Source organism: Vigna unguiculata, chromosome 4 (genome assembly GCF_037176805.1).
Source record: "Vigna unguiculata cultivar grain cowpea cultivar isolate G323 ecotype 2 chromosome 4, ASM3717680v1, whole genome shotgun sequence".
In the NCBI taxonomy this organism is placed as follows: Eukaryota; Viridiplantae; Streptophyta; class Magnoliopsida; order Fabales; family Fabaceae; genus Vigna; species Vigna unguiculata.
Window position 1 is genome coordinate 22,674,205 of NC_140795.1, and position 72,089 is coordinate 22,746,293.

General features: G+C 38.1%; 3 protein-coding genes and 1 pseudogene across 3 annotated transcripts; 3 read left to right on the forward strand and 1 right to left on the reverse strand.

The window, feature by feature from the left end:
- Positions 1-27,687: 27,687 nt before the first annotated feature.
- Positions 27,688-28,329, forward strand: LOC146886951 (uncharacterized). Its single transcript, XM_085671949.1, has one exon. It carries the CDS (start codon positions 27,688-27,690, stop codon positions 28,327-28,329), a length of 642 nt encoding a protein of 213 aa, XP_085528075.1.
- A 2,695-nt stretch (positions 28,330-31,024) lies between these two features.
- LOC146886952 (secreted RxLR effector protein 161 pseudogene) lies at positions 31,025-31,684 on the forward strand (annotated as a pseudogene).
- Positions 31,685-32,311: 627 nt separating this feature from the next.
- Positions 32,312-42,987, forward strand: LOC114182183 (uncharacterized). Its single transcript, XM_028068984.2, has 7 exons — positions 32,312-33,003; positions 39,387-39,530; positions 39,824-40,173; positions 40,789-41,533; positions 41,642-41,738; positions 41,822-41,876; positions 42,643-42,987. Exons 1-7 carry the CDS (start codon positions 32,514-32,516, stop codon positions 42,703-42,705), a joined length of 1,944 nt encoding a protein of 647 aa, XP_027924785.1. The 5' UTR covers positions 32,312-32,513; the 3' UTR covers positions 42,706-42,987.
- A 9,638-nt stretch (positions 42,988-52,625) lies between these two features.
- CYB-1 (cytochrome B561-1) lies at positions 52,626-55,799 on the reverse strand. Its single transcript, XM_085672222.1, has 4 exons — positions 55,524-55,799; positions 55,222-55,270; positions 53,257-53,456; positions 52,626-53,019 (listed from the first exon to the last, which is right to left on the reverse strand). Exons 1-4 carry the CDS (start codon positions 55,668-55,670, stop codon positions 52,717-52,719), a joined length of 699 nt encoding a protein of 232 aa, XP_085528348.1. The 5' UTR covers positions 55,671-55,799; the 3' UTR covers positions 52,626-52,716.
- Between the last annotated feature and the right edge of the window lie 16,290 nt (positions 55,800-72,089).

The following is a 72,089-nucleotide window of genomic DNA, read 5'->3' on the forward strand; positions in this document are numbered from 1 at the left end:
AGTCATTCTAATCAAATTTTGTTAAGTTTATTTGACATTTCAAGCGTGTTTCATAATAGTAATTAACTTAACATTAGAGCAAAAATATGTCAAACAGTATAAACAACTCAAATACAATCTTGAAATGTATACGAAACATCAAATAAACCTAATAAAATTTGATTAAAAGGATTAAATCCACATATTTCAAAAGATGAAGGACTAAATTGGTCCAAAGTTTCGAAATGAACTAATTTCAAAATTCACTGAAAGTTAAGGGACCAAAACCATATTTAACCCTTATTAAAATAATTTATAGTGATAAAATTAGGGAGATATGTTTATCGATTATTCTTAAATATGCAAAAATTTATATTTTATACGGTAGCATATTCTTGTTACATGTGGGATTGAGTTGATGTATGGGATGTTGGAAAAAGTAAAATACAAGTCAAATGTTGAAGCAAGATTTTGATGATGATAAAAGAAGCCTAAATGTCATCTGGAAGTCAGTATGAAGAACATGTGTTTTTATGTTTAAAGCTATCTTGTAAATTGTACTTAGAATAGTTAGAATCAACAAGCAAGATCAAAATTCTGGTATTTCTCAAAAAACCAATGTGATAATCGATTATCACTTAGGATAATCGGTTATCCTTAATTGAGTCAAATTTTTCAGAAAAGCACTGAATAATCGATTATCACCTCTGATAATCGATTATCTGCTCAAAATATTGTTTTCAGAAAATACACTAGAATAATCAATTATTCTTGTTAGTTTGAACATGATTGTTCAGTTTTTGACCTAATTTTTGGAACCTTTATTTAAGGAACATCAGAGTTACTTCGAACTTACCTTTTTTAGAAGCTAGGGTGTTGGTGTTGTGACTGCAAAGAGAGTTCTCTAAGTGTTCTCAAAAGAAGCTTTGAAAAACCTAGTGTGGGTAGAGCGATAACTTTTCCAAAGAGTTTTTCTAGGAGATTGAGTGTTGCTGCTGTTGCTAGGAAAGCTAAGGTCAAGGTTCTCTGTGTGATTCAAAGAAAGGTGTTCATCTCTTGTGTGTTCAAGAGAGGTGTTTTCTTTCCTTAATCTTTTATTATCTTATTGTAATCTGATATTTGTTAGTGATTGAGTTAATCTCTTTATTTGAAGAGATTAACAATTGGACGTAGGATCTTTTGATCTGAACTAGTATAAATACCTGTGTTCAAATCTTCTTCTCTATCGCTATATTGAATCTACTGTTGCATATAAAGGAACTAATATCAAATTAATCAGTAAAATTTGAAAAAATTTTAAAGTATTAATTTTATTACTCAAAACCAATTCACCCCCCTCTTGGTTTTTGTTCAAACGCCAAACATTCCGCTGCGCGATACCATCAATTGGTATAAGAGCTTGCTTTGATAGTTATTCAAATTTTTCAAAAATTGTTGGACAAAATCAAACTTTTGCTGAGGATGCGTCTATCAACATACCCCCTCTTTTTACTGGTGAAAATTATCCTTTCTGGAAAGTTAGGATGCAAATTTTTCTGGAATCTATTGATAGAGGTATTTGGGATGCAGTGTTAAATGGACCATTTGTTCCTGTTAATGTTGTAAATGATGTGCAGGAACCAAAGCCATTCTCGCAATGGACAGCAGACGAAAATAGACGAGCTCAGTATGATGTAAAAGCTAGAAATATAATTTCATCTGCTTTAACCCTTGATGAGTTTTACAGAATCTCAGTATGCACTAGTGCACGAGATATGTGGGAAATATTGCGTGTGACTCATGAAGGAACAAACGACGTGAAAAGGGCACGCAAGAACTCCTTAATCCAAGAATACAAAATGTTTTGGATGCAACAAGGAGAAACCATCTACGATGTGCATAAACGATTCACACAAATCTTCAATCATCTCACAGGTCTAGGTAAAAATTTTGACACTGATGAATTAAATATAAAAATTCTTAAATCCTTGAACAGGACTTGGCAGCCAAAGGTGACGGCCATCACTGAGTCACAAAATCTTGCAACGATGACGATGGCGGCCTTATTTGGAAAGCTAAGGGAGCATGAGCTTGAACTGGGCAGACTAAATGATGAAGAAGATGTTGGAAGAAAGAAGAACATTACTTTCAAAACTGAAGTGGTTAAAGGCAAAAAGCAAAAAGCAATAGGAAGAAGAAGATTCGGATGACGATGAGAATCTTAGTCTCATGATTAAGAAGTTTACAAAATTCATGAAGGGCAAAGGTAAAAATCAATTCAAGAACAATAAGAAGGAGAATCAAGGATCATCCTCAAATTTCAAGTGCTACGGATGTGGAGAGTCTGGACACGTCAAGGCTGATTGTCCAAATTCAAAGAAAAGTGAAGAAAAGAAGGGCAGAAAATTCTTTAAAAAGAAGGCATACATAGCATGGGAAGACAATACCTCAAGCTCATCAAATTCTAGCGATTCTGATAATGAAGAAGCAAATCTCTGTTTGATGACTAATCATGATGATTCTAACAGTGAGGTTAATTCTACTTGCAATGAAAATGACTATGATGATATGTATGATGCTTTTCAACAATTACTTGTTAAATCTAGTAAATTGGATACTGCTCACAGAAAGTTAAAATATGATTTTAAAGATTTGCAAAGGAAATTTGAAAAATCTCTTGAAGAAGAAAAAATATTAGAAAATAAAGAAAAAGAAATTGTTGAATGTGCTTCCTGTAAAAGTTACATGTTTGATATATGTATTTTGGAGAAACATCTTGAAGATGCTTTGGAAAATAAAAACTGTGAAAAATTTGATCTCAAGAAAAATCTAAATAAGATCAAGCATGCTCATACTCATAATAAGAAAAATAAAAAAAGAACTCGTAGGGTTTGGGTAGAAAAAGGAACTTCTTATACTATGAATACATATGCATATACTGCTACTTGTTTTTATTACATGAAAAAGGGACATACTTCAAATAAATGCAATATTAAACATTTTGGTGTTCCAAATGGGAAGTATCATTGGGTGCCTATTCATAAGTAAATATTTTTCTTCTAACCCCAAGGACCCAAACATGTTGGGGACCTAAATGAATTGTTTCCTTATTTTGCAAATGACTTCTAAATCCAGAAGATCAATGTGGTATCTTGACAGTGGTTGTTTAAGGTGTAACACCCCAACTAAAACCCGGTGCTACTAGATGTTCTTTACTTGTCTAATGTATCATTTACTTATGTAAGGAAAATTTATTTGTATTCATTTAACAAATACCAAACTAAAAAAAATTATAATACATCACTCAAATGTATCATCAGTTAGACTTACATGATATTTATGCGAAAAAAATGTTATTATACATATTAGTGTTTGTAATAGAAGTTTGTGTATACTTTTACAACCAACTAAAGATACTTCTTAGTTTGAAATACATCACAAACAAGTCACACCATATCATTTGTAGCTTTAACAGAATCCAAATTTGCATGAAAAGTTAAACTATACAATCTCATTGTTACATTCTAGGTCTGCAATTTCTTCCTCTGAAAAATAAAGTAAGGGTGAGTCTTTCCCTTAACTCTGAAGCTTCATCATAACATTTCAAAATATGGTGATTTGAATAAACTTTCAATTGAATGAAACATTTTCACAAAATTTTAAATCTTCATGATGTCATAACTAACCATGCCCAAAAATATCAAAATCAAATTAATCAATCAAATAATAATTTCCGTATGTTTTAAATTTAGGATATCAAAATCCTCATTTTCAATCTTTTAATAATCATATCCATATAAGTCTGAGTTTCAACTCATCAGTATATTCATCTCATATTCTTTCTCTATATACTTTGGATATCAAAATCAAAACAGTAATCATAATTAAAACATAATTTTGGTATAAAATTTTATAAGTAAAATAGCAAACTTGTTTTATTTATAACTTTTTGTGTAAAACTCCAAATAAGATGATTCTTGAACCTAACCCTAGGTTTTCATACCCAAGGAATCCATTTTTCAACTCAAAATTTCAAGATAATGTATAAAAATTTCTGAATCAAGAAGATAGATTGTATACTTAAAGAAAACTTGCTAAGATAAAGACTTAGAGATTTGAGATAGACCCCCCATACCTTGGAGATGCTAATTATACTCTAACATGAAAATGAAGACTTCAAGATTCTGGATTTCCCTCTCTTACTTCAATTTTCTCCCAAGAGATTTGAGATAGACCCCCCATACCTTGACTTTCTAGAAGACTTGTTTTCACTCCAAAGTGTAAAATTCATATCTCTTAACACACAACTCTATTTGTAAATCCCAACGGTGAAACTAAATACCTATGTCTCTATAATAGGTAGAAGAAATTGGAGATCAATCTAACGGTTAATAAAATGGGAATCAAATTTTTACTAAAATAACCCAAAACAGGACGTAACTGACGCTAGTTCAAACTGCAAGAATTCTTTCTCTAACCACAGACCTCTAAATACAAATCCAAACCATCAAACTTTAGTACTATGTCTTAATAACTCTCTATAAAAATTTCATCTTGCTCCAACGGTTAACAAAGCAGGAATAAAATATTTACTAAGGTAACTCAGAACTGGACAGTAGCTGGAGACCTTACTTTTACTCTAAAGTGTGGAAGTAATTGCTCCTTGCATACACCTCCAATTCAAAATCCATTGTTCATATTGAAGAACTATATTTTAAGAATGCTCTATAAAAATTTCAGCCTAATCCAATGGTTAATGAAGCCTTAATCACAATTTTGCTTAGACAACTCAAAATAAGTAGTTAGTACAAAAAAATATCATCTTTTACATTGTATAAAACCCTTTGTCAATTTACTTATGAAATCATAAAATTACTTCACTCTATATATTTAAACAAGAAAGTTAAATATAATTAATATAAAATAGAGGGTGTTACATAAGGCACATGACCGGAGACAAAAGGAAGTTTAAGAACTTTAAAAGAAAGGAACAAGGATATGTTACATATGGGGATAACAACAAAGGAAAAATACTTGGAACATGTGATGTAGGTGGAGGAAATACTTTGGAGATCAAGGATGTACTATTTGTGGAAGGACTAAAGCACAATCTTCTCAGCATAAGTCAATTATGTGATAAAGGACTCAAAGTAATATTTGAGAGTGACTACTGCACTATTCATCAAAAGGACTCCAAAGAAGTAGTCTTGAAAGGTATGAGACACAATAACATTTAATTGATTGATCTTGATAATGCATTATCTAGTGATATAACTTGCTTGGTTGTTAAAGAATAAAATCCATGGTTGTGGCATAAACGAGCTGCTCATATTCATATGCAACAATTAAACTAACTGATTTCTAAAGAATTAGTAATTGGATTGCAAAAAATAAAGTTTGAGAAAGATAAACTATGTGCTACATGTAAAAAAGGAAAACAAGTAAAATCATCATTTCATTCAAAAAATGTGATTTCTACATCAAAGCCATTAGAACTTTTGCACATTGATTTGTTTGGTCCTTCAAGGATAAAAAGCTTTGGCGGAAATTACTATGCTCTTGTCATTGTTGATGATTACTCAATATATACTTGGACTTTCTTTCTCGCCTTAAAAAGTGAGGCTTTTAAGGCTTTTAAGAAATTTGCAAAAGTAGTTCAAAATGAAAAAGACTTGAAAATTAAAGTTTTGAGAAGTGATCATGGTGGAGAATTTCAAAATGAATTGTTTGAAAAATTTTGTGAAGAAAATGGAATTATGCATATTTTTTCTGCACCTAGAACTTCTCAACAAAATGGTATTGTGGAAAGGAAAAATATATCCTTAGAGGAACTAGCTCGCACAATGTTGAACGAATATGAAGTGCCTAAATATTTTTGGGCTGATGCTGTGAGCACGGCTTGTTATGTACTAAATAGAATGCTTATTAGACTATTATTGAAAATTACCCCCTATGAATTGTTTAAAGGAAGAAAGCCTAATGTAGCACATTTAAAAATATTTAGATGCAAATGTTTTGTCCTAAACAATGGAAAAGAAAATTTGGGTAAATTTGACTCTAAAGCAGATGAAGTTATTTTCTTAGGATATTCATTAATTAGTAAAGCCTATAGAGTTTTTAATAGAAGAACCTTGAATGTAGAAGAATCTATGCATGTTGTTTTTGATGAAATTGTGGACCTTGAGGAGAATCCTCTTGAGTGAAATAAAACAAATGTAGGTGATGAAAAATATTTTAAAGAAGCTCTTGATGAGATATACCTAAATGAGAAACCCACTGGCTGAACCTGAAGATCTTGCCAAAAGCTGGAAATCACCTAGAGGATTGTCTTTGGAAAATGTAATTGGAGATATATCAAAGGGAGTAGTAACAAGAAATATGTCAAATTTATGTATGACTGTTGCTTTTGTTTCACAAATAGAACTAAAAAATGTAGAAGAAGCTCTTCAAGATGATCAATGGTGTATTGCAATGCAAGAAGAGCTGAATCAATTTGAAAGGAATGAAGTTTGGAACTCATTCCTAGGGATGATTCACACCAAGTTATAGGAACAAAGTGGGTATGAAGTTTGGAACTCAGAAACAAGTTGGATGAAGATGGAAACATCACTAAGAACAAAGCCAGACTTGTAGCAAAGGGATACAGACAAGAAGAAGGTATAGATTATGATGAGACATATGCTCCAATTGCTAGGTTAGAAGCTATACATTTACTTCTTGCTTATGCTTCTCTCATGAAATTTAAACTGTATCAGATAGATGTTAAAAGTGCTTTCTTAAATGGATTTATTAAAGAAAATGTGTATGTTGAACAACCACCTGGTTTTGAAGATTATAAGTTTCCTAATCACATTTATAAACATTGTATGGATTAAAACAAGCACCTAGATCTTGGTATGAACGATTAAGTACATATTTGTTAGAAAATAATTTTGAAAGAGGTAAAATTGATTTAATTCTGTTTATTAAAAGAGTAGATGAGCATATTTTATTAGTTCAAATTTATGTAGATGACATAATCTTTGGATCTACTGATAATTCTCTATGTAAGGGCTTTGCAAGTATAATGCAGGGAGAATTTGAAATGTCAATGATGGGAGAATTGACATTCTTTTTGGGTCTACAAATTAAGTAAATGGAAAATGGAACCTTCATTTCTCAATCTAAGTACTGTAAAAAAGTACTTAAGAAATTTGGAATGGATACTGCTAAGGAAACAAGTACTCCTATGGGAACCTTTTGCTATTTAGACAAAGATGAATCAGAAATATAGGTAAATTAGACTATGTTTAGAGGCATGATAGGTTCTTTGTTGTATCTTACTACAAGTAGCCCTGATATTATGCAATATGTATATGTGTTTGCTCGTTTTCAAGCCAATCCAAAAGAATCACATCTTACTTGTTGTGAAATAGCGGACTACATGGGTAAGGTGATGCTTGTGCCTAACTTATCTTGTTTGTTCTCTGCAGGAACAATTGGCGCTGATGAGTTCAAATTTTTGCCCTCATTTAATATTTAAATTTGGGGATTTAATTGAATTTTTTGTGCTTAAAGATTGATTTAATTAGGATTTGTGATTATTGGATTTATTGAGTAAGTTTAGTAAAAGTGGCGTAAAAATTGATTTTAGTTGCATAAAATATTATTAGATATTCTAACGTTTGTTAATGCAGCTGGAATTTATTTTTGGTCAATTAATAGTGTGATTTTAAAATATTCAAAGTTACAAAATAAGTCTAAAATCAAGAAATTCTGAAAAAGAATAAATCAGGAGCTAAATGCACCCCCAGATTTTATTTGCACACTCCTGCAAAGTGGACCACCAAAAACCCTGTTCTGCACCCCCAATTTTCACTAAGTTGCACCCCTCCTACCACTTAAACTCCACTCAACCAGATCATGCCATGTGGCAATCCCCACCTTTTAAAATTAGCCAACCATAAGCTGCCACGTATCATAATCCTCTACTCACCAAATTGACCACTCAGATCTTGCCACGTCATCATCTCCTCCATCTCACACATGAAACCCTAACCCTAGTTTCCCTTCCACCCTCCCCGGCAACGGCGCCAAATTTGATATCGCTGTCGTTAGGCGATCAAATTACCACTACTTTAGCAACTTCAGTATTGCCAGTTAGTAGTGAACAAAATAGTTAGGGTTAAGATAACCCTGAGTCGTCTCACAACGAATACGGAATTGATCTCAAATATTTGATTCTTAAAAATGCAATTAAAACTAGCAACTATAAAAATAGGGGGATTTTGATGTGCAAAGAAAATGACACGGAAGATTGTAAACACAATAATAGTAAATAGGTCAATTCCACTGCTTTTTCTAAACAAGATTATTCATTGGTTATCTAGAGATTATTGTTAAATTAATTATTGTTGTTGTTTTACAAATCAATCAATGTAAAGACTCAATTCATTTGTTGGCATCCTCACTTTTAATCAAAGTACAGTCTCAATTAAAAGTGAGAATTGTTAGTTTGTCCATAGTAAATTCAATCAAAGTACAGTCTCAATTAATTTTACTATGCCTAATCATGTCTATTCCTTTGTTTCTTCACCAAATAGAAAACTTAATTAATCAAAGTAAAGTCTTGACTAATTTTAGTTAAAGTAATTACCTCTAATCAAATTAAAGTCTCAATCATTGGCAAAAACCTATTTAATCAAATGAAAGTTTCTAAACAAAATCAAAGTAAAGTCTCAATTTAATTTAAAAACCTTTTAACTCATATGATTAGCATGCATGTAGATTTAAAATCATTATTTTCTATTCGATTAAGAAGCAAAGGACATAGATAAACAAAGACCACAACAATAATCAAAATAACAAAACATATAAATTCATCTAACCTCAGAATCCAGTTAAGAAATTACAGTGGAATCAACCCTAAAAGCTTAGCCCTCCATGGCTTTGATGGAATACATGATGATATGAAGGAAAGAAAATAAAAGAAAGAATGAGAGATGTGGTGGAGACGGTATCTGCCAAAACCAGAGAGTTCTAAGTGTCTAAGTTGTAAGTTGTAAGTCGTCCCGCTTCTGCTCCCTTAAGTCTCTTTATATAGGCTTCCATTGGACTTTGGGCTTTATCTGTCAGTTGCTAAAATCTTTTATTTTTATTTAATTAATTAGCAACTTAATTGCTGTCCAATTTCCAATTCTGCCCCTCTCATTTAACCATATTTGCAGTTTTGACCAGAGTTGACTGCTGACTTTGACCATTTGACCAGAGTTGACCAGTTGACCAGTTTGACTGTCCTATCAGATGCTGACACGTGGCGCAGAGAGTCTCTTTCCAGAATTAGGGTTTCACTCTCACACTCTTCTCCCTCCCTCGTGACGGCGCGGCTGCTCCGACGTGGTGGCTGCTCTGGCGACTTGGCTGCTGTTGCGTTTGCGTGGCAGCTTCGTGATTCCTGCAGGTGCTTCCATGGTGGTTCAGCAGCGTTTTCCATGTTGCTAAAGTAGTGGTAACGACACCGTGGGGCACGAGACGAACACCTTAGTACCCGTTTTTCTCTGAAGATGGTTTCCACCCGCAGCAGAGCTGGAGTGAACAAGCAGGCGGATGCCAGTCCCTAAGGACCCGTTGTCATCACCCCTGACCTAGCCGCCATCGTGGATGGCCAAGCGTAGATGCAACAAGAGCTAGCAGATCTGAAGAAGCGCAACACTGATGAGATGGAGGCACTGCGGCAAGAGAACTCTCGCCTAAGGCGAAAGATCGAGGTTGATCCCACCTTGAAGAGAAAAGCCAAGGAGGCGTCTAAGGCTGCAAGGTCCCCGGCCTTCCAGCCCACAAAAGAGGAAAGCAAATACAACCCCACCACTCACACCTTCACCACCACCCAACAAACACCCATTCCCTCCACCCATCCCACTCATTTCCCATCCACTCAACCAGTGCATACTGCAGCCCCAACCCGTACTGCTACCCTCCCCACCACCCATATCCCTTACAATGTACCCACCACCCTACACACCACACACGTACCACCCTACAACCCCCAATACCTGCCAACAACCCACATCCCCCCTCACAACCTTACCTCCACCTTCCTCGCTATGATCAACCATCCCATCCCACCTCATTTGTTCCCTCCCCACTAGCCTAGACGTCGTCACCCCTTCATAGACTTTATCGCCAACACCCCCCTTCTTGTCCAGTGGGAACTCTTCACGTTGGACCGCTACACCAGCGAAACTGATCCTGATGAACACCTCAAAGTATACATCACCCACGTCGCCCTGTACACGTCCCAAGACATAGTCTTCTGCAAAGCCTTCCCCACCACCCTTAAGGGCCCTACTCTAGAGTGGTTCACAACCCTTCCACCTTACTCCATCGACAGCTTCGACGTTCTATCCCATATGTTCTCCACCCATTTCGCTGGCAGCCGTCCACACCAAACTACCACAATCTCCCTTCTGGGCATTAGACAAGAACAAGGCGAACCACTCAGAGCGTTCATAGATCGCTTCAGTAAGGCAGCTCTTCGAACCCCACACCTCAACCAAGAGATGATCCTCCAGTGCATGGCACTTACCTTACAACCCGGCCCCTTCGCCAACAATGTCTACCTCCACCCACCTGCCTCTATGCACGAACTCAAATTGCGTGTGGCCGACTATGTCTGCATGGAGGAAATACAGACCCTCCATACCAAATTCTGCAATGACTATGCAGCCACCACCTCCCACCCTACCCCACAACCTCCCTGCCCTGATACTCGCCCACGCGAGCCCTGCCAACCCCGCTTCACCAGATATGCCCCTCTTACCGTAGCCCGATCCCGCATCCTTGATGAGACCCTACAAGCTGACCTCATCCCTCCACCACGCAAGACCACCACTCCTCCTAATGCCGATATGACCAAGTATTGCCGCTACCACCGCAATCATGGCCACACCACAGAAGACTGCAAAGCACTCCAGGATAAAATAGAAGAATTGGTCCGTGTTGGCCACCTTCGCCGTTTCATCCGCAGGGATGACCATCACTCTCGATCCCGCCACCCTCCTCGATTCGACCATAGATGCCCTGCACACGACCCTCGCCACGACAGACGCCCGACCCAACCCGCTAACCAGGAACCCCAACCGGCCTGTACCGATATCACCCCCACAAAACCTCCACTACGTGGCACTATCAACACCATCTCTGGTGGCTTCGCTAGTGGAGGATCCACTTCTTCTGCCAGAAAGAAACACCTCCGCCATATCCAATCCATCAATCATATCACGCATTCCCACCATAGACGTCGTATGCCTCCCATCTTCTTCACAGATGACGACTTTTATGGCCTCGACCATCACCAAGATGACTCCATGGTCATCAACGTTGAAAACGAGAACTACGCCGTTAAGAAAGTCCTTGTTGACCAGGGCAGCTCCATTGACTTTCTTTACTGGGCCACCTACCAAAATCTCCAACTCCCGGACACTGCTATGGTCCCGTATGACGAACCAATCTATGGCTTTTCTGGCGAACAGGTATCCACCTGCGGCTACATCGACCTTCACACCGTGTTTCACAAAGGAACCCAAACCAAAACCATTTCAATCCGCTTCCTTATCGTCGACACGCCAACATCCTACAATGTCCTCCTGGATCGTCCTTCCCTCAACACCCTTGGCGCTATTGTCTCCACCCCCTACTTGGCCATGAAGTTCCCTTCTCCTTCCGATGACATCCTCACCGTCCACTACGACCAGTGCCTAGCACGTGAATGTTACATTGCCAGCCTGCGCCCACAACTCCCAATTCAACAAACCAACCACATTGAGCGACCACCTGGCTCCGACATTGCCCTATCAGGTGAAGATCTCGACCCCAGAGTAGGCCGAGACGTTCGTCTCGAACCAGTTGAGGAGACCTCCCCTCTAGAGCTTCCCAACGGCCACTCCATTAACCTAGGCACCAGTTTGAACTCTGACGAGCGTGCCATCATCACACCCATCCTCATCAGCAACACAGACCTTTTTGCCTGGTCAGCCGCTGACCTACCTAGGGTGGACCCTCTAGTAGCATCCCACAAACTATCCATCTACAAAGAAGCCCGCTACATCTACCAGAAGAAGCGCAAACTTGGCGAAGAACGTTGACTAGCGACTAAGGTTGAGGCCGACAAGTTACTGAATGCAGGATTCATAGAAGAAGCTTAGTACACCACTTGGCTTTCTAAGGTAGTCTTGATGAAGAAAGCCAATGGCAAATGGCGGATGTGTGTAGACTACACGGATCTGAACAAGGCTTGCCCTCACGATGCCTACCCCTTACCAAATATCGACCGACTTGTTGACGGCGTGACAGGGAATAAAGTGCTTAGCTTTTTGGATGCATATTCTAGGTACAACCAAATCTCCATGGCTGCATCTGACATGAACAAGACCGCCTTCATCACGGATGATGCCAACTAGTTCTATAGAGTTATGCCTTTTGGTCTTAAGAATGCTGGAGCAACCTACCAACGGTTAATGGACAAGGTTTTCAGTCATCTAATGGGACAATGTGTCGAAGTATATGTTGACGACATGGTTGTCAAGTCCCTAAGCCACCACCAACATGCCGAGGACCTCTCGGCGGTCTTCTCTACGCTATGCCAATACAACCTTCGCCTCAACCCTGACAAGTGTGTATTCGGCGTCGACTGTGGTAAATTTCTTGGGTTTATGTTGACCCAACGCGACATAGAGGCCAATCCCGAAAAATGCAAGGCAATTATCGAGATGTGCAGTCCCGCTACCATCAAAGAGGTCCAACACCTCATAGGCCGCCTCACAGCCATTTCCCGCTTCCTACCCAAACTGGTTGAACAAACCCAACCCATAGTCCAACTCCTAAAGAAATCCACCCGGTTCACGTGGACTGACGATTGTGAACAAATCTTTCAAAAACTTAAAACTACCCTAACCTCACCATTTATCCTCCACAAGTCGGACACTCGCCAACCTCTCCTCGTATACATCACAGCCATCGACCACACCGTCAGTGCCGCGCTCGTTCAAGAAATAGAAGGCACGCAGCATCCTGTCTACTTCGTTAGCAGAACGCTGCAAGATCCTGAAACCAGATATCAAATGGTGGAGAAGTTGGCCCTATCCTTAGTCCACGCAGCTCGCCACCTACGCCCATACTTCCAAAACTACAACATCATCGTCAAAACCGACTACCCAATCTAAAAAATTATTGCAAAAAACAGATCTAGCCGGACGGATGTCATCCTGGGCCGTCCACTACAAAAAAATTGCTTCTTATCTACGAAATATTATCTATGAAAATTTTTTCGTAGATAATTTTATTTTATCTACGAAAGAAGTTCGTAGATCATATTAAAATTCATGGGTAACGAAAAAATAAATTACATACGAAAATTTCGTAGATAAACATAACAAACTTTGGTGAGAATTTTTCGTACAAAATATTACCTACAAAACTATGGTAGAAAATAAATATTATAAAAAAGATATATAAAAATTATTTATAAAAGAAGTTATCTACGAACATAACTCATATATAAGAATTATAATTTTATTATATTAAAAATTTCTTTCTTGCTTTTGTTCCCTCTCTGATTTCTCAACCCTTTCTCCTTTATTTTTTTTCTTAGGTTTCTCTTCACAAACCATTTACTCGCATAAGGGTTTTTGGTCATCGTGCTAACAGCTTTGATCCTCTCATTTAAAAAATACTCAATCCGAAACCCACTCCCTCCTGATTCACTCTCAGTCTCACTTTCGTCGAACGTGGACCCGCACGGTGCTTTGGTAGTTTTGCTTTGTGGTTTTTGGTAGTTTTGCTTTGTGATAACATGCTATTGTGTCTGAACATGCTGTGTGATTTTTTATTTTTACAGGGATTGTGGCAAACAAGTGTACTTAGGTGAGGTTTCCATTAGAGGATTTGTTTTAGAGCTTCACTTTTCTTCATCATCGACGAGGGGCTAAAGGCGACGGATGAGACTAGAGGAAGAGATGGAGGGGTTGGTGAGGCGCACGTGGGGAGCGGCGTCGTTGTTGGTGACAACATGGCGTCGCCGAAGAGGTTGATGCTGTTAAGGTCGAGATTGGGGGGCTGCGTGGAGAAAAAAGACGGCTGAACGAGGATGATTAAGGAATAGAGCATGAAGCGGGAGAATGCAACCATGCATCTACGTTTTTTCGGTGGGACAATGATTCTCTTTATGTCTCTCTCTATTCCTTCAATCTTTTATTCTTCAACGCATGTTTCTATTTTTGGTTTCAACAGCTCAAAACTACTGCTTCTTTTACTGCCCACGTCTCCACCGCTCAATCCGCCTTTTTATTCATACAGTTTTTTATTGTTATTTTTGTTTCAGGGTTTATGATCGAGCTGCGGATATCAATTTTAACGTTAGCGATTACGATGAGGATATAAACCAGGTTGAGTTTGAACAGTGAAATGGTTTTAGTGTGTTAGTTGTTTAAGAAACTTGAATGAAACTGTGATTATGAATTTGATTTACTTAGTATATTATCACTATCCACTTTTGTTTTGGGTTTCCTAATGCCTATTTAGTTCAATCTTAAGGTGGAGTGTTATCTCGACATTTTCATATTATGTTATATACAATATATTGCCATTGACAGAGCTAAATATAACTAGAGGAAAAAGATAAAGTATGATAGCTCCAAAATTTAAATGGTGGTTGAATGTGGACGTAGACTATTTGAAAGCATTCTTTCCTCGGCTGAAATATATAGAAATTAAACAAATCGCATGTGACAAAATCACAGTGTTTTGGGCACCTATAGAAGAACACACTCGTGGAGGTGTTAAAAGAAGTGCCATGATTGAAGAAAGAAGGCCAGAGATTTGTGAATACATGGGGGTACTTGGCTTCAACAGTAGATCCTTATGCTACTCTTCTTACATGTACGTTTCATCCAGACTCCCAACACTTTGATACAAATTGCCTAAGCTGCCAATCATTTGATTCTTGTTGAGAATCCTTATGACAGTACCGAAGGGCAAGCAGAGCAAGGTAAAGAAAGAGTCTACAACCGTTTTTGATGTTTCTACGAAAAGAAATATCTCACGCTTTGAGTCTATAAACAATTTCAAAGTCAATTTGGTGGAAGAAGATGCCATATTCTCTCTTATTATCTGTTAACCTATATTAGTACATTCTTTCCTTTCATATCAGTAGCTACCTGCTTTTTATACTTTAATAAGTTACAAACAGATTCTTTTATCTTTTCACTTTTCTGTTTGTACAGAATTCTATATATAATTCTGTTTCTATTCTTTTCTCTTTCAAGTTCAACAATAAGATTTACATGTTTGACAATTAACTCTTATGAACTCATTATATTAATTGCCTCAACATTTTTGTTTTGTACCTATAGCCTCTACTTGTATAATATAAGATAGTGTGTATGTCTTGAAATCTATTTAAAACATAGGGGACAATGGAGATATTGTTTTGTGTGTGAATGGTAAGTTTGCATGTATTTACTCCAATTATGTTATCTATCTAATTTAGTTATTTGTATTTGGTTTTGTACTCTACCTACTTGTTTTTATGTTATTTTATCTACCTACTTGTAGAAGCTAGGGATTTGAGCTTTCAAAAGCTTGGCCAAGTGATGGAACATCTTCTTCATGTAATGGATGTGCAGAGAGTTAGCTGTTAGATTTTTTTTTCAAATTATGGATATTTAATTAAATTGCTAATAAAAAATGATGAATTGAGTTCGAACTCAAGACCTATTTGATAGTATGCAAATGCTCTGCCACTTAGCCAATCACCATATGTTTTAATTACATCATTGATTTCTATATATGGTTCCAATAATTTCTATAGACAAATACCCTTCCACTAAGCTAAAGAGTATGAAATGTTAATAAATGCACTAGTTTCTATATATATTCTAGAATCTTTTTTTAATATATATTTAAGTTACCTACGAAAAATTCGTATGTAAGTTATCTATGAAAACTTTCGTAGGTAACTTATCTACGAAGATTTTCGTAGATAATTTATGTACAAAAATTTTCATAGGTAACTGAAGTTTTTTCTTACGACTAGCTTCGTAGATAATTTTTGTAGATAAAATTACCTACGAATACATATTTCGTAATAAAGTTACCTACCAGTTGAATATCTACGAAATCTATTTCGTAGATAATTCATAGATAACATCAAGTTACCTACGAAAATTGTCTATTATCTACGAATTCTAAGCGTAGATAATAAGCATATTTCTTGTAGTGATCGAGCTGTCGGAATTCAACTTTCGCTACAAACCCCATGGCCCCATTAAAGTCCAATGTCTCTTAGATTTTGTCAATGACCTCCAGCACACACCCACAAAGGACTAGTGGACGCTTCATATAGATGGTTCCTCAAATCCAAAAGGTGTCGGTGTTGGCATCGTGTTAGAAGGGCCTAACGACATCCTCATTGAAAAATCCCTTCACTTTGCCTTCAAAACATAAAACAACTAGGCCGAATACGAAGCTATCCTCGCCGGCCTTTCCCTTGCCCGCAAAGTAGGTGTCAAGACGCTAACATGCAAAACCGACTCTAAGCTTACTATAGGGCACCTAAATGATGAGTTCCAGATTAAAGACCCCATCCTTCTACAATATTACCATCTGGTCCGTGCAGTCATTCAATCCGCCTTTGAACGAGTCCGCATCGAACACATCCCAAGGACCGGCAATATCAAAGCCGACATCCTCTCCAAATTGGCCAGCACCAAATTAAAAAGCCGCCACCGATCCCTATTACAACAAACATTATCTACACCCTCCATCACACATACCTGTCAAAACCTAACCCACGCCCCAACTGACAACACCACCCCTCCCCAAAGCCATAACTAGACCACCCCCTATATCCAATACCTAAAAACCGACAACCCCCCACAAGATGCGGACAAAACTTGGCTGGCTAAGGCCGCCAGGTATACCATGATAGACGATGACCTTTAAAAACACGGATACGGCCAACCTCTCCTCAAATGTGTCACGGCAGAGCAAGCACAATATATTATTAAAGAGCTACACAAAGGCATTTGCGGCTACCATTTCGACGCACGTACCATGGCTACTAGAGTCTTTAGAGCCAGGTACTTCTGGCCGACTATAGAAGCAGACTGCCAGGACTATGTCAAAAAGTGCAAACTATGCCAAAAACATGGCAACCTCATCTACCAGAAGCAATAACAACTCCATCACATACTATCCCCATGGCCCTTTGCTAAATGGGGAATGGACATCCTTGGCCCCTTCTCACCCGGCAAGGGGCAAGTGAAATTCCTGATTGTAGCCGTCGACTACTTCACCAAATGGATAGAAGCCAAGCCAATAACCATTATCACGGCCCAGCAAGTTCAGCAGTTTGTTTGGAAAGATATTATATGCAGATATGGTGTCCCACATACCATCATCACCGACAATGACCGACAATTTATAGATAAGGAGCTAGCCAAGTTCTACACTGGTCTGGGCATCAAACACATCACAAGTTCTGTAGAACACCCACAAACCAATGGACAAGCAGAGGTGGCCAACAAGGTTATCCTAGTGGCCAAGAAGAGATTAGATAGCGCCAAAGGCCGATGGCCCGAAGAGTTAGTAGAAGTGCTATGGGCTTACAGGTGCACCCCCCAATCATCAATAAACGAATCCCCATTCAGCCTAGTTTACGGTGCAGACGTCATTATACCGGTTGAAATTGGCGAACCATCCCTGCGTCGAGAACTATACGACCCAACCCACAACCATCAAAACGTGGCCACTCATCTTAACCTCCTACCCGAACTAAAAAAAAAGCCCAGATACGCAACTTAGCTGCCAAACAAAGAGCTGCCATAAAGTATAACGCAAACCTATGTCCACGATCATTCGCAATCGGGGACTTGGTATGGAGAATGGCCAACAGTGCAAGAAATAAGGATGGCAAATTCTCCGCCAACTGGGACAGCCCATACTGCATACGTGAAGACACAAGAGGAGGAGCTTATCACCTGGAACACTTATCTGGAGAAGAGATCCCCAATACCTGGAATGTGTCCCACCTTAAATTCTACTTTAGTTAAATGCATACTATATTAAACCGAATACTTGTAACCCTGGGTGTACTCTTTTTCCTTACCCGGTCTTTTTTCCCTAAGGAGGGTTTTGGCAGGGAGGTTTTAACGAGGCACCCCAGATTCAATGAATAAAACGAAGGGTTCTCAACTATACATCTTTTCTCTGTTTCACTTTCATAATCATTTTAAGTTCCCCACCCTTACCACAACTAAGCGGCATGTGTCGAACACCCTTAACTCGTTGGTTAAATCGTTTAAGTTCCCCACCCTTACCATAAGTAAGCGTCCTAGGTTGAACACCCTCAACTCGTTTGTTAAATCATTTAAGTTCCTCACCCTTACCACAAGTAAGCGGCCTGGGTCGAACACCCTCAACTCCTCGGTTAAATCGTTTTATGTTCCCCACCCTTACCACAAGTAAGCGTCCTGAGTCGAACACCCTTAACTTGATGTTAATCGTTTTAACTTCCCCACCCTTACCACAAGTAAGCGACCTGGGTCGAACACCCTCAACTCCTTGGTTAAATTATTTAAGTTCCCCACCCTTACCACAAGTAAGCGGCCTGTGTCGAACACCCTAAACTAGTTGGTTAAATCATTTAAGTTTCCCACCCTTACCATAAGTAAGTGGCCTGGGTCGAACACCCTTAACTTGATGTTAATCGTTTTAAGTTCCCCACCCTTACCACAAGTAAGCGGCCTGGAACGAACACCCTCAACTCGTTGGTTAAATCATTTATGTTCCCCACCCTTACCATATAAATTACAACCCTTACGTATATGCCGGAAACAACCCAAGTACACGACTTAGGCCGGCATAAACTTAAACTCGTAACTGAACGAAGTCTAAACTAACAACAGAACGGCCAACCTAGGACAGTGCACGGGCAAGGACGACATTCGTCAAGTTGAGAAGTAGCCGGATCAGACCGCTCCTAAAGACTTAGCAAAATGAAATCCCTCCTGCCATCCAATGAGCCCACAATAGTCGAACTAAGCGCCTGGGCCAAGGCCCAGGTCCACTTACAGCCCAAACTGAGGCCCAAACCAGGGCCCAGCCCATGCCATAACCAGAAATAATTAATACTCTATAATACACGTGGACCCCATTAATTAAAGGTACGCATTCATTACTCCATTAATCACTGATTTGACCTTCTAAGAGCTTTGACTTACTTGAGCTTCGGAGTCCCTTTTGTAGGTAACCCCTCATGGGTCCAAGCCGACGTGTACCAACCGGGAAGAGGCCAACTGAGGAGATAGCGGACTACATGGGTAAGGTGACGTTTGTGCCTAACTTATCTTGTTTGTTCTCTGCAGGAACAGATGTAATAATCGATTATCATTAATTCTGAGCCAAAGTATCAAAACAACTCTGGAATAATCGATTATCACTTCCAGATAATCGATTATTACACATCGTTGGACCAAATTATTTCAAAAACTAGTTATTGTAATGGCTAGATTTGCATTAAAATACGTGCATTTGGTCGTTGGAGACCCTTCCATATAAAAATAAATCATTGTGTTCATTGTTACACTCTTTTTCACCCATCTAGAACTCAAAGAACCCTTCATTCTCTCAAGACCTACAAGCTTCTCTTCGCCTTTACTTGAACAATGGCTGAAGCATCTCGGACAAAGATTCCTACCTACAAAAGAACTGCATTTCGTGCCACTCAACCCTCAACTGCATCTAGGACTGCATCCATTGAAGGCTAGATTTTAGATGAAGAAAGGAGATCTGAATTCATCACTTTATGGAAAGACAAGCCTCTTACCACTCCAAAATTCATCAAATCTCAAAGGTTTATAAATCGTTGTTTTACAATCCCTACCTTTCTTGCTGAACAAGGGGTCAAATTCTTGACAAAGATGCAAGGTACCTATTATCTTGATCTGGTACGAGCCTTCTACTACAACTATAAATTCAGAGATGGAGTGGGGTTTACAAAAGTGAAAGGGGTAGACATCATTCTGGATGATGATATTTGGGAAAATGTTGCTCAATTTCTCATTCATGATGGCACCTCTCCAATCCTCACTACTGGCATTGAAGGATTTAACAGAATATTTGCCTATAGATCATTTCTGCGAAGACCGGATCAAGAAATAGGCCGACAATTGCTAGCAGGACCTCTTAAGGTTGATGAGTATCTACTTCACTATCTTATTGTCTGGATTTTATGTCCATGTGGTACAAATAATGCACAATGCAGTGAAGCTGATCTCATGATTATCAATGATATGCTCAATCACATTCCTATCCATTGACCAAGTATTATCCTTGACACAATGCTCAAAGCCAAGCGATTGCCTCAATATCCACTCTCGTATTCTCTGCTAATCTCTCGCATTTGTGAGTACAAGGACGTCAACGTCTCTGATGAACAATCTCATCAAACCACTAATGCAAACAAAATTGCAGAAAATTCCTTGAAACAAATGAAATTTATTCCTTTTGGGAATACTTACATTCACAAGGATGATCTGCCTCCCTCTGAAAATGAAGAAAAAGAAAATCCCCCCACTGCTCCTATCCATCATGTTGACACCAATATTGGCTCATCAAGTGGGGTTGGTGGCTCATCCTCTTCTCTAGAGATCACATTTTAAACTTAAACCAGAGACTTGAAGAATTCTTTCTCATCTCCACTACCCGACATGAAGAAGTCATTGGCTTAATTAGAGGACTAGATTCTAGGATTTCTAATCTAGAACATAAATTTGACAAATAAGATGATGATGACGTGAGTCCATAATTTTAGGTTTTTGCATCATTGTTATTATTATTTTTGTTATTGTAAAGTGTTTGATTTCTTAATAAAAGTGCATTTTATTTACCAATATCTAATTGAGGGGTAGCTTTTCTCTTAAACTTTTTTCATAGGATCAAAACAAGGGGAGAAAAAGTTTAAAAGTTTAAATAAATAGTGCTACTAATAAATCTATTTCTGAGATTTCTGATTGCAGATACTTTAAACATAAAGTTTTGATCATCATCAAAAAGAGGGAGATTGTTGGCAAAAGCAAAATACAAGTCAAATGTTGAAGCAAGATTTTGATGATGATAAAAGAAGCCTAAATGCCATCTGGAAGTCAATATGAAGAACATGTGTTTTTATGTTTAAAGTTATCTTGTAAATTGTACTTAGAATAGTTAGAATCAACAAGCAATATCAAAATTCTGGTATTTCTCGAAAAACCAATGTGATAATTGATTATTGCTTAGGATAATCGATTATCCTGAGTTGAGTCAAATTTTTCAGAAAAGCACTGGAATAATCGATTATCACCTTTGTCAGTTTGAACGTGACTGTTCAGTTTTTGACCTAATTTTTGGAACCTCTAATTAAGGAACATCAGAGTTACTTCGAACTTACCTTTTTTAGAAGCCATAGTGTTGGTATTGTGACTGCAAAGAGAGTTCTCTGAGTGTTCTCAAAAGAAGCTTTGAAAAACCTAGTGTGGGTAGAGCGATAACTTTTCCTGAGAGTTTTTCTACGAGATTGAGTGTTGATGTTGTTGCTAGGAAAGCTAAGGTCAAGGTTCTCTATGTGATTCAGAGAAAGGTGTTCATCCCTTGTGTGTTCAAGAGAGGTGTTTTATTTCCTTAATCTTTTATTATCTTATTGTAATATGATATTAGTTAGTGATTGAGTTAATCTCTTTATTTGAAGAGATTAACAACTGGACGTAGGATCTTTTGATTTGAACCAGTATAAATACATGTGTTCAAATCTTCTTCTCTATCTCTATATTGAATCTACTGTTGCATATAAAGGAACTAATATCAAATTAATCGGTAGAATTTCGAAAAAATTTTAAAGTATTAATTTTATTAATCAAAATCAATTCACCCCCCTCTTGGTTTTTGTCCAAACGCCAACCATTCCGCTGCGCGATACCATCATGGGATTCTAGTTAAACATGTGTTGATTGAGTGTAGATTGTGAAGTTGAAGTTATTTACTATGATGGGAATGACATGTAAATATGTGTGAAATAACAGGTTGATGTTGAGATATATTTTATTACTATGTTTGAATGATGAATGATTTATGTTTAATATAATGTTGATGATTGTATGTTGTCAACGTGTTGTGATACGTGATATTATGCAATTTTAGGGCATGTTGAAATGTATGAGTATGCATTTGGTAATATGGATGTGAGCCTGGGTGACTGATGTGTTAAGAACCTGTTTTGGAGTGCCTAAACTAGTAGTTTCACGCTACTGGTATAGTGCTTGGCGGCACGGGGGAAATCGCAAGGTGATAGGTGAACCAGGGAAGTCCTCGAAACGAGCGCCATCCGGCGGTAAGTCGAGAGCTTTAATCAGTTTGCAACGTAACTTCGCCTAGTGGCGCCTAGGCAACGTCAGGCGATAACGCGCATATAGTGTGATAGAGCTTGGTGGAGACATGAAGCTCCAAGTGCAGCGGAAATGATGGAGGAAGCATGGAAGAATGGAAGGCAAGTTTGTAGGCTCTTGCTTGTAATGGATAGGTGAAAGGGTGAATGATTTAGAGGTGGTTCTAGCCTAGGAAGGGGGCTAGAGGTAAAGAGAGTAAGCTCTCTAAAAGATGACTCTCAAGTGGCAATAGTGAGGAGTGTTCTCAACTCAAAGTGTCTATTGCACAAAAATTCAAGAGTGTTTACAAATGAGTGAAATTTTGGCTTTTATATGAAGCCATTTACACATGAGAAAGGAGAGCCATTGGATGGAGTGGACCTTGATCTTGGCCCTTAGATCAAGCTTGGAGAAGGAGGCTTGATCTTGGCCATTGGATGATGCCTTGGAAAAGTAGGAAGCATTCCTAACCCTTGGAAGCTTTAGATCCATGAGGTGTAGGAAGAAGTGTTGACTTCCACTTAGTCCACCCTTGCTCTTTTGATAGCTCATGGCCAAATCTCCTATTAGGCTTAGTCAAGCCCAATTTTATCAATTAAACTACTCATTGTTTGACTTATTATTCTAGAAAGCAAAGCCTAAACAATGGGCCAATATTATTGCTATTTTATTGCTCTTTGAGACACCTCTTTAAATCTTCACATCTTCTTTAGCCCATGTGAAGAGTATAAGAAGCCCATGTGGGTTTAGGCCATCTTAAATGAAGCCTAATTGGATCTTTTTGAGCATGCTCTTTGTTATTGGGCATCTTGATGGGCTTGGACTTGAAGGTGCATGTAGGCCATGTATTGGGCCTTAAGCATGATTTGGGCCTAGGCGTTGCCCAAGCTATAAGCCTTGTTGGGATCACATAATCCCCTCCCACTTGAAGAGGATCTGACCTTAGATCAAGAGGGTCATTTAAGGCTCACAACAACTAAAGCTGGGTTCCACCAGGATCAAAAACATATCTGCAACAATCATCAAACAGAATTGGATTAAAATCATGAAGACCCTGTAGTATAATTGATTGGGGAATGTGTGAAAGTGGGCTTATAAATTTGGAAAAAGTTGTTATTAGGCCCACTTCACAAAAAGAGTGTTTCACAATTTGACTTGGATGATTTTTGAAAAGAATTTTAAAGTCAAAGTGTATTTTGGCACTATATTTTGAAAAGGATGAAATAAGGGAATGAGATAAAGAACAAAAAGTTTGAGAAGGAAACAAAACAAGAGATTTAATGAAAAAGTGAGAAGAGTTTAAAGATAGGAAACTCCCTTTGGAACTTGGGTCTTCATGAAAGGAATTGGTGAAGGATTACACACCAAATCCCTAACAATGAGTTCCCTTGAGGTTGAATTACTCTTTAACTCGACCACTTTTGATTTTCTTTCAAACTCACTCTCTTTTTTTAATTTCTCTCTTGCTTCAAAGTCTTTTCTCTCGTTCTCTTTTTTGGCTTTTCTAATATTATCCTTTTTTGCCTTTTCTTCTTCATCTATTTTCTTTTTCTCTTTTATCTCTTTGTCCTCTTGTTCTTTTTTAGCACAAAGCTTCTCAAGCTCTTCTTTTTCTCTTTTCTTTTCATACTCTTAAGCTTTTTAAATTTTGCTTGCTCTTTCTTATGTTTTACTCTCTTTCTTTGTTCACTCAAGAGCAAGTCCAAATTGTGCTTAAAATCTTTTTCTAGTCTAGAAAACTTAGCAAGATTTTGGATGAAAGCATCCCCTATGTCAATGAAGTTTTCTATCCTAACTTGTTGCTCTTTAGTGATCCTAAATGAAGGGGGAATGAAATATTTCCACATGCATGCTTTTAATTCAAAAAAAGTGTTAATGCATGATTTTCTCCCCTTTTTCAATATACTGCCTCTCTTGCCACCACTCGGATGCACGTCCTATAAACCTAGAAGTAACATGCCTAAGAATGTCAAGTTGACTATATTTACTAAACAATGGTTGCACCAACTTCTCTGTATCCCACATCCAATCTCTAAATGATATTGGTCCTATATCCTCCCCAAAGAATGGAATGTCACTATGAAATGTATGATGCAACTCATGACTACCATGCTTATGCAACCTAGGACTATATGTAGAATATGTACTCATGGTGATTGAATGAACTTATGCAACTTGAACAAAGTGTGGTAGAGGAAATCAATCACAAGTGGACCTCCAGGTTACGCGAGGTGAGTCTTTAAGACTTCTTAAATACCAAGGTCAATCCTTGCCAAGATACACTTGTAAAAGGTGTCAAAGATCACACAATTGTCTAAGTGCTAAGTAAATAAAATCACTTGAGTCACTAAGCACAAAACATACAAATAAGACCCAAAGAAATTTAACACTAAAAACGAACCCATAATTGGCCAAAATATGAAGAGACTTTGGTCTCAAAATTTTAAGCCACTAAACAACGGGAAAACTTGAATATAACTATGCGGCCTAATGTAAGGTGAGAAAGCACTTAGAACTTTCAACACACTTACAACTAAAAATGATTCACTAATGGAGGATGAAGGTTCTACTTAGCAGATGAGATTGAACACCTTGTGGTTCCCCAAGACACCTAAGTAGTCCAAATTACAAAGCAAAGAATAAACTACAAAGTTTTAACAATTTGCATGCAATAATGTGCAGCCAAAGCACTCCGATTGTTGCTTCCAAGAGACCACCCGAGAGCACCAATTTTTTGTGAATTTGGAGGCCTTAGTTGATGGCCAAAGGTAAGCACCAATTGGGGACTTTGTGAGGCAGCAAACACCTCTTGAAATTGCTTTGAATTGGCACCAAATGACCACAATATAGCTGCAAAAAAAAAAATACAACAAAACAATACACAAAACTATGCCAAGGCAAATGTTAGTACTCAACACTCATGCCAAGAAAATTAAGGCTCAAACTCTCCAAATTTGGTGAAGGGAGGGGTAAAAAAAAGATGAGCACAACCTTTAGAGATTTACTCCTCAACCACCCCCTAAGATGCTACCTATGCTAGCAACCAAATCAAAATCAAACACTTAATTCATATCCATAAGCATTGGAACCAACATTACTTGCCAAATGAAAGAAGAAACACAAGAAAAGCGAATTAGAAAATGCTAAACCAAATGAAATTATAGTGATAAGACAGAATTGAAATTCCACGAATGGACAAGCAAAAAAATTAAAGACACACAAGGGGGGAAGCACAACAAAGAGAATCCTAGAAGGGAACTAGAATGGATCTACAAAAACAAAACAGAAAATGCAGTGCTTGTAAGAAGGCCTATAGTCCGTTATGCATTGATGCCAATGGGAGGGTGTACACCACTCCAAATTGAAGGCATTTGATAGCAATAAAGGAGACACACTTAGACCAAGACATTGATGGACAAAAAGCACTAAAATTATAGCTGAAAACAAACCAAAACGCACAAACAGAGAAAGCTGGAAAAAATACTGCACCAGTAAAAATGCTGACAGTTGCCTCAGCTTTGAGGATTTATCATATTTTTTGTATTTCACATTTTTTGTCATAATATTTTTTAAAATTTTTGTCCAGATGTTCTTTAAGTCAGCAAAAAGTAGCAAGTGAATTGGTGCAGTGGATCGTTCCAGTTAAATCAAACAAAAACAGTGTGCATCTGGAAAACAAAGTGAAAAAAAAAAGGCACAACAAGCCTGAAAACGCTGATTGTTGGCCAGACTTTGATGAATTATTGTGAATTCATATCTCAATGGTTTTGAGTGATTCTTGTTGCAAAAATTTTGTTTATGTCTTATCTTTTAGGCACAACAAACAACTAAAATTAACAGGCACTGTATCACTCAAGAGAATTAACAAACAGAAGGTGTGCGCTCTGAAAAACAAAGAAACTGGAGCAGATTGCTCTCTGAAATTTTTTTGGAGATGTTCAAAAGAAAATCCAGTGGATTGGAGCATGACTATGAACTAAAATCATACATGAATAAAAGATGAACATCTCAAGACCCTCAGGTACCACAACTAACGGTGAAAATGGTTTAATCTTGGCAAGAAAACTGTCCAACCATCCACACACATAGTGTAAGCATCATTTGCGTAGTTGTGAAATGGTGGCACTGTTTCAAGCTTAGTAAAACAACAAAATGAAAGAAATAAACGGTGGAAATGAAGCAAAAGTGAAGAAGAAGACCATAGACAAAACTTAAACGGTAGAAAAATGAAAAACAAGCAAGATTCACCGATTTTTAAATGCAAGAAACTCAATAGAAAGAAGTAAATAGTGCTGAACTTTAAAGGAAAACTAGTAAATTATGTGAACCATAGCAAGTATGGAAATCTACAAATAGAGTGTAGAACACTCTTGTAGTCTCATAGTTGCATGGACTCAATGGAGAAACACAATAGAAACACATAAACACAACAAATGAACCGTGAATGATGAAGAACAATAAAAGAAGAAGAAGAAGAGAAGAGATGAAACAACAAGGAAACAAGGAAAACTAAACAACCTATGGATAGAACCCTTACCAAACCAAGACAAGTGACTACTCCACGATTTGGATGGCTCTAGATACCACTATGATGGAGCCTGGTGGAGACATGAAGCTCCAAGTGCAGCGAAAATGATAGAGGAAGCATGATTTATGTTTTATGTAGAAAACAAACCCAATTAGACAAGTTTTATGTAATTAAAAATAAAAGAAATTAAAAGGAATTAAAAGGAATGGGCCTAGGCGTTGGTCCAATGCTATAAGCCTTATTGGGGTCACATCAGGAAAACACGAAAATCATGCCAAGAAAGAAATGGTCTGAGATGAAGGGTAACTTACGTTGAGCAAAATGAGCTTGAGCGAACTCGACGGAGGCTGGAGATCAAACCTAGCAGAGCACTGATTTGGTGAGGAGAGGAGAGTAAGGCGGCTGTTTCTGAAAGTGAGAAGAGAAGAGTGCGTTAGGGCAGACTTAGGGTATGGTTCCCCCTTCTTGGGCCAGCCCTATGTTAGAGTTTGTTATTCAGAATAAATTTGGTTCCTATTATTTAGGAGTAGATATTTATTATTTACAGTTGTTATTTCCTTGATTGTAGCCTTGATTAAATCATGGGTAGCTTTTCTGTTAAGACTAATTGGCTTTATATAGCCCAGTTATTCGTTCAATAAATCAAGCTTTTACAACTACTTGCAATCTTTATTCATTTAGTCTATAACAGTGGTATCAAGAGCTTCATTTCACACGGGGCCTGATACTTAAACATTTAGAGAACGAAAGCGTAAACCATTCTCAACCATGGCTGACAGTAACAGTTTTCTCTGTATTCCCAAATTTGATGGAGATTATGATCACTGGTCGATGCTTATGGAAAATCTACTGAGATCAAAGGAGTATTGGAGTGTGGTGGAACAAGGCTTTGAGGAGAACAAGCCCACGGAGACCCTTACAAGTGTAGAAAGAAGGTCCTTGGAGGAGCTCACATTAAAGGACCTGAGAGCAAAGAATTATCTTTTTCAATCTATTGATAAAAATATTTTGAAAACGATAACCAACAAAGCAACTTCCAAAGCCCTATGGGATTCCATGAAGCAAAAGTACCAAGGTAATGTCCGTGTGCAACGTGCTCAGCTTCAAAGGCTACGTAGAGAATTTGAAGTTCTGGAAATGCAAGCAAATGAGTGTGTCAATGATTATATCTCTCGTGTTATGCTAATTGCCAATAATATGAGAAGTGCCGATGATACTATGGAGGATGGACAAATTGTGGAGAAAATTCTACGTACTTTGTCCGATAAATACAACTTTATTGTATGCTCTATTGAAGAATCAAAGGATATCAACAAGATGACCGTGGATGAGTTACATAGTTCGCTATTAGTGCATGAACACAAGGTGAAGCGGAAGGAGATGACTGAACAAGCCCTGAAGGTTACATGAGAAAGTCTCACTCCTCGAATTGATGATCGTGGCAGCAACAACAAATGGCGTGGTGGATACAGAGGAAGAGGCAGAGGTCACGGTAGAGGAAGAGTATTTGATAAATCCACAATTGAATGTTATGGCTGTCATAAATTGGGACACTTTCGATATGAATGTCCCACCTATGCCAAGTATGCAGAACACACGGAACTAGACGAGGAAGAGGAGATGTTGCTCATGTCATATGTGGAAATGCAACACTCCAATCAAGACGAGAGGTGGTTCTTGGATTCGGGATGCAGTAATCACATGAGTGGCGACAAAAAATGGTTCAGCGAACTAGATCAATCCTTCAAACATGGTGTCAAGCTGGGAAATGATTCCAGAATGGAGGTAGTGGGCAAAGGAAATGTTCGCATGAAGGTGAATGGACAAATTTTGGTGATTACTGAAGTATTCTTTGTCCCTGATCTCAAAACTAACCTGCTTAGTATTGGTCAACTCCAAGAGAAAAACTTGACTATATTAATCAAGGCTGATTGTTGTAGTATCTATCATGAAAACAAATGATTACTTATGCAAACTATGATATCTGCAAATCGTATGTTTGTGCTTTTGGCTTCAGTTCCTCCTGTATCTATTAATTTTTCATCGACTCTTAATGTGACCTCTAACAATATCACAAGTTTATGGCACCAAAGGTTTGGTCATCTCAATATGAAAGGGCTAAGGACACTTGCCTATCGGAAGATGGTTTACGGATTGCCTATTTTAAAGAATCCATCCCAAATGTGCTCCATATGTATGGCAGGAAAACAACAACGTCATTCATTTCCAAAGAAAAGCACTTGGAGAGCATCTAAACCATTGCAACTCATCCACTCAGATTTATGTGGTGCAATTACACCTGAATCACATAGTAAGAAACGGTATGTAATTACCTTTATTGATGATTATAGCAGAAAAATGTGGTCTTATTTTCTGCAGGAAAAATCTGAAGCCTTTGATGCATTCAAAAGGTTCAAATCTTTAGTAGAAAAAGCATCTGGTGATAAGATTTTGTGTCTGTGCACTGACAGAGGTGGGGAGTTCACATCATCCGAGTTTAATGAATACTGTAGCACTCATGGTATCACAAGGCAACTAATTGCAGCCTATTCACCCCAGCAAAATGGAGTGGCAGAAAGGAGAAATCGAACATTGATGAACATGGTTAGATGCATGCTGATAGCACGTGATGTACCAAAACAATATTGGCCAGAAGCAGTTAATCTAGCTACACATATCTTGAATAGATGTCCCACTACAGCTCTAGCAAACATTACTCCAGAAAATGCTTGGCAGAATAGAACACCGTCAGTGCAGCATTTTAAAGTATTTGGATGCATTGGACATGTTCACCTTCCAAATGCTTCACGGAAAAAGTTGGATAACAAGAGCATCAAATGTGTCTTCATGGGAATCAGTGAGGAGTCTAAAGCCTTCAGAATGTATGATCCAGAAACTCAGAAGATCATTATCAGCCGAGATGTAATCTTTGAAGAAATGGAGAAATGGGACTGGAATCAATCAGGAGAAACCACATCTCAAGATTTCTTATGTGCAGAAATTGATGAAAAAGAGGAAAATGAAGATTCACCTAGAGAGGCTACTACTGTAGGAGATCAGAGAGCAAGAAATACAGAGAGAACAAGAAGGCAACCAGTTTGGATGCAAGACTATGAATCTGGAGAAGGACTATCAGAAAAAGAAGAAGTTGCACAAATTGTTCTGGAAAAGCAAGTTGAGCAACTAACACAAGAGATGCAACAATTGGCCATGTTCGTTGCAAATGATCCCACTACGTTTGAGGAAGCTGTCAAAAGTCAGGTATGGAGGAATGCAATGGAGTCTGAAATTGCAGCAATAAACAGAAATGGTACTTGGGAGCTAACGGACTTACCAATAGGCACAAAGAAAATTGGTGTCAAATGGATTTTCAAGACTAAGATTAATGAAAGAGGAGAGGTAGACAAATGCAAAGCTAGGTTGGTAGTAAAGGGGTATGCACAACAAGCTGGGATTGATTATAATGAGGTATTTGCACCTGTAGCACGATGGGATACCATTAGACTAACTTTGTCCATTGCAGCCAGTCGTGGATGGAAAGTCTATCAGCTTGATGTCAAAAGCGCCTTTTTACATGGTGAGATAACGGAAGAGGTCTATGTAGAGCAGCCAAAAGGATATGAAGTCAAAGGTAAGGAAAACAAAGTACATAGACTCAAGAAAGCTCTTTATGGACTGAAACAAGCCCCTCGGACATGGTTCAGTAAAATTGAGTCATACTTCGTAAAAGAAGGGTTTGAAAGAAGCACAAGTGAACACACACTCTTTACAAAGAAAGAAGGAGAAACGAGTGTTTTATTTGTCAATTTGTATGTGGATGATCTTATCTATACAGGAAATAGTAAGCAGATGCTAGAAGAATTCAAGAACTCAATGAAAATGGAGTTTGAAATGACTGATCTAGGGTGCATGAGATATTTTCTTGGTGTAGAAGTCACACAAACTCCAAATGGCATATTTATCTGTCAGAAAAAATATGCCAACGAAATTTTGGAGAAGTTTAGCTTAGCAAATTGTTCTTCAGTTAAAAATCCAATTGTTCCATGGGTGCAAGCTTACAACAGACATTGGCGGGATAAAGGTTGAAGCAACACGTTACAAGGAAATGGTAGGAACCCTTATGTATTTGACAGCAACGAGACCAGACTTAATGTATGTTGTAAGTCTAGTTGCTCGTTTCATGGAGGCTCCCACAGTAATGCATCAACAAGTTGTAAAAAGGATTCTACGCTATGTGAAAGGAACTATTGACATGGGGTTGTTCTATACACGTGAAGCAGGGGAGAATTTGATTGCTTATTGTGATAGTGATTATGCGGGAGACATTAAGGATCGAAAAAGCACCTCGGGATATGTCTTCAAAATGCCAAATGGGGTAGTTGCTTGGAGTTCGAAAAAACAACCAGTTGTATCGTTATCCACCACAGAAGCAGAATTTATTTCTGCAGCAGCTTGTGCGGCTCACAGCATTTGGATGAGACGTGTTCTTGAAAAGTTGGGAGTAAAGCAAGAGAAGTGTATCATTAGGTGTGATAACAGTTCAACCATTAAATTGTCAAAGAATCCTGTTATGCATGGTAAAAGTAAGCACATTCACGTTCGATTTCATTTTCTTCGAGAATTAGCAAATCAAGGAGAAGTAGAACTAATACACTGTGGGACCAAAGATCAAGTGGCTGACATCATGACTAACGCATTAACGTTGGAAGCATACACAAAGCTTAGGAAAAGGTTGGGAATATGCAATTTTGAAGAGATAAACTGAATGTATAAAACAGTTCAGTTTAAGGGGGGATTTGTTAGAGTTTGTTATTCAAAATAAATCTGGTTCCTATTATTTAGGAGTAGATATTTATTATTTACAGTTGTTATTTCCTTGATTGTAGCCTTGATTAAATCATGGGCAGCTTTTCTGTTAAGACTGATTGGCTTTATATAGTCCAGTTATTCGTTCAATAAATCAAGCTTTTACAGCTACTTGCAATCTTTATTCATTTAGTCTATAACTCCCTAGGCCCAACCAACTTTGGGGCAGCCCTTAAGGACTTAGACAGAAAAAAATAATAAAATTAATGGACCTTACAAAATCACTTTTATTAACCGATTTAACAAAATTAATAGCAAAATAAATAAAAAAAACTTAAACAAAAAAAACTTAGTTAAATTAAAATGTTTTCCGACATCTCTCCTATGATAATATAATTCAATACTCTTAGTAAATACAAATTATATTTTAGAAATAAAAAGTGAATAAATCTTAATATTATATATGTATATATAATATTTAAATTTGTATATCTATATATTTAAATTATTAACCGTAATTCAAAACCTTTAACTGGTTTATTAAGGTAAACTATGAGCCCCTCCATAATCATAAACTTATCAACCTTTCCATCGCGAACAACTCATTATTCATTTCGGCTGCAAAGCAAGCAACTGTGTTAGTGCTTTCACGGTTTCACTCTTTCCTTTACTTCACTCCATCAAATTCCAGCCCCTCAAAATTTTCCCGAGAAAACAAACCAAATTTTCCTTCCATCCAAACACAGTCACTGTCTCTCGTAAACCCTACTTTTCTTTCATCTTCTTCGATGGATCCCTCTCGCCGCGCCCCGCGCGCCGTGATCGACCCCGTCCCCAAGTTCCGCCAAGTCGGGTTCTTCGCCCCGCCCGAACGCTCCCAATCTGGTCCTCCAAACACGACCCACTCTTCGCCCCCAATCTCCAACTCCCTCTCGCCGGTCATGATCCCGCCGCCGCGCCACCTATCGGACAACCTTCTCCTCCACGCGCCCCCCGCCTCATCTCCCCTTCGCGCAGACTCCGGCAGCGGCGGAACCTCCTTCGACCACGCGGACTTGTTCACCGCGCCGCTGTCGCCCGTTCTGCCGTCGTCGTCGTACTCCAGCAGGATCGCCGGCGACTTCTACAAGGGAAACGGTGGGAAGCTCGCAGCGTCGTCTTTCCCCCGCGGAGGTTTCGACCTGACGGCAATGAAGGCGGCGGCGGCCGCGAGCGTCGTTGTGCCGGCAAGCGAGCTGACCACGGTTTCCGTGGTGAATGATTCGCTAGGGATTCCCGGTGAGCTTCTTGTCAATGCTTAGGTTTGAATTTGAAGTGGTTCGGGATATGAAATGGTAGAAATATGCGTTGAATGTGAATTTTTGTCGTGTTTAGTGTGGAAGTAGGAACTGTGGTTTAAGTGATTTAGAGCGCGATTGGGGTAGCATTTGCAGAATTATTGATTTGGACGAAATAAATTTTGCAAAATTGATTTTGAAGTGATGTGATTTATGTTTATTGTATAGGGACATTAATAATAAGTTTTGGTAAAAACGTTTGAATCCAATGCTAGAATTGCTTCAAACCAATTAATTTTGGATTCTCAATCAATTTCTCAATGAAAACTAAACATGTAAACATTCGCCTTAAATCATGTTAGAGCATTTGGATTATAGTTTGTGGTAATATAGTTTGCAACTGGGTTTGCAATAGCAACTCAAGTCTGGCTTTACAAAGTGTATAAACAAACTTTTCTAAACATGTGATGAAACTAAGCATATACTTTCTAAACATAGTATGGAGCTACCTAAACTGAAACCCGAAGCCTTAGTTTGTATTTCAGTGAGAATCCTACTGAATCCAAAAGTTACTTAGTTGGCATTTTACTCAAACATGCACTTAGATGAGCTTTTTGTGTAGCTCGTGAGAAACTGTTTATAAAGGCGTGGGCTAATAATCAAAATCAACCTTCGATAGGTTCTAGAGTGGATAGGGTCGGCTTCTTGAGAAGTAAGGTAATGTGTTTCATGAAGGGAAGCAATCTTTATTGAGTTCGTGAATTTGACTATTACATCGCATGCATGCTTATAAAGAAGGAACATCTTTGAATTCCTTGTGATGTTTACAAGAAATGTAACAGAAGTTGAAGTTATATTATTTATTTATTTGTATTATTTAATTGAATATATAATATATCTTTTGCTACATGTTCTTTTAATCTCTACTTAGATTTTGTGAGTTGAGTTTTACTATTTGCAAACTTGAATGCATGATTTGAAGTTTTGAATTGGTTCAACTTGTTTCTTATCAATGTGTATATTTAGATCTCAAGAGATCAGTTTAAATATGTTGTCTCTATCTATAGTCTGTTTTTACTTTTATTTACTTTTTTTTCTTGATTCTGATAGAATATTAAAGGTGTATGTGAGAAGAAATAAGAACTGAGTTAGTTAGTTAGTTAGTCTGTTAGTAGGTTGTTTGGGAATGAAAGTTTGTTTTAGGAAAAGTATAAATAAGAAGGGGGGTAGTGTTGTAAAAGGGGGTATTCGTTTTGTTTTTGTAAGTGTAAACAGGAGTCATAACAGATCCTGTGAGGGGGGAATTGTTGTCTTTCCCTGGACGCATTCTTTGAGAGAATAATAAAAGTCTATTTCTGTTTCTTTCTGTGTTGGTGTGAGTGAGTTCTGCCCGAGTAGCTTGGGTTTCTAGCTCTAAGAAACCTAACAATTGGTCCGACCTGCCGGATCCAAGGGCCTGTTATCATGGAGGGAAGAGTTGCTGCGTTGGAAAGGTGGACCAGCGAGAATGGGAAGATTATCTTGGAAATTCAAGAAAATCTTCACGAAATCAGAAATATGATTAAGAATAGCAAGAAATCAGAAGAAGGGTCTGAGAAGAGTTCTGAAAATGGGGAGAATTCTGTTAACAACAAGAAAGGAGTTGTAAAGATGATCAGAAAGGAGGAGTCTGATTCTGACAGTGAAGAAGAGGTCCAGAAGCAGTGGATGAAAAGGGTAGAGTTACCAACTTTTGAAGGCAGTGATCCTATGGGCTGGATTGCTAGAGCAGAAAAGTTCTTTGAGATTCAAAATATTTCTCCAAAAGAGAAATTACGATTAGCATTCATAAGTATGGAAGGAAACGCTAGTCATTGGTTTAGCTTCTGGAAAAAGAAATCCAAGAACCCATCTTGGGAGAGTTTTGTCGAAGCTTTGAATAAAAGATTGGGAGGCAAGGATAGGAGTACAGTCTTTGAGAAATTAGCATCCATAAGGCAGAATGAGGGAGTAGAAGAATACGTACAAGAATTTGAAAGATTGGTGGCTCAAATTCCAGATTTATCAGAAGAACAACTACTGGGGTATTTTTTTGCAGGATTACAAAGCCGGATCAGAAGCCAAGTAAAGCCACATGATCCAAGGGATTTAATGAGGGCAATGGAGATCTCTAGGGATGTGGAGGAGTCTCTTAATGAATCATGGGCAGGAAGAACAAACACCTATCGGACAACATCAGCAGCAGACACCAGATTTCAGAGAGGAATGGGTGTGGTATCAAGAACTGAGACTTTTAAAGGGGCTGGAAACTCTCAGTCTTCTCCCAGCAATATGAGTACAGCAAGGAAAGAAGGAGGGGGAACCTCATCTATGGGCTCTAGGACAAGTGGAAATCCAACAACAGGAGGGAGTAAAAACAGGGCAGTCAGAAACTTGCCTTACCCAGAGTACCTAAAGAGAAGGGAAGAAGGAAGATGTTTTCATTGTGGAGGAGCTTTTGGGCCAGGCCACCGCTGCCCAGAAAAAAGCTTGAGAGTGGTAATTCTAGCAGAAGATGAGGAGAATAGTGAGGGCAGAGAGGAGGATGGAGGAGAGGAGAGAATTGGAGTGTTGGAAAACAAAAGAATGGAGCTATCTCTGTTCTCAGCAGGAGGCTTAACGCAAAATAATACCATGAAATTGCAGGGAGATATCAATGGGCGAAAGGTATTAATTTTAATTGATAGTGGGGCGAGTCATAATTTTGTTTCAGCACAATTGGTGACAGAATTGGGATTAATGGTGGAAGATACCCCTCCTTACTGTGTCAGATTAGGGGATGGACACAAGAAGCAAACACAAGGGTGTTGCAAAGATGTAGAAGTTAATTTGGAGAATCATGTTGTTAAAGAGACATTTTTCCTGTTTGAATTAGGAGGAGTTGATGTGATTTTAGGAGTGGAATGGCTAGCATCTTTAGGAGAAGTTAAGGTAAATTGGAACACCTTAACCATGAGTTTTAATGTGGCTGGAAAAGTGGTGAACATTCAAGGGGATCCCACTCTGACAAAAAGAATTGTGACACCACAAGCCCTGTTGAAGGAAACTGAAATTGAAGCAATCTCCTTAGTGTGGGAGTTGGGATTAACCAGTCACGAAGAGGAAGAAGGGGGGAAAGGATTGTCAGCCAAGCAGCAGGAGGAATTGGAGGAGGTTTTGCAGGAACATAAGATCATTTTCCAAGAAAAACTGGAGCTGCCACCAAGGAGGGGGATTGATCATAAAATACCTATCAAAGTAGGTGAAAACCCTGTCAATGTGAGACCATATAGGTACCCTCATCTGCTGAAATCTGAGATAGAAAAACAGGTGGAGGAAATGCTGAAATCTGGAATCATCAGGCCCAGCAATAGCCCATATTCCAGTCCAGTCATCCTAGTAAAGAAAAAAGATGGGAGTTGGAGGTTTTGCATAGACTATAGGGCCTTGAATAAGGTCACTGTGGCTGATAAATTTCCAATACCCGTGATAGAAGAGTTATTGGATGAACTACATGGTGCTACCTATTTCTCCAAAGTTGATTTGAAGGCAGGTTATCACCAAATCAGGATGTATGAAGGGGATATACAGAAAACAGCTTTCCGCACACATCAGGGCCACTATGAGTTCTTGGTCATGCCCTTTGGGCTAACCAACGCGCCAGCAACCTTCCAATGTGCCATGAACACAGTTTTGCAGCCATACTTAAGGAAGTTCGTATTGGTGTTCTTTGACGACATCTTAATCTACAGCCAATCATGGGAGGATCACATGGGTCACTTAAAACAGGTGTTGCATACACTGCAGCAGCAACAGTTCTTTGCAAATAAAAAGAAGTGTGAGTTTGGGAGACAAGAGGTGAAATATTTGGGCCACGTAATATCTAAAAAAGGGGTAGAGATGGATCAAGACAAGCTGGCAGCAATTCATCAGTGGCCTTTGCCAAAAAATCTTAAAGCCTTGAGGGGTTTTCTTGGGTTGACTGGGTATTATAGAAGATTCATCCGAGACTATGGAAAAGTAGCAAAACCATTAACACGTCTATTAAAGAAGGGATGTTTCTGCTGGAATGAAGAAAGCACTAAGGCTATGGAGGCTCTAAAGAAAGCTATAACAACAGCCCCTGTTCTAAAACTACCAGACTTCAGCCAACCTTTTTCCATTGAGTGTGATGCATCAGGCAGTGGGCTGGGTGCTGTGCTAACACAGGACAAACGTCCTATTGCTTTCTTCAGCAAAGGCCTATCGGACACTTCCTTAACTAAGTCCATTTATGAAAAGGAGTTGATGGCTTTAGTTTTAGCCATACAGCATTGGAGACCTTATTTATTGGGGCAAAAATTTACAGTATATACAGATCAGAGGAGTCTAAGGTATTTGTTAGAGCAGCGTATCACCACACAAAACCAGCAGAATTGGTTGGCCAAATTGATGGGATATGAATTTAATATTGTTTATAAAATTGGAGCATCCAACAAAGTAGCTGATGCCCTTTCTCGAAGGGGCGAGAATGAGGAGGATGACAAAGAATTGACTATAATGTCCATACCATTCTGGCAGGACTTCCAGAAGATATTGGCAGAAGTGGAAGAAGATGCAGAATTACAGAAGATCATAAAAGGGCTGAAAGAGAATCCTGGGAAGCAGGGGCAGTATACTTTAGAACATGGAAGACTTCATCATAAAGGCAGGCTCGTGCTATCAGCCAACTCTGCTTGGATTCCAAGACTGCTGGCTGAATACCATACCACATCTACAGGAGGTCACTCAGGGGTGTTCAGAACTTACAGGAGGATAAGCCAATCACTATACTGGATTGGAATGAAGAAGATGGTAACAGATTTTGTGGCTGCTTGTTTGGTGTGTCAACAACACAAGTACCTAGCATCTTCACCACAAGGGTTGCTACAACCTTTACCCATACCCAATGCAGTATGGGAGGACATTAGTTTGGACTTCATTGTCAGGCTACCAAAATCCAATGGGTATGATTCAGTCTTGGTGGTGGTGGATAGACTAAGTAAATATGGGCATTTCATACCAATTAAACATCCTTATTCAGCCAAGAGCATAGCAGAGGTGTTTGCCAAAGAAATAGTGAGACTACATGGGATTCCTGCATCTATTGTTAGTGACAGAGACCCTACATTTTTAAGTCTCTTCTGGAAGGAGTTATTCAGAATGCAGGGAACACAGTTAAACATGAGCACTGCGTACCATCCTGAGTCAGATGGCCAAACTGAAGTCTTAAATAGAACCTTAGAAACATACTTGAGATGCTTTAGCTCAGAACAACCCAAATCTTGGTCTCACTTTCTCTCATGGGCAGAATACTGGTATAACACCAGTTTTCACGGGGCAGCCCAAAAATCCCCTTTTGAAATAGTTTATGGCAGACCACCTCCTTCCATCAGCAGATTTATTCCAGGAGAAACCATTGTGGAAGCAGTAGCACAAGACCTCATGACCAGAGATGAAGCTTTGAGCCAACTCAAGTTCCACCTCGCAAGAGCCCAAGAGCATATGACGAAATATGCGAATAAACACAGGAAACAATCCTCCATCCAAGTAGGGGACTGGGTTTTTCTGAAAATTCGCCCCCATAGACAGGTCTCAATGCCCACCAGACTGCACCCAAAGCTATCTGCTAGATATTATGGTCCTTTTCTAGTGCTGAAACAGGTAGGTCCAGTAGCCTTTGGATTACAACTTCCAGAAACTGCCAGGATCCACCCAGTATTTCATGTTTCACAATTAAAAAAAGCAGTAGGCACTCATCAAGTTGAGAAAGACCTGCCAGAAGGTTTGCAAGGCAGGACCTCTAATTGGTTCCCAGAGAAGATATTGGATAACAGATGGGGACCTATACCAGGGAAGGAAGATGCAAGACCGCAAGTCTTAATTCAGTGGAAGGATAAAGGGGTAGAAACAGCTACTTGGGAAGACGTCACAACTATCCAACAGCAGTTCCCTGACTTCAACCTTGAGGACAAGGTTGCTCAGCCAGAGGGGAGTAATGATAGAATATTAAAGGTGTATGTGAGAAGAAATAAGAACTGAGTTAGTTAGTTAGTTAGTCTGTTAGTAGGTTGTTTGGGAATGAAAGTTTGTTTTAGGAAAAGTATAAATAAGAAGGGGGGTAGTGTTGTAAAAGGGGGTATTCGTTTTGTTTTTGTAAGTGTAAACAGGAGTCATAACAGATCCTGTGAGGGGGGAATTGTTGTCTTTCCCTGGACGCATTCTTTGAGAGAATAATAAAAGTCTATTTCTGTTTCTTTCTGTGTTGGTGTGAGTGAGTTCTGCCCGAGTAGCTTGGGTTTCTAGCTCTAAGAAACCTAACAGATTCTGTTACCCATTTTTTTCATCTTCTTCCCTAATCCCCATTAGAAAAAGAAAAAGCAAGCCGAGGAGGAGGGTCAGCAGCGGAAGTGAAAGAGCAACCTGCTAGTTCAAAACAGAAACCAAAAACCTCAAAGGCTGAAAGACGGGCCCTTCAAGAAGCTCAAAGAGCCGCAAAGGCTGCAGCAAAAGGTGCGTAGTTTATAATGTGTCCTGTGAGTATGCATTTAAGCTATCTGACTTAAGTTCTTAAGCTGAACATATTATCTGTGATAAGCAATTATGTGCTCATCGAATTCTTTTATGTGTATTTATGACTAATTCTTTGTCAGAACTACTGTGTTCATAGACCCTAATACTTTGTTTCTAATGATCATAACATGCCTAAAAGTGGGATTTTATGATGCTCTTTCATGGGTCGCTTTTCTGCACAATTCATTGAGATAATGCTGATTAGTTAGCTTCAATAAAAATTGTGTTTCTAGCTGAAGGAAATAAAGCATCTGGAACTGCAGCCTCAGTAAATGCCAAACCAGCTAAAGCTGCAAAGCCTGCTCAGAAAATTGATAATGCAGCTGTTGCAGCATCTGAGAAGAAGGGAGGTGAGATTCCACCAGAAAAGGATAGAAAAAAAGATGCTCCTCAACCACGGATGCAGTATGATGACAAGAGTCGAGTGGAGAAAGCTAAACGTCGTGCAGTGGTAAAACAAACTGAAGCTAGGAACAGAGTTGAGTTGTTCAGGCATTTGCCGCAATATGAACATGGGAGTCAGCTTCCAGATCTCGAGGCAAGGTTTTTCCATCTTTCTCCAGTGCACCCAGCTGTTTATAAGGTATTTTGCATTTTTTGTTATGTCATCTTGTTACCATTATTTTTTGGTTATAGCAATTTAATATAGTATGTACTGCACTGAGAGCATTGCATGTGAGCCCTTCTGGAACCTGAATGCATCAACATATGTCACTTGCAGTAGTAACTCTGAACACTCTTTTCAGTAGATGAGATAATATGGTTCATTGATAGGCACCATGCAGTGCTTCCATTGTTCCTTATGTGCCGATGCCAACAGAAGTAGGAAAAACTAAAAGAAAGATTATGTACTACTTGTTTGTGTACAGTGGTGTAGTTTATATAGATCAATTCTTCTAAATCTGCGGAGTGAAAGGATTCTGTGCAACTTGCATAATGCAATTGTCAATGTCATTGACTGTTACATTCACTGCATCTTATTGCCTATCATACTTTCTGCAACTTAAGGGTTGAGTTGAATGACATCCACATGAAAATAAAGTGCATTTAACCTTCTATACATTTGCAGAAAGGATACAGCTTTATGAGCCAATTCAAAATTAAAACATATGGTGTTTTACTTTTAACGAGTAGGAAAGTTGTTAGACCTTTTTAAATATTTTTTCTCAAATCTTAAGATCTCCATTTTTTGTTACAGGTGGGTTTGCAGTATCTAACTGGAGATATATCTGGTGCCAATGCTCGGTGTATTGCAATGCTTCAAGCATTTCAGGAGGCAATCAAAGACTACAAGGTTCCACACGAGAAGACTCTTGTGAGGGACTTAACAGCAAAAATTAGTAGTTATGTATCATTTCTTATTGAGTGTCGACCTCTGTCAATCAGCATGGGAAATGCTATTAGGTTTCTCAAAAGTCGGATAGCCAAGTTACCTTTGACCTTGTCTGAATCAGAAGCAAAAGCTTCTCTCCATTCAGATATTGAGCGTTTTATTAGTGAGAAGATTATACTAGCCAACAAAGTGATAGTGAAGCATGCTGTCACCAAAATAAGAGATGGTGATGTTCTTCTAACTTATGGGTCCTCGTCAGCTGTTGAAATGGTACTATTACATGCACATGAGTTAGGAAGACAGTTTCGCGTTGTGGTAGTTGACTCTTGTCCAAAGCTTAGAGGGCAACTTTTGCTGCGCAGGCTGGTGGAGAAAGGTCTTAGCTGTACATACACTCATATAAATGCCGTTTCCTATATAATGCATGAAGTTACTCGAGTATTTCTGGGTGCTTCATCAGTTTTATCTAATGGAACAGTATATTCAAGAGTAGGGACTGCATGTGTTGCAATGGTTGCTCATGCATTCCGTGTGCCTGTCATAGTATGTTGTGAGGCCTATAAATTTCATGAACGGGTACAGCTAGACTCAATATGCTCTAATGAACTTGGTATGTACATAGAACAGTTGTATAAGATGAGGATTCTGTTTACAGTTCACGGTTAGCTTTTTGCATTATGTCTGTAAGAAGGTTGATGTTTCTATGATATTCTTACAGGTGATCCAGATGCAATTTCAAATGTATTGGGTAGAGAGGATGTCAACCACTTGGATGGCTGGGCCAATATTGAAAATCTGCAACTCTTAAATCTGATGTAAGCATTCATATTGCTGAGATACCCTCCAAATTCTCATTTTCCCATTCTTAACATTGCACTTCTATTTAAATTGATGGCAGTTATGATGCAACACCTTCAGATTATGTTTCAATGATTGTCACAGATTATGGCATGGTAAGTACTGAAATCTTAAGAGTATTTATGTCTTTGCTGCTAAAACATGCCTAAAAGTCAGCTACAGGATTTTAGTACGGTGTGCATTGTTTCTAACTTATATTGTGTAGATGAATTGAGAACACAAATTCTGTCTCTATTTTTGGAAAATTAATTTTGAATGAGCATATAATACCACTTTGAAAATCCTAAAAGAATAACATAAAACAACAAAAAAAAATGGAAAAATACTGTCAGAAGATGATATAATATTGTATTAAACTAATTACATATTTACGTAAAAGCTTAAGATTGGGATTGCCTCGGTGTTCTATTAGTGATCTAGAGCTTGAGCTGTAACTTCGTCACTTCTCTATTCTTAAAAAAAAAAGTTGAATATTGCTCACTGTCAGTGGCGGTGTGCATTACATCCATGCATTAAGCCTACCTCAAAGGCTCGTGCCAGTGTGTTAGAGAAATAATAAAGTATAGAAGCCATTGCCGAGTGTTGACCAGATAGATAAGCTTTCAGGATTGTTGGTTCAGGACAGCACAATGTGCATTTTGTTATATAATTTTTCCTCTTTCATTAAACATTTATATAAGGAAAAAGAAAATATGGAAATGAAGCAAGGAGGGACATTAGAAGAATAGAGGTAAAGAACCATAAAAACAAAGTATATATTTTTTATTATATACATAACTATCAAAGGCAATAGGGTCCTTTACATGTTTTTCACTTTTAGATCTTGATGATTTACTAAGAAAACGTGTTTTGCTTGCTCAGGTTCCCCCTACAAGTGTGCCTGTAATTGTAAGAGAATACGGGAGAGAACAGGTCTGGATATAAACTACGCAAATTTTGTACCATCAGCCATTTTGTGGGCGTGCAAGATCCCTATTTAGAAGCCTGATATGTTGGCATGCATGTTTTTGTATTATTTTGTCACCTTGGAATAATGTTAATGAGCCTTCCTGTTTCGAAATTTTGGACATTTCTGTCTGTATTCGCCTATCCTAGAGAAGAGTGCAAATTTTCGCCTCTCCAGGAAGATTTAGCCTTGCATTATCAGCATCTGTAACAGTTCATTTTCGATTATTCTTCAAATTTTGGATAATTATTCTGTTACAATTTTGGTTTAGCAAGTTGTAGTTGAGCTTAGCCCCTTCTTTAGTTGATGTACTGGAATTACGAAAATCATTACCATGGATTGAAGTTATCATTGAAAAATTGTGTTGCGTGTGATAGCTCTAATTGTCAGAAAATGGAAAGTGGAAATGGTTGGACGAAAACATGCTGTTGTCATTTCACCCCTTTCGCATGTGAAGGGTATTAGTTTGCAAGGAATAAATAATTTGAAGCTGACAGAATTTGAATCATTTCTTTTGTTTGGTGATGGACCATAGATTTGCGTCCAAGTGTGTATCAATATTAAGAATCAGATGAAAATAAGATGTCAATTTAAAATCGTTTTTAAAAAACATTATGTGACTTGCTAGTTTCGAAATATTCACCTTGTTCTCTACACCGTCTATCATGTCCGAGAAAAATCATAATGAAAATGTTTTAGGAATGATTCAATAGGTAATGTTTCGGTATCCTTTTCAAATTAGGTTTAAATATTAATTTGGTTCCTATTTACTATATGTAACGTGTCTTAGTATATGTCACATATTAGTTATTAGTTTGTTTTTTTAATTTTTTAATTTTAAAAAAATTGTCTACGTGATAAGTTACAATTGTGTCACTTGTCAATGTGTCATGTATCAGTTTGTGGCTATGTTATTTTTTTTTTCAATTTAGTTTCTAATTTCTATATTCGTTATTTTTGTTCAATTTAATTTTAATTTTTATTAAAATAAATCAATTTTGTCACTTTCAAATTGACACTAAATTTAATATCTTTTATACAAATTATATGAATATTTTTTCTAAATTGACATTTTTATTAATTATTTTTAAAATTCAATTATAAATTATTAAATTTAATTATAAATTGAATAAATTTTTATATTTAATTGCTAAATAGAATATAATTATTTAAAATATTATAAGAATATAATTATTAAATGTTTTTTTCTAATATTTATATTCTAAAATACTTTTAAAATTGATATTTAAAAATATTTTAAATATTCAAAATATTTTAGAAAAATAAACTAATATTTGTAAAATAAACAAATGCAATAAAAATATTAAATATTTTAAATTTAAATGTCAATTTTACAATTGTTAATATATATTTTTAAAATTTTAATAATTATATTTTAATAATATTTAAATAATTATATCTTATTTAACAATTGAATCTAAGAATTATATTCAATATATAATTAAATATAGTAATTTATAATTGAATTTCAAAAATAACTAATAATAATGTCAATTTTAAAAATTAAATTGTTTTATTTTAACAAAAATTTGAACTAAATTAAACAAAAATAACGAATATAGATACTGAATTGAACAAAAATAACGAATATCGAGACTAAATTAAAGAAAAAATAATAATACAACCACAAACTGATACGTGACACTAGCATGTGACACAATTGTGACTTGACACGTGAACTATTTTCTTGAAATTAACAAAATTTATAAAAAATTTATAAAAAAAATTTAAAACCAGAAGTCGACACGTGACGTTTATTGTTCAAAAACTTTAATTATTTAAATATCGTTAGTCAAAAGGACTAAATTGACCAAAATTTGACGAAAATAATGACCTAATTAAACACAAAACGAAAATAAGAACCAAATTGAATAAAAACAACAAAAATAAAGACCAAATATATATTTAAGCCTTAAAATTATCCGTTTTAATGTTTATATATGTGGATTTTCTCAAATGTTTCACATATATTAATCTCAAATGTCACTTTTCAAATGTCATCAACACTTATCTTTGGAATGGTATTAAAATATAATGATTTCTACTTATTCGTTTTTGTTTAACACGGTGCTAGTGATCTCATTGTATCTGATAGGAAAATGTTCTTTTACACTACTTGTATAAGTTGATAAGGGTGTTTTTGACTATGGAAGGAGGTAAAAATAATAGTATCCTCTCTAATATCTGCTTCCTTCGTTCTCGTTGAACAAAGCGATAGCAACATAATCGCCATCAATGCCACCAACTCACTCTGTTTTCAATGAACATGGTGATAAGAATCTCACAATCACCAACATTGCCTACTTTTTCTCTACAACTTTGTCTATATTACACCATCGCTTCGACTTCCCTAACTTCTCTATCACGAAGCTTGCACTACACCCTGACAACCCTGCCTTAACCATAATTTCACCCTTCACACCACAATTCTCATTCTTTAAGAATGGATGCTTATATGATCATGGTTAGTGTAATGCCCAAATATGTTTAATACTAATATATTTATATTAAATTAATTATAAAATTATGTTTGATATTAAAATTTAATTAAAATATTATAAGTGACTAATAATTTAAAAATAAATATATTAAATTAAAGTCATTAGATTACTTTAAAAAAATATTTAAATCTTGAAAACTCTTTATGTAAGACCCAATATTTCTGCCCTTATGTTTAAGGGCTGCCTCAGATCTAATTGGGCCTAAGGGCTGGTCCATGAGGAGCCAAAGACCCTAAACCAGCCTAACACTCTCACTCCCATCTCACTTTCAGAAAACATTTGTCCTCAAACCCCTTCGTTCTCAACGGAAGCTCTGCTAGGGTTTGATCCTTAGCCTTCGTCAAGGTTGCTCAAGCTCTTTCGACCCCACCTTCTAAATTTGTTCCTTGAGCTGTGGTGCTCCGTTGTTGGTGCCGAGGCCTTGCACTAGCTCATTCCAGGTAAGGGAAGCTAGAACCTAATCTTGTATTCGTCCTTTTCACTGTTTCGTTGTTGTACTACAATTTTGTGGTTGATATGATTCCTGGATGCGTGAAATGCTTTAGTGTGTTATTCTTGGCTTGGTATGAATGGTTGTCGCAGGAAAACAATGGTGAGACCTGATAATCTCGCCCAGGCGAGCCTGTCTCGCCCAGGCAAGATGAGTAGAGGCTCGTCCAAACTTTTTACACGAGGGGTCGCTCAGGCGACCAGCTCAGTTTTGAGCGATCGAGTGTCTCGCTCAGGCGAGGGGAGTCTCGCCTAAGTGAGAATGTGCAGAGGCCATTGTGGTGTGTGTTTCGAGCTCTCGCCTAGGCGGAGGGAGCTCGACTGAGCGAGAGTCCTTCTCGCTTGAGCGAGATCCTCCAGTCTGAGCGACGAGCTGAGCGAGAATGCATCCTGAATTTGGTCCCTCTGTGCTTGAATGTTTAGCTGGTACTTGTATAAGTTATTGTATGATGGCTTAATGGGAATGTTTATGTATGATTGGGAGAGGGTTTTATGTGTGAATCATGAGTTTGACATAATCTTTATATGAATTATACTCGAGAGGTTGAATATATGTATATATGTGGTCACGAGTTTGACATAAGCAACAATGGACATGATGGTTGGTAATCCAGTGGCATGGCTTTGGTGTGAGGAGAAACTCTTTACTCATGGTTGGAAATGACGAGTTGGTATTGATTCAACGTATGATAAATAAGGATTGGTTACGAATGAGGGGATGAGGTTCCTATGTATGATATATGTATCTGTTACTTGGCTGTTTGTGTATGTTTGTCGTGTGGTTAGTACGTAATTCCTTGAAGTCTCTAGGTGGGACTTCAGGGTCGTGCTTCAGTGGTCGGGACGTAATTCCATGGCCCCTGTTAGTGGGTGTCCATGGTGGTGTCCCATCTATATAACTGGGTAAGGATTCAAGGTAAAGATCGCATCCTAACACTCTAAGGAGTCAGTTAGTCTCACTTAGAGCGGACTGGCTCCTGTGGTGAGAGTAGCAGGAGGCCTGACACTCATTAAGGGCTAACCTTGTGTGTGAGGGAAATTGATTCATTGTAACACTTGTAACACATAACTTGGGGGTGAGCAGAGGTATCCACCACAAGTGCAAGCATTCGCTGAATCCGATCAGGTTAAATGTATCCAGATGAGTCGAGTCTTAGTGTATTGTTTTGGAAGGTCATAACATGCTTGGGTGATGTATGTATAATTGACTGTGAAAGCATATCTGATTGCATGATAAAACCATTTTTGGCTCTAGCTTACCCTTTTGTTTTTGTTGTGTGTCCTGCTGTGTGGTACTCTCTTTTGCGATGATCATAAACTTGTTGATGTGAGCAGATGCGAGGAACACTCGTGGTCAACAGGGAGGTGATGGTTCCGCTGCTTAGCCTTTGGGTTGACTTCTGCCTTTGGGCTCTTCATTTAGGGCTAAGGCCCATGTATTATTTTCTCCAGGAATTTGTTTAAGTCATTTTCACTCTCTTACTTTACTTTGTACCTGGCATCGTGGTGTATCTCTTTTATTCGTCCTCTAAGCAATTGGGATATCTATAAGAATGACGTTATACTCTTTTATCCTCGCTTCTTATATTATATTGTGTGACATATCCTTTATTTAGCTTTATTAAATAAATGGGGTGTTACATTAATGGTATCAGAGCAATTCGTCCTTAGGATGATCTGAGGTTGTGGGTTTGTCATGCCTCGCAGGCATAATTTGTCAAGTCTAGTCAGGTTTGTCAGTGAAATCGAAAGTTGTAAGAACAGAAAACGCCTTGATAGAGTAATGAGGGTGCACACTCATGACTAGATTAAAGGTTGTTTTCCTTTCTTAATTCTAATGGTTTGGGGGAAAGGAGGGTGACAGACAAAAAGGGGTTCGTTGTTTGTAAGTGATAGATTATTGCTTTGTATGATCTAGTTTGTCCTGTCGCGCCTCTGTGCTTTGTGTCTAGTGTCTACGGAGATAAGGGAATCCAAATTCAATGTCAACTTGGTCTGCTCACCTTTACAAGTGTTAGATGGGGTCTTTGAGACAACGTCTTACCTCAAAGATAGGAAGTTGATGTATGATGTATATAATTGAACAAGGAAAGCTAAGTCTTGGATTAATAAACTGGAGAAGATGCTAGAGTTCCCAACATAACGATTCGTCAGAGGGAGCTTTAAAGATAAACTCTCGGAAACGGATAGTACACAATTTCTAAAGGAGTTGAATCTAAAGGTTAAGAATACTAAGGGGTATCAGTGCATGCAAGTGCCACATCGTTTGAAGAAATCAAGCTGATTCTACATTCCGACAAGGTTGAAGTTCAGAGTCATGCAAATGCATACAGTGTTAGGAAAAGTGTCATTGAATATGGTCATATGGCCACACCTAGTGCTTCTTGGAGTAGTGGAAGAGGGACAATTGGCAAATTCTAAGCTGCAGAAAGTGGAGAGATTGCTTAACAATGAGCAAGCTAAGAAAAGAAAAGACCGTGAAGTGCAAAGAGATGACAAACCTCTAGTGAGAGGCTGGGATGGATAAGAGGTTCATACTAGAATTAACAGTCAGCAGGTGGATAGGGGTCTTTTCAACTTCGTTAGTGGGATGTTTCAAGGAAAAGTAGTTCCCATGAGCAAGTCATTCGACCTTGGGTATAAAGTGGAAGGTTTCACGCACCCGAAGGAAGGACACACCTTTAAAGGTTATTCTCGTATGGAAGGACAACCCAACTGATGTCGGAGCACAATGATGGAGGGAATGAAAAGAAAAGTTTTAAGTAGTTGACATGGTGTCTACGATGGTTGATGCTAAAGTGGTTAGCACAAATAAATCTCATACAGAGATGCACCTTACGAAGTGATGCTTGGACTAAGAGTCAGTTTTCTTGGAATTGTGTACTCCTTGATGTCGCCAGTATGGTATAGGAATCACGGTTGCCTTTAGGAAAGGACTGAGGTTAAGATGATGGTTTCGCTACAATTGGGACCAAGTGGAGACTCGCTCGGGTGTGTGGTGCCTTCGCGGTGATCAAAGTGTTTAAATTTGAAGCCAATTTGAAATGTTTCCTTTACAAGGTTGGGACATAATCTCAAGAGTGAAAGAGTTGTTGGAGACATAATGGTATAAACTCAATATAATCATCAGGATGATTGCGAGTTTGGGGAAAAAAAAGTTGTGGTGTCAAGCCGTTCAAGAAGAGTATTGACTAAGGTTGGAGTGACTAAAAAGGAATATGGTTTTAAAAGGATAGGTACGTTGTTGAGAAAATGGAACGCTAAGGCTATCAAAAGAGGAGTTTAAGGGGTTCTGTAAGTTTGATTGCTTCCTTGTCATGGCGGACATGAAAGGATCATTATTTGGAGTAAACAAACAAGTGAGCTTGGGTATGGACCAAAGTAGTGCAGCGGGATGGTGGTAGATGATGCTTAGAAATGGTAATAGGTGCGCGAGAAGAACTATCTTATTCAAGACCTAAAGATCACTACGAAAACCAGATCCTTAAAAACATCAAAGGTTTCGTCCTTGTGAGTGTCAGGTAAAAGGGTGCAATGATCATTCAGAGTTGGAAGTGTAGGGTTGCACAGAGGAAGTTGGACCAAGAAAATGAGAGGTGGTTGAATTATGTTTTCAAGTTAGGGTACCAATCTTGAAGTAAGGAACTAAGGGTAGGTGTTTATTTCTAGAAGAGAATTCAAGATCTGGGCTTGACAGGGTAAGGGTTGGCGGAGAGGTAAGTGTCTAAGTCGGGAGGAAGAGATGTGACGAGATTTCCTGCGAGCTCAAAATTCAAAATGTGCACCACTCCACACCGCCCATCATCAATTGAAACAAGGGAAATGATACATTAACAAAAAAAAATTGACAAACTACTAAATAAAGTAAAAAAGTACTACTTTTATTACTTCTTTTTCATTAAAAAATAAAAATTTAATCTACTTTAATCCTATTTATAGAAAATTTATCAACTTTGTCAAAATATTTTTTGTTAAAACCTCATTTTCCTTGAAACAATGCAAGGGAAAAGTAGAAAGTGTATAAAAAAGCATGCTCTCAGAATCTACGGCCACAACTTCCTTCACCATGAGGCAGCAACCACCGCAATAACCGGAAATGCCCTCCACATCTCCACACCACTCGTAAGAGAGTATGCATTGAGGTCAAACTCTAACATTTAAAATTATTACATGTCATAAATTCTCAATGACTTTACATGGAAGTACATCAAAATATAATCTTTTGAAAAATAATTCTTTCTTAATCATTTACATGCAATTTAAAATAAATGTTGGAGATCCTGATCTATGAAGATGTTAGTTTTTTTTAGGTTTAAATATTATTTTGGTCCACTTTATTCAATTTGGTTTCTTTTTTTTTCACGTTCAATTTAGTCCCTAATTTGCTAAATTATGTTTAATTTCGTCTTTTCCGTTGATGTGTTTAAATTGATAACAACATAACAGAGCATACAGACTGACATTGTTCACATGAAGTGACAATATTCATATTATAATGGGTTGTGTTTTGTTCAATGTTCAAATAAGTTTCTATTTTAGTTAAATTTGTTCAATTTTAATCTCTATTTTTATTAAATTGGTTCAATTTATTCATCCCTCCATTTCATGACTCTTCACCATTGTCACCACTACCACCACTGCCATCACTATTGTCACCACTGCCACCACTATCACCCTACAACCACGGATTCAAACAGTTAGAAATATTTTAATATAATTTAAAAAATAAATAATTAAAATAAAAAACTTACTGTTACTCATGTGTTTATAAACCTTTAATTTATGAGTTAATGTTTTTTATGACTAACGGTTATATTCTTATTACAATTTACTCTTTTGTCTCCTCTTTCTACCTATAAATACCACCTAGGTGCATGGAGAAAAAGACAACAACAGAAACAACAAAAACACTACATTTTTCTTAAGAGTGTTAAGACACATGATTTGAAACACATATGATTGTGTATTTGTTTAGTTCTGTGCAGTAGGGGCATTTTCTCTCTAAGGATAGCACTATGCGTGCCTCAACTCAGACTATTTCTACTCCTTTCCTCATCTACTTTTTATTTATTATTGTTATTGTAATTGTTGATCTTTGATTAATATTCATTGTTTTAGTTATATGTCTTAGTATTATTATTGATTTAATAATTATTATTATATTATTTAATATTTTTATTATTAATAGTATTGTTTGAGTAATCATTTTCTAACACAAACCACCCTAAAACATATGGAAAAGAAAGAAAAAGTGAATGAGAGGTTCATAACATCTATGAAAAAGAGATGAGTAAAAATGGCAACCAAAAAACAACCCTAAAATCTATACCCTTATATTGATCCAGGCTTGGACTACCAAAAACTTAATCAAAAACTAGGATAAAAAGTATCAAATTTTTTCAAGCCTACATACATATGCATGGTAGAATACAAATTTTCTAATGTGGTGGTGGTGATTCTGGGTGTGGTTTGTTGGCGGTGATTTTAGTGTGATGGTGGTTGTAGTGTTGGTGGTGGTGGTGGCAACGACAATGGTGGTGGTGGTGGTGGTGGCAGTGGTAGTGGTAGTGACAGTGGTAGTGGTGGAAGTGGTGAAAGATCTTGAAATGAAAGGTGAGACTAAATTAAACCAATTTAACTGAAATATGGATTAAATTGAACAAATTTAACTAAAATAAACACTTATTTAAACAAACCACAACTAGTCACAATATGAACGATGTCATATCATGTGAACAGTGTCAGCCTATACACCATGTCTGTATCAAATTACAATGTCAACGAAAATGACGAACTAAACATAGTTTAACAAATCGGATATCAAATTGAACAAACTAAACCAAAACAGATATCAAAATAGTATTTAAACTTTTTTTTTTCTTAATAAGATATTGAATGTTGGCATTGATGGTCGCCTATTAATATTACATTAATTTAGTAAAAAAATATGAAAAATGATTCTTTAAGTATTAGTTTTAAGAGTGTCAACGTACATCACATGGACTCGTATTTTTTTACATTGCAAATCATGCGGAATCTTTTCTCCACTTTCATACTGTCTCAAAAATAACAATTATTTTACAACCACAAAAACATTAAATATTAATGATGTGACAAGCTGTTGAAATAAGTGGTAGTATTATTATAAAAGATATTTTTTATAAGCTTTTTCTTAAAAGTTTTAGAAATAAATAATCCTTTTATAAGTAAAAAAATAATTATAAATTAAAATTAGTGTATACATAAGGTAGTTTATAAAAGTTAATATATTTTTTAAAACTCATAAATTAATTTTAGTTTATTAAAAGTAGTTTATTTCTCTTAAAGACGCTTACTTAAAACTCGTCTAAATACCAAATGACCAATTATTAGTTTATAATTAGTAATGGGCTGCAATATGTTTGATGGACCAAACCATATGAGGGTGCTAAATATTCACGTTCAATATTTGTTCGAATGGAGAAAAGGATCAAAATTTGAATTATTTATTTTATTTTTTTTAAATGTTTGCTCTTATTTTTATCGTATAAAAATCATCCATGTTTTTCTTGTATGCATCTATCTTAACCATAAATCACTAATCTCATAGATATACCAAGACAATTATTTTAATTTAATCAATACTCTCAAGTTAAACCTTGAATATGAAGGGATTATATAAAACATTTAGAATAGTTTACCATCAATACTACAATAGTTCTACATTACTCAACATGATTATTTCTCGGCTAAGATATTATAGTCTCTTAACCAAAAAAATGCTCGAGAAAAATGCAAATACATTGATAACAATAAGAAATTCTATAGTTAAACGCCGACACCTTTTAATATGCACGAAACACGAATTCTCATTTTAATAGAAGAATACAGAAAGTAAATAAATAAAATTGAGAAATAAACATGTATACACGTTCAATGAGTTTTTGATACATCCATGTCCATGTTCCTCAATTTTGGATTACATATATTACAATATGGTTACTCATTTCCCCGTATGACGTCAGCTTTACCATAAACCGGAGTAACAAGTCCAAGAATCACAAAGCCACCTAAAATGACTATCAAAATGCCTAAAGAATTGATCAGAAGTGATTCATTGGAATAGCGTGATATGATATTGTTGACCTGAAGGAATGTAGCTTTTTCCAAAATACCAGTAGCAGTTGTGGCTATGGCCAAGGCATAGATATACATACCAAAGAAAACATGCCATGGCAGTAAGGTTGCTCTTCTATTTCTTGACCCTCCGGGGTACCAAAATGTTGCAAACCCACAAGCCCACTGATTAATATTGTACCAAATAATTAGATACAACCAAATGATACAATCCAACTTCCAAAAAACACTTACAAAAGATAAAAAAAACTAACTTTAACTATGCATATAAGCTAATTTTAGTTTATGGAAGAAGTTTAGTTGATTGTTCTTTCTTATTTTTGTCTTAAATATAAGTACTAATGGAGATGTTTAACCAACAAGGTTTAGAACAACTTGTAAGATGAAGTGTAGCTATCATACCTGGATGAAGAACAGGAAAAAGCAGGCAAGGCCCAACCACGAATGGAGGCTGTAGAAGTTGTCAATGCCCTTGTCAACGTGAAACTTCCAAGCAGCCCAGATACCGATCAAGCTCAAAATGAGAGCAACAAACTGTAATGTGAGATGAACTGATTTTTTGAAGCTTTTAGTTCCAGATAGAGTCTTGTATGCAAGCATCCCTGCAAATTGCCATAGTGAATAAAAGGTAGTTCTAACATGAAAGTATTTATAAACAATCAAGGGTTGGTAAGAAGAAACATTGTATTGAATTTAAAGACAACAAGTTCCTTTGACTTGGGAAGTTACATTTTCATAAAAAGTTAATACGAGCATGTTGAAGGTACTAGCCAGCTCAAGTTTGCTATCCTTTACAATCTACCACAATAAAACACCAACATTTTAATTCTAATTTGGCCTCTGAAGTTTCATTTTAGATACCAAATGTAATCAAGACATATGATGGAAACAATGTTTTATAACACTCAGTAGCACCACAAGCATGTCAAATGATAGGGGATAACTAACCATAAGATAAACTTTGTAAACTAAGTGGAAAACACCATATTCCTAGGACAACAATGATTGATATTAATCTACATTCAGATCAGGACAGAAATCATACATGGAGATAAAACATACATCAAATCTTATTTGAACTTATGTATTTCTTTAGAGGATCGCAAACAATATCCTACAAAATGGAAACTTACAACTAGTTGATAATAAATTTATACAAAGCACGTATACTCCAAAATATGGCAAAGTATCGGTATCCTCCTATCCAATACCAATACTTATAGATATGTATCCAACATATATCCTCCTTTTTGGCTTCTTTGAATTTTACTGACTAATATGTTTGGATCAAACACGTTGAATAAGACTTCAATCACATATACTTCTATTTTTCCCTCTGTATCCTTAAACCTATAGCAAACAGTAGGCAATTATATAGAACCAAGACTCCTAGATGCTTTTATATCTAACCCTGGATCTTGGAAATGATCACACGTATTGCTTTTGTAAATCGTGATCGTCAACTGCTGACAGAAATGATAGAATTATGTATTGATGAGAAATGGTCAACACTTAAAAATATTGTGTATCCATTTAAAAGTATTTTTCAAAATTTATGCTCTCATTTAACATATCGATGTAATATTATATCTTACACTTTTATAGTTTTCGCATCCTTGTATCAATGTCATATGGTACTCATGTTGAATCAAGTACTCAGGCTTCACAGAATGTAAACAAGAATAAAGATCATAGAATGCTTCACCTCCTAAAATACTCTAACCATTGAGAAACATTGTGAATCAACAACCTAACTAGTACCATGGTGCCAAAAGACTCCTCACTGTGCAACAATTTACGCGAGAGTGTATTCTTCATTCAAGGACTACAGTTTTACCTATGTAAATTTTCTTTTTCAAGTTGACTAATGTTTTCATATACCAAGTATTATGTTTTTTTCTTCCTAATTTATCATCAAATCAATTACCCTCTCTTATTCAAAACAATGCATTTATGTTGAAAAAAACCGAGACTATTTCAGTAAAATGGTTTCAAACAGGGTTATATTTCTTATTCTCCTTAATATGGGTGAGAAAACCTTAAACTACAATCATCTGGAACAGAGGAAGTGTATGCAAAAGGATTGTTTCCATATTCGAGCCATGACCAGCTTCATCATGAATGAGTGAATCAACAATCATGAATAGCACCATACGTAAATGGACAAATGAGTTTCTGTTATCAATGTTTGCATTACGCAAATACAAAGACACCAAAATTTGATTTTAATACAAAGATCTAATAACAACTCTCCAATGCAACTGAAATATGATCAGTGACCACAAAATGTTTCAGAGTGACCAATATGCATCAAATGATGTACCAGTGAGATACTTAAGAAAAGTAAAAAATATAAGAAACATTTACCTTCCCCATTGATTAGAACAAGCCCAATCACCATCAACACTGGATGAACCTACATTGGAAAAACCAAGCCAAGACAACAAAGCTAAAAAAATCAAACAAACATGGACCTAAAACAAAGTGATCAAAAGAAGAAGTCAACAAGACAAAACAATATTCACAATCAAAAACTAAAACCACTCCACCCTTTTCAGTTTCTCGTTCAAAATCAAATTCCCCACAACAGAAAAACGAAAAGATTGAGCAAATCCCGCATACCCATCACCCAAAAATGAAAAGAGAAGGCCGTGAAGAGGGATAGTTACGTTAAAGATGAGATCTTTGTTGTCAGAGACGAGGGCGAGGCCACCCCGAAAATGGAGAGCCCATGTGAGGAGAAGAACGGTGACGGCAACGCCGACCACCCTGACCACCGTGAAGATCGGAAAACTTACCACGGGGAGAGTCGCCATTGGGATCTTTATAGAGAGAAAAGGAAGAGACACAAGAGGGAAATGAAAGAAAGGTGAAAGGATATACAAAATGAAAATGGTGTAGCTTTGTACAGTGAGATCAGTTTCTTCCTACACCAGAAACAAACAACTTTGACATTCTAAATTAAAATTATGAATTTCATTTAGGTTTAATTAGTAAGAATTTTCTCAACAATTTATCTTTTTAGTGATAATGAAAAAATATCTTTATATAATAATTCATTTATATCGCAAATTGCTAAGATGTAATTATTATAAAAGTCAATAAATATAATTTAATTTTGTAAAATATGTTTAGTGGCAAATTGGCAATTACGAAATAGTAAGTTTTAGAGTTAGTTTATAGTGAGAGTGTTAAAATAGTACAAGCCGATACTTTGCGGAGTTTAATAACTATGAAATAGTTTTAACATAATAATTAATTAAAATTTTATTATTAATGTAATTTTAAATAATTATTGTAAAAATCAACAAAGTTTCATTTCATTATAATTTCTTTTTGGCATGATAATGAATAACTTATTTTCTCTACTTTATAACGAATTTTGGAAATTTAAGATTTAACTGAAAATTTGCATGACCCAAACCTAATACTACAAAAAAATGTTTAAATATGTTTTACCTTTTGTTTTCTAAGAATTATCATTTCCATCCTCGATCCCTTAAAAACGTTTAATAAAATAAATAATTTCATACTATCTTAATAACTACCTTAGTTTTTTCAATTATTATTGGATAAGTAATAGTGTATTAAAGTTTTAAGTTTCAAATTTTAATACAAGAAATGTTTTAGTTTTTAATCCAGAGCAAATTAAAGCAATTAAAACTGTTGGAAATTTTTGGAAGAATAACATGTACATTATATATATATATATATATAAAAGAGATTCACCTTTTCTTATATATTTTATTTTCTAACTTTATTCTTAAAAAGAAATTATTTTTAGAATTTTTAATTTTTAAGTGATATTTTTTAAATTTTAATTATTTTAATTATTTTTAAAAAATTTAACTATTTTTTTAAACTAAAAACAACTATTTTATCAATACTATTTGTTTAATTTAACTGGTTTTTTAATTGTTTTTGAATTAATATTTTTAAACTAAAATAATTATCTATAATAAAAAATTACTATAAAATTAATAAAAGTTATCTATTATAAATTTGCAAACATTATTTATATTTAATTTTATAATTATAATATTATTATTTGAATATATATATATATATATATATATATATATAATATTTACTTAAATAAACATTTTATTATATTAAATACAAATGTAAGACAAAAAAATTAAAATGAATATAAAAATTATTTTAAATAGAAAAGTTAAATACAATACTTATATATAATTTATTACCGTTAATAACTACTTAAAAATTACACCAATTGTAGTTCTTAATTAATTGATCTAGTAATTTACAAAAAAAGTCTAAGAATATTCAAAACTTTTTCGACAATTATTGGTAATACTTGATGGAAAAAATAAAATGATTCCATTACAGAGAGTGTTGTCATGTTATATAGAAATATTCCATGGTTTAAGTAATATACTTAAACCTTCTATTCGTTCATTCCATGATTGAATTAGAAGTTTCTAAAGGGGGAAAAGTTACATTCAATATTTTTTTTAAATAATAGATTTTTAATAAATAGTATAGGTGTAAATGATTTTTAAACTCATTCAATTATAAAACAATACTATATAAAGATATTTATTTTTTGTTCTAATTATCTTTAAGTTATATTATTAGCGACAACGTTTTATAATATGATATTGTAAAAAAATTATAACAAGAATGATGAAAATTAACATCAAATAGTTGATGAACTCGTTTATAAAAGGAATATTCTGAAAAATTTAGAAACGAGTTTTTAAAAGTTTGGGAAGAGTTAAAAGGTACGAACTAATCCACTAAATAAAAATTATTTATTTATCAATTATTTTATATAAAATATTTATTAATTCTTTTAGGTTAAATTATTCTTTTGGTCTTTGTATTTATTAAGTAGTGTGAAATTAGTCCTTCAGATTTTTTTTTTTGTTTAGATTTGGTTCTTGCTTTTTTTTTTAAATATTCAATTTGGGGTTGGTGTTAGTTTGACCAAACAATACATTTAATTGAATTTTTTGAATTATTTGTGAATTTTTTGTGAATTTTTTATTTTATACCTATCACCTCACAATTGTGTCACATGTCAACATAATTCAATTTGATCATATGTTTGCTTTTAGTTTCAATTTAATCTTAATTTTTGTAAAAAAAAATAGAGCAATATTGTTCCTCTTCATATGATGATATTCTTATTAAAATTAACATTTTTAATAAATATTTCTAGAAATATTTTTAAATTAACTTTAACTTTGTTTAATAATAAAACTAAAAACAAAAAGTTTGTTTAATAATTGTTCCTGCAGAGAACAAATAAGATAAGTTAGGCACAAGCGTCACCTTACCATGTAGTCCGCTATCTCTTCGGTTGGCCTCTTTCTGGTCGATACATGTCAGCTTGAACCCATGAGGGGTTACCTGTAGAAGAGTCTCTGAAGCTCAAGTAAGTCAAAGCTCTCAGAGAGTCAAATCAGTGATTAATGAATGCGTACCTTCAATTGATGGGGTCCACGTGTATTTATAGAGCATTTAATGATGTTTGACCACTTCATGGGTTGGGCCTTGACTTGGGCTCTAGCTTGGGCTATGAGTGGGCCTGGGCCCTAACCCAGGCCCTTAAGGTTTATTGAACGCGGGGGCTTCTATCATACTGAGTCCATTGGAGTGGTCGGCCTAGGCTCTAATCTTACCGGATATGCTGGAGTAGTCGGTCTAGGCTGGCTACTTGTCTTGATGGCTTATGTTGGTGATATGAGATGCAGGTTGTTCCTTTAGATGTTTAGTTTAGGTTAAAACCAGTACAAGTTTAGGCTAACTCGGCCTAGGCTGGAAACTTGGCTGCCTTAATATACACATTGTTTACTTATTTGGTCGAGTTTGGCTAGGTGTGGTACACTAGTCCCCTAGCCTTGTCCGATATGAGTTGTCGGTCAAGGGTGATATGTGTTGGTATGCTAGCGGAACCGGCTAGGTGTGGTACACCAGTCCCCCAGCCTTTAAGTGTGGTGAACAATGTTAAGGCTAAAAGGTGGTAACCGTCAGAGGGTAGGTGAAGAGGCGTCAGTGGTCAAATCGAAAAAGTTTTGGCGCCGTCATTTTGAAGTGTCATATCCTTTGCAATGATGGTGTCAATTGGTCTGGGGTATGATTTTGGCGGGAAGAGTTTCGTCGTTTGGGATCATGGACTATAAATATGGGTTTGCAAACAGATGAGGGGCTACTTGTTTCATTTGTGAGTTCTGAATTCAGAGATCTTGTGCGCGTAAAACTGTCCGACTAGTCCTCAATTTCGACCGACATCTTCTCGTAAAAAATGAAACCAGGTATGTCTAGTAGTGGTAGCGTGTCTACGTCTAGTAGTAGTGAAAGTACCGAGTTAGATAGAAGTAAGGATAGGCAACTTGGCAGAGAGGGTACGAGTTCTGGAGTTGTTACGAGCAAGATGTTAATGGAGGTTGTGAGGGAGGTTCGAGAGGATCCCCCCGAAGAGTTGGAGGAGAGCAACTGGTCGGCGAAAGGCGGCTATGGGTGGGTTGTTGCTGATGTTCGTAATCAATCATCTTTATTCAGATGGTCTCGTCTGTTGAACTCTTGGCTGAACTGCACACCCGTCATCTCCAAGGGTGTCAGTGGAGACATTGTTTCGCTAGAGAGGGTGAGTGTCGTCGACTGGGTATGCCATGGACAGGAGGGGGCTACCGAGAAGTTCTTCTACATGTATATGTGCCATTTTTCTCAACTTCATGTGCGACTACCCTTAGACGATTTCACTATGGGTGTGTTGCGGGCGTTGAATGTGGCACCTACCCAGCTACATCCTAATAGTTGGGCCTACTTGCAAGCTTTCCGCATTCTGTGCAAGTCCTTATATTTGGAGCCCACTCCCTATGCTTTCTTATATTTTTACGACACCAGACCTCGACGGCCGGCTACTTGGCTCTCTTTGATTAGTCGCCCCAGCATCAGCAAACTGGATGCTTTCTCCCAGTCTTTCAAGCATTTCAAAGATGGGTACTTCAAGGTCATCGTCAAGGAAGGAGGAAACGCTTATTTTTTGAACGCAGACGGAAGTCCCAAGTTCTCTTTGAGTTGGACAAACAACCCTTCTCGGTATAAGGATATGGGGATGGATGAATTGTCGATTGGTGATAAGGAGGTTGTGGAGACCTTGTTGAAGTTTGTCGATAAGTTGCCCACTAAGGGCCTAGTTAGGGTTTATAATTCGGTGCACCCGATAATAGATATCGAAGGTATCTATTTATTACTTAAGCTGTGTTAATAATACTAAGTTGTTTTGATCCGAGTTGTGATGTATCATTGTAGGGCATATGGCGCAGTCTGGAAAGAAGAATCTGGCGCTCTTTCAAACGTTGAGGAAGGAAATGGCCGCTAAGGCCAAGGCGGCTGGGAAAGCTGATGTTCCCAACTTACAAGAGTCGGTGGTGGAGGTGCACGTGCACGGCGGGACGAAAAGGAAGGCTGAGCTTCCGCCTCGACCCGGGAAGGGAAAAGATGTGAAGAAGATAAGGGCGGCTCTGCTTGGAACGGCTAGCGGGGCGGGGTCAGCTAGCGGAGAGAAGGGGCCGGAAGCGCGGTTGATTGAGTTGCCGGAGATATCCGTGAGGAAGGATATTTCCATCACCCTCCCGGATACCGTTGTAAATTCTATTGACAACATGGACGCGGAGCACATTGTGAGAATAATGGTCGAGTTTGGGAGCAAGGCTTTAGTTCTGAGCCGGCGTGTAGGGTCGCTGTATAGGAGGGAAGTGAAGGAGGTGGGGGAGTTGCAGGGTAAGGTGGATAAACTAGAGGAGGAGAAGGCTGCTTTGGAAAAGGCAAAAGAAGGCTGGGAAGCGGAGAGGAAAAGGTTGGCAACATGGAGGGTGCATTGCTTGGACTCTGAGGAGAAGCTGAACAAACGTATAGGGGAGTTGGAGGAGGACTATGATGATTTGAAGGAGAAGTATGATGGAGTTGTTGGTGAGCTTGATGATTTGAAGAACAACATTATTCAGGAGCACATCAATGGTTTTGAGAAGGGGTTGCGGCAGACGGCCTTTTTCCATCAAGATGTGGACGTCACGGATTCAAAGTTCGATGTGAATAAGGACATTGTTGACGGAAAGTTGGTGAAGGAGGACGAGAGCAGTGCAGATGAGGAGGTGGAGGAGAAGGTGGAGGAGAAGGCGGCAGAGGAGGAGAAGAAGGTGGATGATGCTGCGGAGGTGGCCCGTGATTCAGCAGAATAGGACATCGATTTTTTAATGATTTAAAAGTATTATTGAGCCTATGTCTGTAATAACTGGTACATTATGTTCATTGCGTTGGTACATTTCTTTGCGTTTATGCTTAATGTGATTAATTTCTGTATGTTATTGTGTATACCGGGTTTTGATGATTTGTGGTGTATGTTATGTATGGCGTAATCGATTGTATGTCAAGGGTGTTCGACCCAGGCCGCTTACTTGTGGTAAGGGTGGGGATCTTAAACGAATAAAGCACAAGTTAAGGGTGTTCGACCCAGGCCGCTTACTTGTGGTAAGGGTGGGGAACTTAAACGAATAAAGCACAAGTTAAGGGTGTTCGACCCAAGCCACTTACTTGTGGTAAGGGTGGGTGATGAGTTCAAATTTTTGCCCTCATTTAATATTTAAATTTGGGGATTTAATTGAATTTTCTGTGCTTAAAGATTGATTTAATTAGAATTTGTGATTATTGGATTTATTGAGTAAGTTTGGTAAAAGTGGCGTAAAAATTGATTTTAGTTGCATAAAATATTATTGCATATTCTAACGTTTGTTAATGCAGCTGGAATTTATTTTTGGTCATTGATAGTGTGGATTTGAAGTATTCAAAGTTACAAAATAAGTCCAAAATCAAGAAATTCTGGAAAAGAATAAATCAGGAGCTAAATGCACCCCTAGATTTTATTTGCACACTCCTCCTGCAAGTAGATCACAAAAACCTGTTTTGCACCCCAGTTTTCACTAAGTTGCACCCCTCCTACCACTTAAACTCCACTCAACCAGATCATGCCATGTGGCAATCCCCACCTTTTAAAATTAGCCAACCATAAGCTGCCACGTGTCATAATCCTCCACTCACCAAATTGACCACTCAGATCTTGCCACGTCATCATCTCCTCCATCTCACACATGAAACCCTAACCCTAGTTTCCCTTCCACCCTCCACGGCAGCCGCCGCCGCCATCTTCGTCAGCCACCATGGAAGCTTGTTTTCTGACCACCATCGCGCCTCAGCCATGGCAGCCACCAACCATCTTCCTCCTTCGCGCCACCTTCACTTGTAACGCATCAGCGGCGCCATCTCCGTCAACCACCATGAGCACCGCAACTCCGCCACGCTCGCACCATCTCATGGCAGCAGCGGAGACGTTTGTCATCACCGTTCCCGCTGTAGTAGCGCAACCACGAATCTGCACCCTCATTCTCGTCCATCTTCGCACGAACCAGCAACCACCACCTCACCATGACATGCAGCAGATCCGACGCACACCACCACGCCTCCGCGAAGCTTGTTCCGCGAACCATCATGGCCACCGCAGACTTGTAACCACGTCTGCACACAGACCAGATCGGAGCAGCGGCCACCACTTCACCTCGCAAACGCACCTGGACCAGATTTGCGCGAGCAACTTCACCATCTTCATTCACGCCTGCACCTGCAAAACGTCCACAGCAGTAGCCATGGCAGCCATTGCTCCGCCACCGTCAAGCCTCGTCGGAGAAGGAGGAGCCGCGCCATCAGCCGCGCTGTCATTGCACCTGTGCAGCCAAGGGAGGAAGGAGGAAGGAGCAGCAAACCCTAATTCTGGAGAGAGAGTACTCTACGCCACGTGTCAACATCTGATAGGACAGTCAAACTGGTCAACTCTGGTCAACTGGTCAAAGTCAGTAGTCAAATCTGGTCAAAACTGCAAATATGGTTAAATGAGAGGGGCAGAATTGGAAATTGGACAAGAATTAAGTTGCTAATTAATTAAATAAAAATAAAATATTTTAGCAACTGACAGATAAAGCCCAAAGTCCAGTGGAAGCCTATATAAAGAGACTTAAGGGAGCAGAAGTGGAACAACTTACAACTTACAATTTAGACACTGAGAACTCTCTGGTTTTGGCAGATACCGTCTCCACCACATCTCTCATTCTTTCTTTTATTTTCTTTCCTTCATATCATCATGTATTCCATCAAAGCCATGGAAGGCTAAGCTTTTAGGGTTGATTCCACTGTAATTTCTTAACTGGATTCTGAGGTTAGATGAATTTATATGTTTTGTTATTTTGATTATTGTTGTGGTTTTTGTTTATCTATGTCCTTTGCTTCTTAATCGAATAGAAAATAATGATTTTAAATCTACATGCATGCTAATCATATGAGTTAAAAGGTTTTTAAATTAAATTGAGACTTTACTTTGATTTTGTTTAGAAACTTTCATTTGATTAAATAACTTTTTGCCAATAATTGAGACTTTAATTTGATTAGAGGTAATTACTTTAACTAAAATTAGTCAAGACTTTACTTTTATTAATTAAGTTTTCTATTTGGTAAAGAAACAAAGGAATAGACATGATTAGACATAGTAAAATTAATTGAGACTGTACTTTGATTGAATTTACTATGGACAATCTAACAATTCTCACTTTTAATTGAGACTGTACTTTGATTAAAAGTGAGGATGCCAACAAATGAATTGAGTCTTTACATTGATTGATTTGTAAAACAACAACAATAATTAATTTAACAATAATCTCTAGATAACCAATGAAGAATCTTATTTAGAAAAAGCAGTGGAATTGACCTATTTACTATTATTGTGTTTACAATCTTTCGTGTCATTTTCTTTGCACACCAAAATCCCCCTATTTTTATAGTTGCTAGTTTTAATTGCAATTTTTAAGAATCAAATATTTGAGATCAATTCCGTATTCGTTGTGAGACGACTCAAGGTTATCTTAACCCTAACTATTTTGTTCACTACTAACTAGCAATACTGAAGTTGCTAAAGTAGTGGTAATTTGATCGCCTAACGACAACGATATCAGTGGGGAACTTAAACGAATAAAGCACAAGTTAAGGGTGTTCGACCCAGGCCGCTTACTTGTGGTAAGGGTGGGGATCTTAAACGAATAAAGCACAAGTTAAGGGTGTTCGACCCAGGCCGCTTACTTGTGGTAAGGGTGGGGAACTTAAACGAATAAAGCACAAGTTAAGGGTGTTCGACCCAGGCCGCTTACTTATGGTAAGGGTGGGGAACTTAAACGAATAAAGCACAAGTTAAGGGTGTTCGACCCAGGCCGCTTACTTGTGGTAAGGGTGGGGATCTTAAACGAATAAAGCACAAGTTAAGGGTGTTCGACCCAGGCCGCTTACTTGTGGTAAGGGTGGGGAACTTAAACGAATAAAGCACAAGTTAAGGGTGTTCAACCTAGGCCGCTTACTTGTGGTAAGGGTGGGGAACTTAAACGAATAAAGCACAAGTTAAGGGTGTTCGACCCAGGCCGCTTACTTGTGGTAAGGAAGGGGATCTTAAACGAATAAAGCACAAGTAAAAACATATAGAGTCATAAAGTAGGGAACCCTTATTTTTATTTATCGAATAGGGGTGCCTCGTTAAAACCTCCTTGGCCAAAACCCTCCTTAGGGAAAAAAGACCAAGTGAGGAAAAAGAGTACACCCGGGGTTACAACTATTGGTTCGATTACAATACACATTTAGCTGAAGTAGAACTTGAGGTGGGATACATTCCATGTGTTAGGAATCTCTTCCCCAGACAGTCGTTCTAGGCGATAAGCTCCTCCTCCTGCATCTTCTCGTATGCGGTACGGGCCGTCCCAATTGGCAGAGAACTTGTCATCCTTCTTTCTAGCACTGCTGGCCATTCTCCATACTAGGTCCCCAACGACAAATGATCGTGGGTGTAGATTTGCATTATATTTCTTGGCAGCCCGTTGTTTGGTAGCTAGATTGCGTATTTGGGCTTTTTCTCTGAGTTCGGGTAGGAGGTCGAGATGTAAGGCCATGTTTTGGTGATTGTGGGTTGGGTCGTATAGTTCTCAGCGCAGGGATGGTTCGCCAATTTCTACTGGTATCATGGCGTCTGCGCCGTAGACTAAGCTGAATGGGGATTCGTTTGTTGATGATTAGGGGGTGCATTTGTAAGCCCATAGTACTTCTATTAACTCTTCAGGCCATCGGCCTTTGGCGGTATCCAACCTCTTGCGCAGCTCTACGAGGATGACTTTATTTGCTGCCTCTGCTTGCCCATTGGTTTGTGGATGTTCTACAGAGCTTGTGATGTGCTTGATGCCTAGGCCGGTGTGGAATTTGGCTAACTCCTTGTCAACAAATTGTCGGCCATTGTCTGTGGTGATGGTATGTGGTACACCATATCTGCATATAATGTCTTTCCACACAAATTGCTGGACTTGCTGGGCCGTGATGATGGTTAGCGGCTTGGCTTCGATCCATTTGGTAAAATAATCGACGGCTACAATTAGGAATTTTACTTGGCCCTTGCCGGGTGAGAAGGGGCCGAGGATGTCCATTCCCCATTTAGCGAATGGCCATGGGGATAGTATGTGATGTAGTTGTTCCTGTTTCTGATGAATAAGGTTGCCATGTTTCTGACATGGCTTGCACTTCCTGACATGATCCTAGCAGTCTGCTTCGATAGTGGGCCAGAAGTATCCGGCTCTGAGAACTCTTGTAGCCATGGTGCGTGCACCGGAATGATAACCACAAATTCCTTCGTGTAGCTCTTTGATGATATATTGGGCTTGTTCTACTGTGACACACTTAAGTATGGGTTGGCCGTATCCGCGTTTGTAGAGGTCATCGCCTATAATGGTATACCTGGCGGCCTTAGCTAGCCAAGTTTTGTCCGCGTTGAGGGGGGTTGCCGGTTTTGAGGTATTGAATGTAGGGAGTGGTCCAGTTTTGGGTTTGGGAGGGGGTGACGTTGTTAGCTGGGGTGTGGGTTAAGTTTTGGCAAGTGTGTGTGATGGAAGGTGTGGATAGTGTTTGCTGTAGTAGGGATCCGTTACGGTTTTTGAGCTTGGTGTTGACTAATTTTGAAAGGATGTCGGCCCTGACGTTGTCGGTTCTTGGGATGTGTTTGACGCGGACTTGTTCAAAAGCGGATTGAATAACTGCACGGACCAGATGGTAATATTGTAGAAGGATGGGGTCTTTGATCTGAAACTCGTCATTTAGATGACCTACAGTGAGTTTGGAGTCGGTTTTGCACGTTAACTTCTTGACGCCGACTTCACGGGCTAGGGAAAGGCCGGCGAGGATGGCTTCGTATTCGGCTTGGTTATTTGACGTTCTGAAAGCAAAGTGAAGGGATTTTTCGATGAGGATGTCGTTGGGGCCTTCTAACATGATGTTGGCGCCGGCACCCCTTGGATTTGAGGAGCCATCTACATGAAGTGTCCACTGGTCCTCAATGGGTGTTTGCTGTAGGTCGTTGACGAAATCTAAAAGACATTGGGCTTTGATATGGCCGTGGGGTTCATAGCGGATGTTGAACTCTAACAGTTCCACAGCCCATGATGACATGCGTCCGGGTAGATCTGGTTTTTGTAATATTTTTTGGATTGGGTAATCGGTCTTAACGGTTATGGTATGATTTTGGAAATACGGGCGAAGGCGGCGTGCTGCATGGACCAAGGATAGGGCTAGTTTTTCTACCATCTAATATCTGGTTTCTGGATCTTGCAGTGTTTTGCTCACAAAATACACAGGATGTTGTGTGCCTTCTATTTCTTGAACAAGCGTTGCGCTGACGGTATAGTCGGTGGCCGTGATGTATACCAGTAGGGGTTGGCTGGTATCCGGTTTGTGGAGGATAGGCGGTGAGGTTAAGGTTGTTTTGAGTCTTTGGAAGATTTGTTCACAGTCATCAGTCCACGTGAACCGGGTGGATTTCTTTAGGAGTTGGATTATGGGTTGGGTTTGTTCGGCTAGTTTGGGTAGAAAGCGAGAGATGGCTGTGAGACGGCCAATGAGACGTTGGACTTCTTTGACAGTAGTGGGGCTGCGCATTTCTATGATAGACTTGCATTTTTCAGGGTTAGCCTCTATGCCGCGTTGGGTTAACATGAAACCAAGGAATTTACCCCGGTCAACACCGAATACGCACTTGTGAGGATTGAGGCGAAGGTTATACTGGCGCAGTGTGGAGAACACTGCTGCCAGGTCTTCAGCGTGTTGATGATGGCTTGGGGACTTGACAACCATGTCATCGACGTATACTTCGACACAGTGCCCTGTTAGGTGGCTGAAAACTTTATCCATTAGTCGTTGGTAAGTTGCCCCGACGTTTTTGAGGCCAAAGGGCATGACCCTATAGAAGTAGTTGGCATCGTCTGTGATGAAGGCGGTTTTGTGCATATCTGCTGTGGCAATGGGGATTTGGTTATACCCTGAATATGCATCCAAAAAGCTAAGCACCTTGTTTCTTGCCGCGCCGTCTACGAGTCGATCAATGTTGGGTAAGGGGTAGGCGTCGCGAGGGCAAGCCTTGTTCAAGTCCGTGTAGTCTACGCATATCCGCCATTTGCCATTGACTTTCTTCACCAAGACAACATTAGAAAGCCAAGTGGTGTATTGAGCTTCTTCTATAAATCCTGCGCTCAGTAACTTGTCGGCTTCCACCTTGGATGCTTGTCGGCGTTCTTCACCAAGCTTGCGTTTTTTCTGGGATACGTAGCAGGCTTCTTTATATATGGACAGCTTGTGGGATGCCACCTGGGGGTCTACTCCAAGGAGGCCGGCGGCCGACCAGGCGAAAAGATCTGTGTTGTTGATGAAGATAGGTGTGATTGTGGCACGCTTGTCAGAGTGGCACGCTCGTCAGAGTTCAAACCGGTGCCTAAGTTAATAGAGTGACCATTGGGAAGCTCTAGAGGAGTGGTGTCCTCAACTGGTTCGAGGCGGACATCCCGGCCTATTCTGGGGTCAAGGTCTTCGCCAAATAGGGCTGTGCTGGCACCAGGGGGTCGTTCGATATGGTTGGTTTGTTGGATTGGGAGTTGTGGTCGCAAGCTTGCCATGTAGCATTCGCGTGCCAAGCGCTGGTCGTAGTGTATGGTCAGGATGTCGCCGGATGGGGCGGGGAACTTCATGGCCAAGTGAGGGGTGGAGACGACTGCGCCAAGTGTATTGAGGGAAGGACGACCCAGGAGGATGTTGTAAGATGTTGGCGCATCGACAATAAGGAAGCGAATGGGGATGGTTTTGGTTTGGGTTCCGTCCCGAAAGACGGTGTGGAGGTCGATGTAGCCCCGCGTGGATACTTGTTCACCGGAAAAGCCATATATGGGCTCATCATATGGGACCATGGCGGTGTCAGGAAGTTGTAATTTTTGATAAGTGGCCCAATAGAGGATGTCAACTGAGCTGCCCTGATCAACAAGGACTTTCTTAACAGCATAATTCTCTATTTCGACAATGATGACCATGGGGTCATCTTGTTGGTGGTCGAGGCCGTGGAAGTCATCATCTGTGAATACAATGGGGGGCATACGGCGTCTGTGGTGGGAATGGGTGATGTGGTTGATGGATTGTATATGGCGGAGGTGTCTTTTTCTGGCAGAAGAGGTGGAGCCTCCGCTTGCGAAGCCACCAGAGATGGTGTTAATGGTGCCTCGTAAGGGGGGGTCGGCAAGGGTGATGTCGGTGCGGGCGGGCTCTAATTGTTGATTGTTGGCTTGGGAGGGGTGGCTGTTATGATGGGAGTCATTTGGTTGACGTCTGTGGTCAGATCGCGGGTGGTGACGGGATCGAGAGGAGGAGGAATGGTCATCTCTACGGATGAAGCGGTGAAAGTGGCCAGCACAGACCAGTTCTTCTATTTTGTCCTGGAGTGCTTTGCATTCTTCTGTAGTGTGGCCATGGTTGCGGTGGTAATGGCAGTATTTGGTCATGTCGGCGTTGGGGGGTGTGGTTGTCTTGCGTGGTGGAGGGATTAGATCGGCTTGGAGGGCTTCATCCAGAATACAGGAATGGGCTACTGTGAGGGGGGCGTATCTGGTGAAGTGAGGTTGGCGGGGTTCACGTGGGCGGGTATCAGGGCGTGGGTTAGGCTGTGGGGTGGGGTGGGGTTGGAGGTGGTGGCGACGTAGTCGTTGCAGAATTTGGTGTGAAGTGTTTGCATTTCCTCCATGCGGACGTAGTCGGCTGCACACAGCTTGAGTTCGTGCATGGAGGCAGGTGGGTGGAGATAGACGTTGTTGGCGAAGGGGCCGGGTTGTAGGGTAAGAGTCATGCATTGGAGAATCATCTCCTGGTCGAGGTGCGGTGTGTGAACGGCGGCTTTACTAATGCGATCGATGAACACTATGAGTGGTTTGATAGGTTCATGTCTGATGCCCAGTAGGGATATGGTGGTGGTTTGATGGGGACGGCTTCCGGCGAAGTGGGTGGAAAACATGTGAGAGAGGATGTCGAAACTGTCGATTGAGTAGGGCGGAAGAGTTGTGAACCATTCTAGGACAGGGCCTTTGAGGGCGGTGAGGAAAGCTTTGCAAAATACTGCGTCTTGGGACGTGTACAAGGCGACATGGGTGATGTAAACTTTAAGGTGCTCGTCGGGGTCGGTTTCGCCAGTATAGCGATCGAGGGTGAAAGGTTCCCACTGGGCTGGGAGGGGGGTGTTGGCGATAAAGTCTGTGAATGGGTGGCGGCGTCTGGGCTGGTGAGGAGGGAGCATGTGAGGTGGGACGGGGTGGTTGATCATAGTAGGAAAGGTAGAGGTGATGTTGTGAGGGGGAATGTGGGTTGTGGGAAGATATTATGGGTTATAGGGTGGAATATGTGTGGTGTGGAGGGTGGTGGGTATGTTATAGGGGATCTGGGTAGTAAGAAGGGTGCCGACGGGGGTTGGGGGTGCGGTAAGCCCCATTTGACCAGATGGAAAGTGATGGGGATGGGTGGAGGTAACGGGTGTCTGTTGGGTGGTGGTGAAGGTGTGGGGGGTAGGATTGTATTCACTTTCTTCCTCTGTAGGCTGGAAAGCCGGAGACTTCACAACTTCAGAGGTTTCTTTGGCTTTTCCCTTCAGTTTTGGATCAGCCTCGATCCTTCGCCTGAGGCGGGAGTTTTCCTGTCTCAACGCCTCCATTTCTTCAGCACTGTGTTTCTTCAGATCAGCGAGTTCCTGTTGCATCTTTGCTTGGCCATCTAGGATGGCGGCTGATAACGCTGTCGTTGACGCGATCAAATTAATACTACTTATCTATAACAACTTCAGTATTATTAAGAAAGTAGTCAACAAAATAGAAAGGGTAAAGTAACCCAAAGTCGTCTCCCAACGAACACGGAATTGATTTTTAACAAATTAGTTCTTATAAATTCTATACAAAAGAGTTAGTCAAATAAAATAATAAAAATATGGGGATTAAGATAAACACAGATAGAAATAAAATTTAAAAGATAAAAAGAAATAAAAACAATAGTAAAGAAAATAGATTGATTCCATTGCTTTTTCAAAATAAATTCATCATCGATTATCTAAAGATTATTGCTCAATTAATTATTGTTATAGATTTACAAATTAATCAATGTAAAGTCTCAATTAATTTGTTGGCGTTCTCACTTTTAACCAAAGTACAGTCTCAATCAAAAGTGAGAACTTTTAGATTATCCACAGTAAATTCAACCAAAGTACAGTCTCAATCAAATTTTACTATGCCTAATCATGTCTATTCTTTTATCTTCTCACCAAATAAAAAACTTAACTAATCAAAGTAAAGTCTCAATTAATTGTAGTTAGAGTAAATACCTTTAACCAAAGTAAAGTCTCAATTATTGGTAAAAACTCATTTAATCATATGAAAGTTTCTAAATAAAATCAAAGTAAAGTCTCAATTAAATTTAAAAACCCTTGAACTCATATGATCAACATGCATATAGATTTAAAATCATTACTTTTTACGTGATTCAAAGATAAAAGACATAGATGAATTAAAACCTCAACAATAATAAAAAGAACAAAGAAATTAATTCATTCTAACCTCAGAATCCATAATGAAATTACAATGGAATCAACCCAAGAAGTTTAGCACTCCATGAAATACAAAATAGAAATAAAAGAAGAATAGAGAGAGAAAGGAAACGAAATTAGGCCCCCCTGAGGGTTCCTAAACTCCGAAGTCCCGAGCTTGTCTCTTTTTCTGCTTCTCCCTTGGTCTCTTTATATAGGAATTGGACTGGGCTTTTCTGTTGCTAAAATCTCTCAAATATCTTTTAAAATAAAGATAAAGATAAATATTTAAAAATATTTGGAGAGATATAGACTGTTTGACAAATATAATTGGTTGATAATATCAATATCTAATATAATTAAATTAATTAATTAATTAAAGATATATGATAAATTATCACCAATTAGTATTTGTATTAATTTTCCAAATCAACCCTTTGCAATCTCCTTAAACTATCTTCTAAATAATCCAATATCTTCAAGATATATTTGTTTGTTGTGTAACTAAAAAGATTCAAGAAGATCTTGTCATATTTAAACAGATTTGGTAGTTATTTTCTTTTAATATTTTATGATATAATTAAATAAGATAATTATTTAAAAATATCAAAAATATCTAAGATATATTTTCCCAAATTATCTTTTATCATAAAGATAAAGAAAACCGCAAGGTCCAATTTTTGTGTTCCTCTCTTCTAAGTTTAGCCAAACTTCTTCACTTTTCCAAGTTTTTCTTGTCGTCTTCATGCAATGCTTGGCCTGAATTTTTGTGCTTTTGATAATTTCTTATTCTTTGATTTATCTTTAAGGTGTCATGAAGCTTTAATCAATTTATTTCCACACCTCTAAATGAGCTTAAAACTTACTTCAGCTGCATCAACAAACGTTAAAATATCCAAAAATAATTTATGCCGCTAAAAATCACTTTTTAAGACATTTTTATCACACAAGCTCAAACAACCTAATTATCAGATTTATCAATTAAATCACTCTTTAAGCACACAAATTCAATTAAATACCCAAAATTAAACATTAAATGAGGGCAAAAATACGCACTCATCATACCCACACACTTATCCTTTTGCACTCCTGGGCAAAATCAATCAATTTCAAAACTTAATATGAGGTATTTTATTTCACATCAACACTGGATCAAAGGAATGAACATCACTGGAGACAATTCAATACTCTAGAGATCAAATTATCATGTATATACAAACAGAAAGGTTCTATTTTTCACACATGAGTTAATCTTTTGAATTCACAA

Excerpts from the sequence above, each read along its gene's own strand:
- CYB-1 (XM_085672222.1), bottom strand. The coding sequence starts at position 55,670 with ATGGCGACTCTCCCCGTGGTAAGTTTTCCGATCTTCACGGTGGTCAGG. Across the intron at positions 55,271-55,523 it reads ACAAAGATCTCATCTTTAAC|GTTCATCCAGTGTTGATGGT; the intron begins GTAACTATCCCT and ends TTTCCAATGTAG. Across the intron at positions 53,457-55,221 it reads TGTTCTAATCAATGGGGAAG|GGATGCTTGCATACAAGACT; the intron begins GTAAATGTTTCT and ends GGCAATTTGCAG.
- LOC146886951 (XM_085671949.1), top strand. The coding sequence starts at position 27,688 with ATGGCTGACAGTAACAGTTTTCTCTGTATTCCCAAATTTGATGGAGAT.
- LOC114182183 (XM_028068984.2), top strand. The coding sequence starts at position 32,514 with ATGGATCCCTCTCGCCGCGCCCCGCGCGCCGTGATCGACCCCGTCCCC. Across the intron at positions 39,531-39,823 it reads CGCAAAGGCTGCAGCAAAAG|CTGAAGGAAATAAAGCATCT; the intron begins GTGCGTAGTTTA and ends TTGTGTTTCTAG. Across the intron at positions 41,739-41,821 it reads CTGCAACTCTTAAATCTGAT|TTATGATGCAACACCTTCAG; the intron begins GTAAGCATTCAT and ends AATTGATGGCAG.